Source organism: Ursus arctos, unplaced genomic scaffold (assembly GCF_023065955.2).
Source record: "Ursus arctos isolate Adak ecotype North America unplaced genomic scaffold, UrsArc2.0 scaffold_2, whole genome shotgun sequence".
NCBI classification, from domain to species: Eukaryota; Metazoa; Chordata; class Mammalia; order Carnivora; family Ursidae; genus Ursus; species Ursus arctos.
In genome coordinates, this window is record NW_026622874.1 from 102,485,690 (window position 1) to 102,553,344 (window position 67,655).

The 67,655-nt window shown below is 64.6% G+C and overlaps 2 protein-coding genes across 3 annotated transcripts; one reads left to right on the forward strand and one right to left on the reverse strand.

Annotated features, from left to right (window-relative positions):
* The first annotated feature begins 389 nt into the window (after nt 1–389).
* Nucleotides 390–31,575, forward strand: TTYH3 (tweety family member 3). Of its 2 annotated transcripts, XM_026489035.4 has the most exons (14): nt 390–712; nt 14,862–15,031; nt 15,187–15,298; nt 15,432–15,652; nt 15,927–16,022; nt 17,133–17,205; nt 17,473–17,548; nt 19,803–19,858; nt 20,523–20,615; nt 22,344–22,436; nt 22,855–22,991; nt 25,434–25,607; nt 26,056–26,131; nt 28,520–31,575. In XM_026489035.4, the coding sequence occupies exons 1-14, from the start codon at nt 590–592 to the stop codon at nt 28,592–28,594; spliced, it is 1,575 nt and encodes a 524-aa protein (XP_026344820.1). In that variant the 5' UTR covers nt 390–589; the 3' UTR covers nt 28,595–31,575. The 2 variants fall into 2 exon arrangements, with proteins under 2 accessions (XP_026344820.1, XP_057171340.1); XM_057315357.1 differs by having other exon boundaries at nt 26,056–31,575.
* A 6,485-nt stretch (nt 31,576–38,060) lies between these two features.
* LFNG (LFNG O-fucosylpeptide 3-beta-N-acetylglucosaminyltransferase) lies at nt 38,061–46,556 on the reverse strand. Its single transcript, XM_026488993.4, has 8 exons — nt 46,028–46,556; nt 41,524–41,572; nt 40,930–41,029; nt 40,675–40,828; nt 40,498–40,583; nt 39,964–40,129; nt 39,459–39,544; nt 38,061–39,189 (listed from the first exon to the last, which is right to left on the reverse strand). Exons 1-8 carry the CDS (start codon nt 46,454–46,456, stop codon nt 39,123–39,125), a joined length of 1,137 nt encoding a protein of 378 aa, XP_026344778.1. The 5' UTR covers nt 46,457–46,556; the 3' UTR covers nt 38,061–39,122.
* Between the last annotated feature and the right edge of the window lie 21,099 nt (nt 46,557–67,655).

The following is a 67,655-nucleotide window of genomic DNA, read 5'->3' on the forward strand; positions in this document are numbered from 1 at the left end:
TGGACGTGCGGCCAGGGTTCCAGCCCCCGCCCCACCCCCACCTGCGGGTGGAGAGAACGCGGCCGGGCATCCACCCCACCTTCCCCGCCGGGCGCCCCTCGGCCGCGGGGAGGGGCCCTGGAGGGCGGACCCTCGCCCAGCGAGCCAATGGTGGGACGGGGGCGGGGCCGGCGGGCGGGCGCGCGCGGAGGGGCGGGGCCGGCGGGCGGTGGGCCGCTGGCGGGTGGACAGAGGGGCAGGGCCGGGGGGCGGTGGGCCAATGGCGGCGGTGGGCGGGGCTGGGGAATCGGGGCGGGGCCGGCGGGCGGCAGGCCAATGGCGGCGCGGGGGCGGGGCGGCGGGCGGCGGGCGGGGGCGCGCGGAGGCGGTGGCGACGGCGGCGGCCGCGGCGGCGAACAAAGAGGCGGCGGGCGCGGGCGGCCGAGCGGAGCCGAGTGCAGCCGAGCCGGGCCGAGCCGGGCCGGGCCGGGCCCAGGAGCGCGCGGGCGATGCGGACGGCCAGGCTGGGGTTGGCGGACCCCTGAACCCCTCGCCGTCGGGCCAGCGAGGGAGCCCCGCGGCGGCCCGCGCCTCAGGCGGCCAGCCCGCCATGGCCGGGGTCAGCTACGCGGCGCCCTGGTGGGTGAACCTCCTGCACAGGCTGCCCCACTTCGACCTGCGCTGGGAGACCACCAGCAGCCAGTTCCGGCCCGAGGACACCGACTACCAGCAGGTGACGCGGCGCCCCCGGGTCGGGGGTCAGGGCCCTGGGTTACAGCCCCTCCTTTCGAAGGTCCGACGACTCCCGAACTCCCCCCCCCCGCAGTCAGTCGAGGGTCTCGGGGGGCCCCCCTCCCCGAGGGTCGCCGCCGCCCCCGTGCTCCTGGAGGGTCACGGCCTCCGCCTTCTCCTGAGTCACAGCCCCCTTTCTTCTCCAGGGTCTCCTCCTGCGTCCTGGGGCTCCTTTCCGTGAGCGTCTAAAGACCCCCATCCCGCATCGAGGGTCCACGGCCCTCCTGCAGATTCTAGCCTCCCTTGGTGTCCCTTAGGCCCTCCTTTCTGGGGTCATGTGGAGCCTCCTCGCTTCCCTCCATGGAGCCCCCTCTGCCAGCTGTTAGCTCCAGCCCAGGCCCCTGCCCATCACCTGGGGCAGCCCTGACCTGGGGCCCTGCAGAGCCCCCAACCCAGAGGAACCGGGGCTCTGAGACCGAGCTGATACCTGAGAAGACTGGGTGCAGCCGGGAGGGGATTCCTCGCTCCCTCCCCCAACCCCCAGCTGGGGAATCCCACTCCCTGCCAAGATTTTGGTGGGTGAGTGAGCTGGGCAGATGTCAGCCCTCTCTGGCCGGCAGTGACCCCCTGCTGGGTGGCCAGGCTGTGGGGTTGCACACAGTCCAGTGTGTGCTGTGGTGACACCGGCTGCCAGGAGCCCCTGAGGAAGGGAGGCCCGGCCACAGGCACTCAAGGTGGGCCTCCGTCTGGGAGGCTGGAAAGGGGCTGAGCCTGGGCAGAGGGGGGGGGGCAGTGGGAACCTTTGCAGCCTTCTCCGCAAGGGGCCAGGCTCTCCCAGTAGGACCCTAGGCCTGGGGTCATGCCAAGCCCAAGCACCACCCCCCTCACTGAGCCACTGTCATTTGAGTGCAGGGCAGGGGACAAGGCTGTGGGCATTTCCTTCCTGCTGGAGATCCGGATTCCAGAAGCCCATGACTGGGAGGCCTGGTCACCCGGAACACCCCTAGGGTTCTTTCTTTCCATTGGTCATTGCAGAGCCCCGGGTGGAGTGGAATGGCCTTGCTTGTCAAGATGGTCTGGGAATCCAGGATTCCGTGGACATGATCACAGTGTGCTTATGTAGAACCATGTCTTCCCTGGTCACCCTTATCTAGAGGAAGAGAACCGGAAGCAGAGAGCGAGGGCGCCGTGGGCACCCACCACTCCCAGCCTCAGTGCTCACCTGGGTCCTGCTCCCCCAGCCCTGCTGATGTGTTTCCAAGCAGACTAGAAGGGGGCCAGGGATTGGCCCAGGCATGCCCAGAGACGGCAAAATTTTTATAAAGCTCGACGCCCACGTTCTAGAAGCCCAGCCTTGGGGTGCCGACCAGTGTAGGAGCAGCACCCTTCTGTGCCCCCCGGGGCCTTCCATATGTCATGGCTCTGCCACGTCCGTCCCCTGGCTCCCGCAGGCCAGGGGCTGTGCTTTACTTTAGGAAGTTCTCTGCCAGTTATCAGTTGGGAAGCTCTGGGGCTGCCCCTGGGGCCACCTGGAGTGTCTGGGACCTGCACAGAGCTGGCCTGCTGGCCTGCGGGCTGCATCTGCCATGCTGCCAACCTCGGTTGGACCAGCTGCTGCCCCTCCTGCCCTCTGGCGCTCCTGGGACACGTTGTGGGGAGTGAGGGGCCGATGCCTGTAGCCTGTGGGGACCTCCAGAATGGTGGCCACCCCCCCCCCCAGCTCACCTTGACCCCCTGCAGGGCCCTGTGCCCCTGAGAGGTCGCCGGTGTCTGCCCCCAGCTTGTGTGAGCACGGTTCCCTCCTCCGCTGTGGGAGGGCTCTGACTCACTCTCCTGCCTCCTCTCTGCGGAGCAGAATTAGCCACTGAATAATTCACGGCGTGGAAACCAGCCTGTCTCCATCCCCCGCCGCCTCTGCTCCTGGCTGGGGGCTATAGAATGAGCCAGGCCTGGACATACTCCTCCCCCTGCCCTCCCGTGCTGGTGCTTTTGGGCCAGCACTTGACCTCTCTGATCCTTCATTGTCACATCCTGAAATCTGGGCCGGCACACTTTTGTGGGGTCACAGTGGGGGGTGCAAGGGCCCTGTGCTCTTGCTCCATTTTTGGTTGCAATAGACAGAGCTCCTTTCCTGGAAGGCTGGGCAATGGGTCAGTGTGGGCTGTGGCCTGGAGCCCCTTCCTGCCTCCCCTGGTGGAGGATTCTTCGGTGTGGAGGGGGGGGCAGCTGTTCCCATCCTATTTCCTGCTGGTGGGTGGTGGAGCCCTCATCCTCCTGACCCAGGCACCCCCTCTTGGTCTGGAAGCCTGTTATGCCAGCCCCCACCTGGGCTACAGGGTCTGGCAGTCCCCCACCCCCATGTGGCCTGGGTCCAGCTGGGGAGGAGGGCTTCTGCCTTCTGGACTACCCAGGGGAAAAGTGGGGCCTGGGTCCAGGGAAGAGGAGGTGTGTGTGGCATAAGGAGACCAGCCTTTGCCCTTCTTTGCTATGTCCTGCCCCCACCATCCACTGTTGGGAGGTCTGGTAAAATCCGCTGGAAAACCCCATGACCTAGGCCCTGTCTGGGCACACTGTGTGGGGCTGTCTCTCACTAGCCCTTTCTCACACAAGCCTGGGAGTTGAGGATGATTGTCTCTACTGTACAGATTAGCAAACTGAGGCTCGGAGACCGGATTGGCTCAGAATCACATAATGAGTAGGTGGTAGGAGCCAGAGTCAGTCCTGGGAGGGTGGAGTCCTCCTGGGTCCCCCTCTCCCGGCCCCCTGCAGGGGTTGGGAGTCGATACAGGGCTACTCTGTGGGCTCCCAGAGCCCTGGCTGGTCCTACACTGGGGACTTTGGAGCCTCTGCAGGAGCAAGGGTGGCCTTTCTCTTGGGACTGAAGGTCTCGGGCTTCTGTCCTGGAGAAGAGGGGCTCCATGGCCTTTGCATCCATCTCTTGGGCCCCGTGATGTTTGCAGAATGGACACATTATAGGGAGGGTGCCAGTGTGTTTCTGTGGGGGCTGATGGGATCTGTGGGTAGGCAGAAGGAGGCAGAGAAACTTCTGGAGTTTGCTCTGTGCTACCCCGCCTCCCATCTGCCTGCCAGGAGGGGCTGCTGGTCTGGTTCCTCTGGGGCTGGGGTGGGGACTCTCATTTTGGGGGGGGCAAGAGGGAGGATTGCAGGCCCAGAGGAAGGAGGAGACTCCCTGGTGGCCGCACAGCTGAGCGGAGCCGGCTGGGCCCCATGTCTGGGGGCCTGATGTGGCCTGAGGCCAGCCTGCTCTGTGGTGATGGTAGGGCCTCTCCTGGCTTTGGGCAGGGGTCCCAGAATCTTCTCTTCAGGCTGGAGAGTGGGGGCCTGCAGCTCTGTTGTTTCCTGTTTGTGTGACCTTAGGTGGGACCAGCCATCTCGCTGGGCTTCCTTTATGGAGTCTGCCCCATCAATCCCCACCAGCCCTCACGAATCCCCTCCCAAGCCTCTCCACACCCCCGTATCCTGAGGCAGAAGTCAACTTCACTCTCTCTGCCCTCAGCCTCTCTTATTCTTGCATGCTCTCTGCCAATTCCGGGTTGGTGGGGGTGGGCTGGAAGCTGTGAGGTGATGGAAGGGTCAGGACAGGGCCTGCAGGAACGCAGTGGTCAGGGAAGGCTTGTTGGAGGAGGTGCTACCTGGACTGCCGTGGAGGGTGTCAGCCAGACAGTGAACACCCAGAGGGCTGGGACTTGCCTGGAGCCTGGCATTAAGTGGGGACACTGGCTCACTTTCCAGGTCAGATGGTAGCATTCACCTCATATTGGCTCAGCATGTGGGGCCTGTTTCTTGTCAGTACCCTGACTGCTGGGATGTTTCCATTGAGACCCTAAAGATAAGACTGAAGTAGCCATGCAGAGACCTTGAGGAAGACGGTTCCTGGCACCAGGAACAGCACATGCAAAGGCCCTGAGGCAGAGAGAAGCCTGAGCTGTAGCCCCAGATAAGGGAGTCTGAACGTCCTGCCTCGGGAGGTAGTGAGCTCTCTGTGCCCAGCGGTATGTGAACCCAGATCGGGTGGCCGTTTAGAGGTCAGTTTTGAGCTCTGGGTTGTATGACCGTCAGGCGCCAGTGGTCTCCTAGCTACGACCACAGCACATTGGTCCAAAGCTGAGACTCAAGTGAGGTCAGCCACGTACCTGACTGAGGCTGGTGGTGGCACTGCAGCCGTGTCCTGTGGGTGGGCTGGCCCTGTTCTTAGCCTCCTCACTAATACAGAGGTTCAAAAAACTGTGTATCACCCGTCCTCTCATTTACAAAAGAAGTAACACTCATGGAACATTTGGAAAATGGGAAAAAGCATGAAAAAGCCCCCAGCAAGCCCCTCTGGCTGGATTCTGTCCGTGCAGGTCTACCTGTGGGGTGGGTGTCACTTAAAACTACAGTCACACCGTGTGCCCTTACTGTCACCGCCTTTGGGACCTTATTGTTGGCCCTGGGTTCTCGATGCTTGGTCAGTGTGCCGATAACAGTCAGGATGCTGAGGCTGCAAGTGACAGAAACACCGAACGTGACCGAGCTCACAGAGGAGTGGGCGGAAGCTTCTAGAGCACCCTGTGCATGTGCAGAGCTGAGGAGCTGGACGTTGGGGGTGCAGTGGTGGGCAGACAGGGTAGCCCCTGCTGGAACAGATCGACTGGCTGTTTCCTTTTTGGCGGGGGGTGGGGGGTGGGGGCGAGTGCGGCCTTTGGTCACTTCTGCGCCCACGTCTACACCTTGGTGGCCGTGTCAGTGGGGGAGGTCCCGGAATCCTGGCACATCCCCCGCTTGGCGTTGGTGTGGGGTCTGCATCATCGGGCCCCACCCTTACACCTCTGGTGGCTCCTGGTGTTCAAGGGCCTGGGGACGTGGTGAGGAGCCGTGTCCCCGACAGCATCCTGCTCTGCGCAGGGGATGTGCGGGGAGGGACGTGAGCTGTCTTGGCCCCAGCCGGGGGCTCTTGGGCAGGCTTTGGGCAGGCTGCACTGTGGCTCTTAGCCCAGGCCACGGCTGCTCACACAGAGGGGCTCCCGCTGGGCTTTTTCTCAGCGTTTCTCTGGGCGGTCGCACAGTGGCCTTCGGGGAGGGCGTCGTGGTTCCTGTGGCAGCAGAGTCAAGGCCGCTGGCCAGCCAGCATCAGTGGGCTGGGAGATGTGTGCCGGCTCCTGGTCCAGCCTGCGGACCCCCTTTTCGTGGACACAGCCCTCTTGCAGAGACTCCCTGGGACCCCCAGCGGGGGCTGGCTCTGGGGAGTGCAGCAGGTGTTGGGACCGGGCCCCGCCCCCACTCGCTGCTCTGCTGACTCTTCCACTGGAGAGGAGGAACCGAATCTGCAGCCCAGGGACCGGGTCACAGATGCGGGAAGTGCCCCCCGGAGTTGCGGCATGTGACCGGGCTGGTGGTGGGTGTGGCAGAACCCCAGGCGTGCCTGCATTAGCCCTGTGCCCGCCCAGGACGCACAGGGCCCTCGCATGGCTCCGCGGGGCTTCTGCTCTTGGGTGGCGTGGGGGCTCACAGCCACACCCAGGCCATTGCTGTGCAGTGTGGTGAGGCTCTGTGGGCACACGCTGGGCCCTGTTGCCCAGAGCAGGGAGCCATCGCACTGTCATTGGTGGGGGCCGTTGTCCAGAGGGTACCCTGGGCTAACGTCAAAGGAGGGCCCCAGGAATGCCAGGGTCTGCCCTGGGGTACCTGCCAGAGATGGGACGGCACACGGCTCCCAAATCGGGTGTGCTGTCTGCCCGGCAGGCTCCTGTAGGGTCTGTGGCACAGCGGACATCTGCCAAGGCACCGAGTCTGCTTCATGCTCTGGATGGGGCTGGGAGGGCTTCGGTGGGCTTCGGCCAAGGCCAGGCCTCCAGGCCAATAGCGGGGGCAGGAGGAGGGCTGCAGGGAAGGTGCCTGGGTATGGGGTGTGCCCCCAGGAGCAGCACCAGGTAGAGGGCCCAGGGTGGGCCAGGGTCTGCAGGTGACAGGGGGGGTCATGGGAGAGGGGCCGTGTGGGGCCCCTCATGAGACTCACTTTCCACGGCCCCCCTGCCCAAGGCCTGGGTTGTTGGGTGCCCAGATGGGCTCGTGCACACACAAGCCCGCACATGGGGGCCACCTCGGGCCTCAGCTGGCGTGCCCCTTCCACTCCCCAGAGCAAGCTGGCTGAGGCCTGGGTCCCCACAGGAGGGGCAGGAGGGCTATGAGGAGTAGGTGTGTCGAAAGGGGCTCTGTTTTGTCCCACAGGCACCCACTGTGGTCGGGCCTCTGCCGTACTGGCCAAGGGCGTGGGGTGAGGCCGGCTCGCCCACAGCCTGAGCGGCCACCCCCTTCTTCCTCTGAGGAGGGTACCGGCCCACTGTGCCCCCCGCCCAGTTCTGCGCGCTCTGGCCCCGTGCTCTCCGGCTGGGTTCCTGACCATCGGGAGGGCTGCTACAGAAGCTCTGGTGTACGTCCGGCCCTGGCCCCCGAGTCTGGGGTTAGGCTGCACCCCCTGAGCCACATCTCCCTGGTTGCTGTGTGTCCTGGCACTCGGCTCGGGCCTGCCCGATGATGGGACTGGGCCCATCTGGTGGCTTCTGGCTGCGTCTGAGGCCAGTGGCCTGGGTCTACCGGGGGTGGCCCGTGAACAGGCGCTTGCCGACAAGCCTGGGGAGCAGCAGAGGACTTTCCTGGGGGTCATGCTGGGAAGCGTGTTAGAGCACCAGGACCAAAATAGACACCCGCCGTGGGCAGGGCAACTGCTATGCTATGCCCTGCCATCCTGTGACCGTTCACTCTTGAGCCCGTGTGGCGCGTGCAGCGGGAGAGCGGGATGGCCCCGCACCTGGAGGGCGGTGCGCGGGGGCTGGGTTAGGGGATAACCCACCAGATCTTCTCTCAGAGCCTTCGGCCCAGGTCCCGCCTCGCCACGCCTCTGCCCCCGTGGTTCCTGGAGGACAAGGGCGAGTGTGGTGTGGACCCCGTGGGGACATCAGGACGTAGCTGCGGTGTGTCCGTGTGCAGCCTCCTGCTCCGGGTCTCAGACCTCAGCGTGGGGGGGGACTTGGACAGACAGCTGGGCCCCTTCTGGGCTCCCACTTGGCCGGCTGCTGGCTGTGCGTTCTCCAGGATGGCCACGAGCTCACCGTGATGGAATTCACGAAACCCAAGCCCAGCTCAGTGGAAAATCTGTTTTTAATTTCTGGTCGGCATCTGGGAGCCGCAGCCAAGTGTGTTCGAGGGGTGGGGGGCTGCAGGCCCAACAGCCAGCCCGGCGCCCAGCTCCGCTCCGTGGCCAGGGCCCTCGGCACCCACTCAGCCAGGCCCGGGAGGTGAGGAGGGCCTCTTCTGGACTTTCCTCAGGAGGTCTGTGTGCGCTCAGACCCTGCTTCCCATCACTTCTGTGTATGGGCCTCCGGCGTCCCTTCTGACCTCAGGCCCCTGGCCTGGAAGGTGGGTGCCGCCCCCTCCCCAGGTGGCCTAGGGACCAGCAAGGCCGTGTGTGCAGATGGGCCACACCGGGTGCTGAGGCAGAGAGCCAGCCCTAGGGGAGTGGGCAGCACTGTGTGGTGGGAGCCCTTCCCGGCAAGGGATCCCGGACAGAGGAGCTGGGGCAGCGGCCCAGCCCAGGCCCAGGGCTGCAGCCGAGACACGTGTGGGTTCCTAGAGGGTGCCTTGGGGTTTGGGATCCCGCCAGCCTCCTGGACACCCTAGCCCGGTCTCTTCCTCTGGAGGAAGGCCCTTGGGCGTTTGGGGGCTGGGGTACGACATTCCCACCGGGAAGCAGTTGGAGGGTCCTGCTGCTCCTGTCCCCCCGCACCTGTCTGCCCCCACTCTATCCACCAGAGCCCCTCGGGACGCAGGCCTGCAGCCTGGATCTCATGCCGGGCCTGTGCCCAGGCTGTCCCCCTCTGGAAGCACGCCCTACCTCTCATGGTGCCCTGCTGGCGCTCTCTGACACTTGTTTTTGCACCCCTGGTCGTCTGCCTGGCTCCCACGGCCTCGGAGACTGTGGGGCCTGCCCTGCCGAGGTCCTGGGAGACGCCCTCCCCGCAGGGGCTGTGTCTCTTGTACCCCGTGTCCCCTCGTCAGACACGGTGCTGAATCTGGATGCCCATGTGCTGCTGTGCCGTGGTCTCAGGCTGGCCCTGGACCAAGGGCCTCCCCATTCCAGTGAGGCAGGGGTGACCAACAAGAGGATATTGGGGTGTGGGGCAGTGAGGTCCTGGGCCCCTGGAGGAATTTGGACTTGCCTTCTCTTTGGAGCCTCGCCCTTTACTGGAGGAGCTGCCTTGAAGGGAGGGGTGGTGCAGGGAGGGGTGGGGGCGAGCTGAGGGGTAGGCCTGCCAGCCATGGCCTTCTCCAGGGGCACCCACCTTTGCAGGGTTTGGGGCCTTGCCGGCCCCTCTCGTGCCATGGGCAGTGGGGAGACCTCAGGCACAGAGGCTCCTCTCCAGGGAGACAGTCCGTTGGAGGTTCCGATGTGTGGTCCACGTGTGGCATGCTCCCGCACAGGCTTGCGTGCAGCCGTGGCCGGGCTGCCTGTTGCTGCCCGGGGTCCTGTGTGGCTACCCTGGCCTGGTGGCCTTGGGCACATCGGTGTGGCCTGCGCTGAAGCTGAGCCTGGCGCTGCACATGGGTGGGGTACAGATGCCCAGGCACTGACAGGCCGTGTCCAGGCCAGCGGTGGGGTGTCGAAGGGACAGGCCCGCGGCTTTGAGCCCCTCACACCATGGTCTCTGTCAGTGGATGGGGCCAAGCCTCCTGCTGCAAAGCTCTTAATAAGGTCTGGTGACACACTGTGGGCCCTCCCCTCCCAGGGCTAGCTTGGGGCCCCCAGTACCCCGACTGCCAGCAAGCCTGGGCTGAGCCAGGTATCCCCCCATCCCGTACAGGGAACGAGCTTAGGCTCACATGGAAAACAGCTGCTTCCCTGGGCCCCCTCCTGCCCCCTGCTCCCCCGCCAAGGCTGGGGTCGTCGGTCCCTCGGCAGGCCTCAGACCTGGGCCAGAGGAGGCTCTAGACCCCAAGCTCTGGCTCACCAGTGTTTCCAGCGTGGATGGGGGCTCTGGGGGGCCTCAGGGCTTGCAGGAGAGTGGGTGGGCACAGGCCAGGGCAGGGGGCCGTGCTCTGCCCGGGACTGCAGGGGCCTTGGGAGGACAGGCTGGTCTGGGGCTGAGAAATGAGCTGGAGAGCCAGGAGGGGCGGGAGGGCCACACTGAGGCCTCCCCGCAGGCGCCTTCACAGAGCCCCATGTGTTCTTAGCGCTTCAGGTGGCTGGCAGCCAGCACTGTGGCCAGCGGTCAGGATACGGGCCCGAGCGTCTCGCCTCGCCTGACCGAGTGCTGACATCACTTCCATCACAGACGGAAAATTCCATTTGGTCAGGGCCCAGATGCTGATCAAACATTTCCCATTCTCTTTCTGAATGGGTCCAGGGGAAGTGATGGGGACGCCAGCTCCTGGCAAGGGGAGGCGGGGCTGCCACGGGAATGCCAGCGGAAGGCTGTTCTCTGGGAATCTGGCCTTAGGAGATGGGGGCAGAGGTCACGCTGGGCGCCCCTGTGCCTGGCTTGTTCACCCAGCTGGTGACAGGCTCTGCAGCTTCGCCCTGATGGGCTGGACGCCCCCCCTCCAGTGCCACCGAGCCCCAGTGCCCCCCTGTGTGAACCGGGAGGGTGCTGGCACCTTCCCTGGGGGCTGAGGGGAGCTGTGGAGGTACAGGCCCAGAGCCTGCCGTCCTGCCAGAGATAAAGCTCCCCAGCCGCTCTGACCTTGGGGTGGGGAGCCAGGGGGCCAGGGTTGAGTGCCAGAGGGGGCACCGCCTCTGCTAAATTGATGAGCTCAGCGAGGCCTTTCCAGCACCCCCCCCCCCGGAAGGTGTGGGCACACAGACCCCGTTCTCCTAGTCACGAGGCTTCCTGGAGCTGGGCAGACAGGCATGGTTACAGGGCTGATGTGTGGGTGGCAGGGGGGCACCTGGGCTTCTGCCTGATGTCATTGTTTCCAGGGAAGCCTCTGGAAAGTAACTTACCCCCTTGGTACTCAGCTCTGAGCCCCAGGACATATGATCACCGTCTAGCCAGGCCCTGGGGCTCCCTGGGCAGTGGTCCTCCCCTAAGCCCTGCTCCTTGACTGGCTCTGTGAGGCAGGTATGGGATGGAAGTGTCCTCCACCCCTGTGGCTGTGGCGGTTATGCCCCATGTGTGAGGCAGCCTTCCCCACTTCCCAGTCACGGCAGGTGTCCCAACACCCAGGTGCTTGGGACCAACCCCCCCCCCCCCGCCCACAACCCCCAGGAACTCCAGCCACAGGCTGCTGTTCCTGCCTCTGCTGGGGAGATCACAGGGTGACAGCTTCACGTGCACGTGTGAGTGTGAATGTGGGCGTGAACGTTTGGGAATGCATGGGTGTAGATGTGCGCGTGTGAGTGTGGACATGCGTGTGCAGGAGTGCACATGTGGGCATAGCTTGTCCGTGAGCAGCCCTGGACACCCCCCCCAAGCAGTCAAGGGGCCCACCCTCTGCCCCCAGCCCACCGGGCTGCATGGTGGCAAAACTGGCCGTGGAGCAGCAGCCCTCGGCACCCTGACCTTTCCAGGGGAACCTCCGTGGCGGTGCTGTTCTGTATGTTCGCAGGGACAAGCTCCTGCAGTCCTCACAGTCCCCCCGGCCAGGAGAGGGACGCTCTTGTCTCCACTTTATAGGTGGGGAAACTGAGGCATGGAGGTTGAAGTCACTGACTCGAGCTCACGTCTTTGAGCCAGTCTGAGCGGCACTGGAACCTTGGTGCTTTGGTTCCCAGCAAGCTGGACCGCCCCACGTGGGCATGAGATTAAGGGTGGATGGGGGGAGGGGCGGAACACCCCTCCCTTGTACCTCGGTCTAGCAGCAGGCAGTTCTGGGCTTCCTGGTAGCCAGTCAGGGGTGTCCCTCCTCTCCATCTTGGCTCCTGGGGGACTGGGCACCCTCAGGGCCTGTGTGACCACGCCATAGACGGAGAGGGGCCCAGTTCGGCTGCCAGGGGCCTTCTACCCAGGGTAGCCCAGGGGGCCGGGGAACGCTCACATCACCTCACAAAGGCGAAAACGGGGTGCAGGGAGTGTGGGGCCTGACTGCATGGGAACGCTCACGTGGCAGAGCTGGGCTCAGACCAGGGGCCTCCCACGCGCAGCTGGAAAGAGCTACTAACAGGTTTCTGGTTCTGCATTTTAATTATAAAGTTAGTACAAGTGTGTGGTTTTAAAAAAAAGAAAACCCCAAAAGACCCACAACAACAAAACAAACCAAATCAAAGCTGTAGGAGAGGACCCGAGAAAGGTACAAGCGTGACTCCCGCCCACAGGGGCGCGGCGCCCCTCCCTGACCTTCCGGACGAGGACAGGCCAGCTCAGGGAGGTGCCCGGCCGCGGTCATCTCACAGACTCGTCCCGCTGTGCTCCCCCGTCCTGCTCTCTCTGGTTTGCGTGGCCTGGCTCGTGTCCAGCAGGCACGGCCCCCTGCTCCCTCCACCGGCCCGGCAGCTCCGGGGGCTGCGGGCAACACGCCGGGGACCTGCCGGGCATGCACCTTCCTCGGCTCCCAAAGGTGCGGGGAGCCTCGCCTCGCTCCAGGTGTGGGGGTCGCGCTTGGCCGGTGGTGCTTCTCTTGCCTGTTTTCCCATCTGGCCAATGGGAGTGGGTGGTCCTGACACGCCTGAGGCAGGGAGCGGGCCTGGGAGCGCTCTGGGGAGTCGTGATGACAGTGAGCGCCGGGCTGGGTGGCTCTGGTCCCGGCTCCCCCACCTCAGGACGAGGTGCGTCCGTGTGTGTATTTGAAGCCCCACTCCAAGCCCACTGTGTTCTCCGTGTGTGTGTGGGGGGTACGGGCAGGAGAGGAGGTGGCACGGTGGCAGGGCAGGGTTACTCCAGCCAGGGCCGAGGGAAGGCTGTTAGAGCAGAGGTCACCTCCAGGGGTACTGCGAGCATGGGCGGGGACAGGCTGGTGGGCTCGGCCCCAGAACCATGGGAACCAGGGTCAGCAGGGCCTTGAAAGGGGGCTCGTTGTGGGTGTGGTGTGGTCTCTGAGGGTCTGGGGCAGGGTGGAGAAGAGGTGGCAGTGTCAGGACATGGGGACTGGGGACCGGAGGGCGGCCTTGGCCATGGAAGCGCAGACGTCCCGAGTGATCCACGGCCCCAGGGGCAGTGCTGTGTTCTGCCCTTTGCCTCTGCCTGGGCAGGAGGGGCTGGGCAGGGCCTGCGGCATCTCAGGTCAATGTCCGGCCTGTGCGTGTGGGGCACATCCCGGGGACCCAGCAGACAGTGCCCTTGCAAGCACTCTCCTGTTTATTGACGGCCGTGCTGGGCGGGGGCGGTGCCTGATACCAGGACCGTCACGGTGAGCCCCCTCCATGACTGGCCTTTGGCCCCTGACACGCCCCTGATTCCGGCCTGGAGACTCCTGGCTGCGGCCTGGGTCTCAGGAACACCCTCTGTGACCCGAGCGCCCCTGCCCTCCAGGAGCCTTGGGCTGATAAGGTGGCACTGAGGCCAGCTCCCCTCCCCCTGCCAGCACGTGAGCAGGGGTGGTGGGCGGCTGCGCCCCAGGCCTGAAGGAGGAATGGAGGGTGCCGGCCCACTGTGCCCAGATTACAGCACGGGGCAGCCCATGGGGCAAGGCTGTGGCCTGTGACTGCAGCCACACGGTGCCACCCTGGTCTTCCCCAAGATGGGGCCCCCACCCTGTGCCTCATGGTGCCTCCAGACAACACCCGGCCCCCAGGGCACCCATGTTGCTTTGAAGTTGGCTGGAGGGCCTCCCTGGTCAGGTGGAGGTGGGAGAGCCCTACCTCAGGTGTGGGGGGCTGGCCAGGGATGGTGGGCCTGGTGGGAGACCTTTGGGACCTGCGGGCTCCTGGGAGGGTGGGGAGTGCCATCCTGCCCCTGCTGCCTGGCAACCATCTCCTGGGAGACAGCTGCTGGGGGCCAGGTAGCGTCCCAGGGCCTCTGTGGTTGAGCCTCTCTTCCCCAGGGGGCCCTGCAGGGGGGCAGGGGGGCATTCCACCCCCCAGAGCACTCCAGGGCTAGCTACGTTGCTGAGCGTTCAGACATGGGGAGGGCGGGTGTTTCCAGGTCCTGGTGAGGCCCAGTGTCTCTGTGGCAGTGCCAGTGAGGGCAGCGTGGGTGCCCACACCACAAATCTGATGGCCCGTGGGGTGGGTGCCACCGTGTGTTGGATCTTCTGGTGGTACTTACCACCCCCCCATGTGGTGCACGTGGTCAGGCCCAGCCCACAGCCCTATCAGGCCACCGCCCGCACCCCAACAAAGGATGTGGGCAGAGATCCCAGAGGGGCCGTGACGTGGACGCATGGGTCCTTCCTCCATATCTTCTCTGAAGCCAGTTTCTTTACCAGTGAAATGGAGGGGACACACTGGGCCAGGCGAAAGGGAGAGCGTGGTGCCCAGGGAAGGCAGGGCTGACACGTGTTCCAATGGATGGAGGCCCAGCCCCGGGCCCAGCCCGCAGTGGGTGTCCCTGCTGGATCAAGTCAGCCACTTCCCATGGGGGGTGGTGACCTTGGTGACAGGAGGGTGCTGCAGGGGGCACTTAATCCCTGGTGACTCTTGGGGATGTGACTGGAGAATTCGGGGCCCTTCTGGCTGCCCAGGGTCAGGGGGGTTCGCAAAGGCAGCCAGGTCCAGAGCACTGTCCACGCTGAGGGGGAGGGCCCTGCTGTGTGCCTGGCCCTACGACAGGTGTGGCCTTCACTGAGACTCTCTACCAGCCTCTTTTGGGGAGCGCATTCCCCCCGTTTTACAAAAGAGAAAACAGGCTGTGGGAGATTAGGGGCCTTCCTCAGCCACAAGGCCAGCAGCAGCTGTGCTGGCCCTGCCCACCCAGCACCTTCTTACTGGGTTTGGTCAGGGGCCCCTGTTCAGACACGTCCTGCCTTGGGCTCCGCTGCCCAGGGCCTGGGAGGACCCCATGGCTGTGCCCACCCGGCCCCTCCGAGTGTGGCTTAGGTCCAGTCCTGGTGGCTCGTGCAGGGTTAAGGACGGGAGTCTGGGGGGTCGCAGGCAAGCACCCAAGTGTCCCTGGGGCTGCAGGATGGTTCAGCGAGAGTGCCCCCCGGGCGCGGAGTGTTACAGGTGCAGCAGAGCTGGGCGCACGCCCACACCTCCAGCACCGCCTTCCCACCTCGCACAGGCGCTGCTGCTGCTGGGGGCCGCCGCGCTGGCCTGCCTCGCCCTGGACCTCCTCTTCCTGCTCTTCTACTCCTTCTGGCTGTGCTGCCGGCGGCGCAAGAGCGAGGAGCACCTGGACGCCGACTGCTGCTGCACAGCCTGGTGCGTGATCATCGCCACCCTGGTGTGCAGGTGAGTGTGGGGCGGGGCGGGCCAGGGAGGGGTGGCCTGATGGGGGCGGGGCCAGGATGGGGCGGCCAGGCCGGATCCCCCCCCCCCCCCGCAGGGTTCCCAACCTGCAGGCGAGGGGCCGGCCGCACCCTCATGCGCCCCCTGCCCCGTCCCAGCGCCGGCATCGCCGTGGGGTTCTATGGCAACGGGGAGACCAGTGACGGCATCCATCGGGCCACCTACTCGCTCCGCCACGCCAACCGCACAGTGGCAGGGGTCCAGGACCGCGTGAGTGGCTGTCCGATGGGGAGGGGGGCTCTGTACCTGCCCCTGAACGCCGTATCTGCGTGCGTGCCCGAGGGGTGGGCATGTGCTGGGAGCGGGTCTGTGCTCGGGCTCACCGGCCCCCGGCCTGGCGCAGGTGTGGGACACAGCGGCCGCTCTGAACCGCTCAGCGGAGCCCAGCCTGCAGAGCCTGGAGCGGCAGCTGGCTGCACGGCCAGAGCCCCTGCGTGCGGTCCAGCGGCTGCAGGGCCTTCTCGAGACGCTGCTGGGCTACACAGCTGCCATCCCATTCTGGAGGAACCCTGCTGTGTCGCTCGAGGTGCTGGCGGAGCAGGTGGACCTCTACGACTGGTACAGGTTCGGCCTGCCCTCTTTTCCGCCTGCCCCGCCTGGTCCCTAGGGCCCGTGTGGTAGGGGTCGCCCTCCATGGGCTAGTTGCCCATAGAACCTGAGGTCTGAGGTTTTATGGGTGGGAGGAGCCGAGTACCCCAGGACCCCTTTTACAAGACCTAATGCCGCCTGGTAGTCTCCCGTATTGCAGAGCTGCCCCTGCCTGCCCCTCTGTCCCTCTGTTCTGCGGTGGCACCGCCCCGTCCCCTGGGCCCTGCCCACACCCACTGTGTGCCCGCAGGTGGCTGGGCTACCTGGGCCTGCTGCTGCTGGACGTGGCCATTTGCCTGCTGGTGCTGGTCGGCCTCATCCGCAGCTCCAAGGGCATTCTGGTTGGGTGAGTCTGTGGGCCTGAGGGGCAGAGTGGGGGAGCGCAGGGGGGAGGCACCCACAGCACCATCATCTGAATCAGCCCTGCCCTCCCCTTCCCCATCTGTGGGTCTAGCCACGGGTCTGACCGAGGGTGGGGCTCCCCATGGCAGGGCCCCACTCTGGGCCTCCTCCTGTGCCCTTGGCCTGTGCCCCCGTGGTGCGCACATTTGCCGTGGCTGTCCTGGGTTCCTGCGGGGCTCCTCCCCCTTGAGTCTGCGTGCCGTAACCCAGAGACACCTGAAGACCTGTGCAGGTCAGCTAGTCATGGGGACACCAGAACGTCAAGCTGGAGGCTCTGTCCTTGGCCTGGAGGCTGCCTGGGGTCCCCGCTCTGCGGCTCACTCAGCTAGCCACCTTGGGCAAGTGGCCCTCTGACACGGGGACTCCGTCTCCTCACCTCAAAGACGAAGACGGGGATAGCTCATCTGTAGGATAGCGATGTCCTCCTTCCCCCCGGGACAGTTGGACAGCCGTGTCCTGCCCCCCCAGGCCAGGTGCTGTAGGTGACCGTGCTGTGGGGAAAGGGAGAGCCGGGGGTGGGTGGGCAGGGAGTCTGCAGTGCGCATGACCCACCAGGAGACCTGGTGGGGAGGGGAGACTAGAGCAGAGGCCGAGGGACCCAGGGACATCTGACCGCCAATGCATGGTCTGCAGTGTGGGGTGTGAGGAGCAGCAGGGAGACTGTGGCGGCTGGACCGCAGGGATCAGGGAGGCATGTGAGGTCAGGCCTCAGGTGAGGCTGGTGGTCCGAGGTGGCACCCTGCAGGGTTTGGGCCCCATGGGGTCTGGCCCAGGCTAACAGGTTCCTCTGGCCATGCTGTGGAGAGCTGGGTGAAAGCCAAGACCCTTTGTCTGCTAGGGGGAGGGGGAAGCAGGAAGACCAGTCCCCCTACTCTGAGTGCCACCCCAGCCCCTCGAGGTGGGAGGGGGATCCATCTGTGACCGGCCTTCGGGTGGCTCTAGCTAAGGCTGGGCCACAGGGGGAGCCACAGCCCCGATGTTCCCTGGGGCCCTGGCCCTCTGGCCTGCGGCCACCCCAGCCTGAGGGGTGCTGATTGGCTTTCTTTGCCCCAAGGGTCTGCCTACTCGGGGTCCTGGCCCTGGTCATCAGCTGGGGCGCACTGGGCTTGGAGCTGGCCGTGTCTGTGGTGAGTGACAGAGGGAATGTGTAATCCCGGTCTGCTGGGCCTAGGCATGGGAGGGGGTGGGGAATGTCACACACCTCTCCCCTGGGACACCGAGGTTCCACGAGGAGGGGGGACCTTTCCATGGACACACGGCAAGTCAGTGCCTCCCCAGATTCATATTTTACTGTCTGGAGCTGAGAGCACACCTGGGGCTCAGACTCCATCCATGAGAGCTGAAGGAGGGGTACCTAGCTTGGTCACCCCATCTTCCTTGCCTGTACCCCCCAGGGCTCCAGCGACTTCTGTGTGGATCCTGACACCTACGTGACCAGGATGGTGGAGGAGCACTCGGTGCTGAGTGGGGGTGAGTCTGCAGCTGTGTCTGAGCCGGCACCCCAGTGGCCAGGCTAGGGAGACCCAACTGAGCGAGGCCAAGGCATCCCCTCCCTCCCGGGCCCTCGGTCTCAGGGAGGCAGGACCCACCCAGATCAGGAAGCTAGTGAGTGAATAGGAACACCTTCTGTGAGTGCGGGGTGCTGAGAATGAGGATAGGTGCTATGTGAGGCCAGTGATGGGGGGGTGGTGAGGGCGGAGGCAGGTGACGGAGGGGGCAAGTGATGACAGGCTGTTTTGGAGCAGACAGTGTGGCCTGCCAAAGAGGTGGCATTAAAAGTGAACCAGAGAAGGCTGTATGTTTTGTGCAAAGGCCCTGAGGCAGAGACAAACTTGATATGTGTGTGAGGCAGAAAATAGACCAGTTGGGAGAGGAGAGGGTAGGAAGGCCAATAGGCCAGGTTGAGGACAGAAGTTTGGGCTTAATTCTGGGGGGTCCGTTGGAGGGCAGGAAGCCCGAAAGAGACATGGTCCAAGATTGGATTGCCTTCGGGCTGTTGGAGCGACAAGGAGGTCAAGCAGGAAGGCAGGGAGCCTGTTGCGCCCCTCCAGGCAGGAGACGGGGTGCCTTGAGCCAGAGGGCCGAGAGGTGGATGGGGACGTGCTGTGAGGCAGCATGATGGGGCTCCTGGAGAAGCAGGCTGTAGGGAGGGAGGAACCGAGGACTCTGTTCTCTGCCTGAGCCGCTGTGGGCACGGGAGCCGTGGGCCGAGGGTGGGGAGGGGGCGGGGAGCGGGTCTGGGGTTGGGGGCCAGCGGTGTGATGTGCGTCGGCCTTCCCAGGAGACGGATGCATGTGGGACTCCAGGGCTCGGGTGCAGCCAGGGCTGGAAGGGGCTGAGCTCGCGGGCTTGCCCGGCTGTGAGTGCCACGTGTTCCTTGAGAGAAGGGTAGAAGGATTGTCCCTGCGGGGACGGGGTGCTGAGGGGCCTTAAAACGCTGGCCCTCATGGGACTGTCTTCTCCTCTTTGCCTGAGAAAGCCACAGGGATGAGCAGGTGGGCTGGGTTTAGTTTATCTGGTTGAAGGAACGGTTCCATCTAAGGCTGAGGAGCCCCCGGGAGAGAGGGTTGACTCATCCCCAGTGGCGGAGGGGTGGGCCTGCCATGCTCACCACAGTCCCTGGCCTCCCTGGGTCCTCCCTGCTCAGGACTCTGGGGTCCTTAGCAAGCCTCAAGAGAGTGTGAGCTCCTGCCTGCAAGCCACAGACCACCCCTCCCGGGCCTGGCAGAGCCAACGCCAGCACGCTGGCTCCATTTACAAGGGGCCAAAGTGAGCAGGGTTTCCCATAAGCTGGGTGGGAGCCCAGGCCTGAGGGGCCGAGGGGGGAGCCGGGCAAGAAGGTCCCGGGCTGTGGCCGGCCCTGTGCGCCAGCGCTTGCACTGGGCCTCACAGCCCCCCCCCCCCCGGAAGGGAGGCGCCTGGGACTGCAAACCCAGTATTCCTGCTTCAGGGAAGGGCCCTGACCCCAGGGGGCCCGCGTGCACGGGAGTCTTGTGGGCGTGGCGGCAGGCAGACAGGGCCCTGGCTCCTCCTGCAGCTCCAGCCAGGCTCGGGTCTTCTAGGGTTTTCAGAGTCAGAATTGTAAGTGAATCCCCGTCTTCGAATGTTGGGCACTGAATCGACACGTGTTAACGGGGAGTAGACAGGCCACCTGAGTCTTGGGCCGTCCTGGCAGTCGCGTCCGGGCTATGTCCCCCCACCCCCGCCAGCCTAAGAACTGTTAGTCTGCCCAGTGGGCCAGGAGCAGACGTGTCGGTGTGCGTCTTCTGCCTCCTGGCCCAGCCCCGGTGCGCTGCGTGCTGCCCCGGGCAGAGCGAGGAAGAGGGCTGTGCCCCGAGAGGCTGTTGTGCGAGCTGGAAAGACCCTGCCTGGAGTGGAAGGATCTGGGCCCTGGCCCTGGGCTCCCTGCGGGCCATATCTCCTAGCACACGTGCTCGAGCACACAGCCACAACGTGCAGATGCATGCACATGCGTGTGTGCACACACAGCCACGCACACACGGACATGTGCACACAGACACGCACGTGCAGGAAGACACACACACACACAGAGCTCCATGCAGATACACAGTTGTGTACAAGCATGTACACCCACACATGTGCACACAACGGACATGCAGGTGCACACGGATGCACGTGAGCACATGTGGACGCGCACGGGTAGACACGCACACAGCACACGCACACGGCTGGCCTCACGCGGCTGCTTGACCTCTCCCCGCAGACATCCTGCAGTACTACCTGGCCTGCTCGCCCCGTGCCGTCAACCCCTTCCAGCAGGTGAGTGCTCGGGCCATTCCCACTCGTGGGAGGCCAGCCGGGCCCTGACGTCCACAGCCCCGGTGTCTACAGCCCCTCAGCCCTCCGTCCCTCTCCAAGACGTCGTTAGAGCCTGGGACCAAGGAGCTGTTGGGGGGCAGCTGGATGAATGCCACGTTGACATCACTACCTGCCCCTGGGGTTGGCGCCTTGATGCCCTCGGTGCAAGTCCTTTGGGTGGACTGCTTAACGCCCCCAAATACCTGAGATTCCTTTCAGTTCTTGGGTTGCCCGTGGCCACCCTGCGAGGCAAAGCCAGCCGTGCGGCAGGCGTGGAGGGGCCCAGGGATGCCTCACTGTGGGAGGGGTAGTGGGCCCACTCTGTGGAATAACTGGACAGGTGTCATGGTGGAATTTGGGGGGAAATGCTTTGGCCCACCGCCTGTCACTCCCCTCGGGGTCCTGCATAACTACCCCCTTTGGAGTCACCGTGCTTCCGGTGATGGGTACTATCTCTGGGCATGTGGCAGTCTCACGGGGACCAGGGGGCGGAGTGTCCGAGCGCTGGCCAGAGCCGGGGGAGGGGAACCCCGGAACCGCCTAACCCGGGTGCGGGTGGGGCTGGGGGAGAGGGACCCGGGCCGCTGCGCCCCGGCTGGACTCAGCCAGGCTCTCTGTGGAGCAGAAGCTGTCCGGCAGCCACAAAGCCCTGGTGGAGATGCAGGATGTCGTGGCTGAGCTGCTGAGGACCGTCCCCCAGGAGTACCCGGCCACCAAGGTGAGTGGGCGGCAGGGCGAGGGGCACGCCGTGCAGTGCCCACCCGGGACCCTGCGGGGGGTCCACCCGTCCCTCTCACCCTTCCACGGGGAGGCTTCTCCTCCCCTTCACCCGCCCTTCATTGCCCTGGGGCTTTGGGAAAGGTTTTTAAAAATAATGCTGCTCTTCATTTTAAAAGTAATACAGACTGTTCGAATTAAAAAAATAGAAAGGGAAAATGGGGACAGTTGTAGGAACAAAGGAAGGTCTGCCCCCGGCCCTTGGGGGTGTTCCGGGAACTGGGGAGGCGGCGTTTTTTCCCCTGCGCTGTTCTGGGGCCTGAGCGTTCCTTCCACACGTCTGTTACCACGCTCCTGATGAAGCCCAGCGTCCTCGGGGGGTCAGCCCGTGGGGGTCCTGCCGGCGTGCGCGCCACTGCGGAGCGCGGTGGGGGCGCGTGTCTGTGTGCACGCCTGGGCTCGGACTTCTCGTGTGACAGCTGGACCTTCTGTAACAAACTGCTCACAGAATTTAAGTTAAAAAAAAGATGCACGCGTAACACACGTATTACATTTACTTCCTCTCATTTCTTATTTCTGCTCGGGCCAGGGCGTCCTCTGGGTATTTTGCGAGCGAGTGGGCAGGGAGGGGGGCCGCCGTGGCGGAGCTCCACATCCCGGGGGGACCTAGACAGCAGGGATTCTCTCCCGCACACACTGGAGGCTGGAAGTCAAGGTGATCGAGACCAGGTGTGGGCAGGGCTGGCTTCTCCTGAGGCCTCTCTCCGCGGCGTGTAGATGCCCTGTTCTCCCCACGTGCCCGTGTGGTCGTCCCTCTGTGCCTGTCTGTGCCCTGACCCCCTCCTCTTACAGGACCCCAGTCCTGTGGGATTGGGGCCCCTGCCTCGTGACCTCCTCTTGCTTTAATTACCCCCTGAGAGGCCCCACCACCAAATACAGCCCCATTCTGAGGTATCTGGGGTTAGGAATGCAACATATGAATTTGGGGGGGGACACAGTTCAGCCCCTGGTGGTGAGTTCTGTTATCCTGGAATCCGCTTCAGAATCGCAGGGCGCTCTTAGACGTGCGCCACGTGAGGCGGTACTGGGTCCCGTGGCTGCTCTGGAGGCACCAGTCAGCCCCGAAGTGTTTCTGTGAGCTCGTCTTTCCACGGACGGGATGTGGGCAGGGGTGCGCGTGTGCACACACACACACGTGTACACACACACACGTACACATAGGTGCACAGGCACACGTGTGCACACGCAGACGCGTGCGCACACGTACACAGAGGCACAGGCACGTGTGCACACACAGGCAGAGACACGCACACTGTAGGACCCAGCTCGCTCTATACAGAGTATTTGGATAATGTCTTGTCACTTAAAATATCATGAAAAATTTCCCTTTAACTGCTCCTTAAAGTAAGATTTTTAAGAGAACCAAGCCCCCACCGGGAGCTACGTGGGTATTTGCCGTCTCCCCTGTTTTCACAGGCATTGGTGGGTCCCACTCTCCCCTGTATACTCCTGTCCTCCACAGCCCCTCCAAGGCCAGGACACAGACTCTGGCCATCATTTCTAGAAGCCCAGGGTCCTCAGGACCTGTGCCAAGACTACGGGTCGAGGGTGGCCTCGGTGGCAGGGTGTGGGTGGATGGGCACCTGGGGGGCTCCCAGAGGACCTGTGCCTGGCTCGGGCTCCCGCTCCTGACCGTGGTGCTGACCCTGTGTGCTACGTGTCCCCCCAGGACCCCCTGCTCCGTGTCCAGGAGGTGCTGAACGGCACAGAGGTGAACCTGCAGCACCTCACCGCCCTGGTGGACTGCCGCAGTCTGCATCTGGTGAGGCCAGGTTCCTGGAGCCAGGCCATGCGGCTGGGGGGCAGGGGTGCAGCTGGGGGGGCAGGGGTGCAGCTGGGTGTGGGGGGCAGAGGGAGCAGCTGGGGGTGGGGGGCAGAGGGAGCAGCTGGGTGTGGGGGGCAGAGGGAGCAGCTGGGGGTGGGGGGCAGAGGGAGCAGCTGGGGGAGTGGGGGCAGAGGGTGCAGCTGGGGGAGTGGGGGCAGAGGGAACAGCTGGGGGGGTGGGGACTCAGAGAATGGGGGCTCGCCCATGGGTGGCCGGCCCAAGGCCCAGGCTAGAGCCGGGGTGGTCAGGCCGCTAGCAGTGGGCTGGGCTGAGGCTCTGGCATGTCTCATCTCACCCTGCCTTCCCTGTCTCTCTCCTGGTCTCTGTGGGCCATGCTGTCCCCATCTGGCCTCAGGACTACGTGCAGGCCCTGACGGGCTTCTGTTATGACGGCGTTGAGGGCCTCATCTACCTGGCCCTCTTCTCCTTCGTCACGGCCCTCATGTTCAGCTCTATCGTCTGCAGCGTCCCCCACACCTGGCAGCAGAAAAGGTGAGGGGCTCAGAGCTCGCCCCAGGCCATACCGCAGGCAGGATGTTTTAGAGATGTGCCTTCTGGACACGCCTGTCCTCATCCCCAGAGACAGGAAGCAGATGCCTTCTCCCTGCCAGGTACTCCGTAAGCCTCTCGGTGCTCAGACACTGGCGAGTCCGCACTGAGCAGCCCTGTTTCACAGATGCAAAACCGAGTCTAGAGGAGCTCCCAGCCCAGGTGACACGCGAGTCCAGGCAGGTGGAGCCAGGTCTCCTGCCCGCTAGTGCCCGCTCCGTGTGCCACGCCCTTCCACACCCGACTGGCCGTCTCCCCGCCCCTCAGTGCGCATGTGCAGGGCTTGTACATGAAAAGAGCAGCTGTCTAGCTGTGGGGACTTGGAGCTTCTGCAGGGAGGGAGGGCCCCAGGTGACTGTGGCCTCCATGGCCCATCCAGCTGGGTGACCAGGATGGCAGCTACTTCCCGTGGGGCTGTTAGGTCCTTATCTTTGAAGTGGGGGGTCCTGGCAGCTCCTGCCTCAGTCTCCCTGATCAGTACTGGGTTGAGTGGTGTAGGGAGGGGCCAGGCCCCTTCCCTTACTTGGGCCCTTACACTTCATCTCCCAGACTCACCACCTCCCCTCCCCTTGCGCGGTAGCTGCTGTTTGGTGGCCCAGATGAGATGACAAATAGCTCAGCTCAGATCTCTTTCCTCTGTCTGGATTTCTGCTCTATTGTTTTCTGTGGTGATGCTGCCAGTGGTGGTGATGGTGATGATGGTGGTGATGGTGGTGATGGCGGTGATGGCGGGGGAGGTCATGACGATGGTGATGGTGATATGATGATGGTGGTGATGGTGATGATATGATGATGATGATGCTGATGATGGTGATGACGATGATATACTGATGGTGATGGTGGTGATGGTGGTGATGGTGGTGATGGTGGTGATGGCGGGGGAGGTCATGACGATGGTGATGGTGATATGATGATGGTGGTGATGGTGATGATATGATGGTGATGATGCTGATGGTGGTGATGACGATGATATACTGATGGTGATGGTGGTGGTGATGGTGATGGTGGTGATGACGATGGTGATGGTGATATGACGATGGTGGTGATGGTGAAGATATGGTGGTGATGATGCTGATGGTGGTGATGACGATGATATACTGATGGTGATGGTGGTGGTGATGGTGGTCATGACGATGGTGATGGTGATATGATGATGGTGGTGATGGTGATGATATGGTGGTGATGATGCTGATGATGGTGATGACGATGATATACTGATGGTGATAGTGGTGGTGGTGGTGGTGATGGTGGTGATGGTGATGAAGGTGGTGGTGATGGTGATGATGGTGGTGATGGTGATGATGGTGGTGATGAAGGTGATGGTGGTGATGGCGGGGGAGGTCATGACGATGGTGATGGTGATATGATGATGGTGGTGATGGTGATGATATGGTGGTGATGATGGTGGTGATGGTGATGACGATGATATACTGATGGTGATGGTGGTGATGGTGATGATGGTGGTGATGGTGATGACGATGGTGATGACGATGGTGATGACGATGATATACTGATGGTGATAGTGGTGATGGTGATAGTGATGATTACGGTGATGATGACAGTGATGACGTGATGGTGATGACATGATGGTGATGACGATGATATACTGATGGTGATAGTGGTGGTGGTGGTGGTGATGGTGGTCATGATGATGGGGATGGTGATGGTGGCAGTGGTAATAAATATGGCAGCTGTAGGGAAGTGGTCAAGAGAATAGACCGGGAACCACATGGCCTAGATTTCAGACTTTTGCTTATTGGGTGACCATGGGCAAGTCACTTAACCACGTTGGGCCTCCATTTCCCTAACTGTGAAGTGGGGGTTGTAGGAGTACACCCCTGTCGGGGCCGGGTAAGCACTAGGTGAACCACTGCGTGTAAGGGCTTAGCCCTAGGCTTGGCTGGTAATTGACGCTCAGCCGGTCGCTACCCCTGTCCTGCTTATCTCACTGCAAAGGGCCCAGAGAGGAGGCCCTCTGCTCAAGGTCACCCAGCTGGTGGGCGGGAGGTGGAAATAGAGCAGGAGGATTGGGCCCAGGCCGGTCCACAGGGACTCAGGCCACCCAGAGGTGCAGGCTGGGACCTGCAGGGCCAGAAGAGGGCACCCCCACTTCCAGGCCCCCAGCCCTCTCTGCCCCCCAAGGAGGGACCATGCCCCCTTCCCCTCAAAGCAGACAGCGTCCCTGTGTACAGGCCGAGGGTCGGGCCCTTGGCTCCCCCGTCTCAGAGGACGAAGCCAGGGTGACTTGCCCACAGTGCCATAGGCCATCTGTGGCCAGCCAGGATCGGAACGACATGTGTCTGCATCCACGCTGACCCCACACGGGTCTCGTGGCTGACTGCCGTGGGCCAGGGTGTCACCCGGGCTGGGTGTCCCTCCCTGCAGAGGCCCCGACGAGGATGGGGAGGAGGAGGCGGCCCCAGGGCCGAGGCAGACGCACGACAGCCTCTACCGCGTGCACATGCCCAGCCTGTACAGCTGTGGCAGCAGCTACGGCAGCGAGACCAGCATTCCGGCTGCGGCGCACACCGTCAGCAACGCCCCGGTCACCGAGTACATGTGAGCTGTGCCCGGAGCTGGGGGAGGGGCGGGGCCCGGCTGACCCAGGCGTGCCCAGCCGCGGCGGGCAGCTGGCAGGGGCGGCTGGGGTGGGGGGCTCAAGACCGCGGGCTCACGCTAGGGCTGCCCAGGCTTTGGGTGGGGTTGGTCAGACGGAGGCTGCTTCTAGGCTGTGGGGATGCCGTGGTCGAGGGCCCGGGGCTGGCCACGTGGTTAGTGGGCGTCCGGGCGGGGGCTGGGCCTCCTCGGTCACGCTGCCAGGGTCACGGGTGCCCCAGGCCCTCACTAGGGGGCTGCGTGCAGGGTGGTGATGAGAAGGCGCGGGGTCGAAGGTGGCCAGGCAGAGCAGGGTGGGCAAGGGGTCTGCCTGGCTCCAGAGCGGCCTTCGACGGGCGCGGGGCCTGTTGAGGCTGGCAGCCGCTCACGGCCCCCTCTCCTCACACCGCAGGAGCCAGAACGCGAACTTCCAGAACCCCCGCTGTGAGAACACCCCCCTCATCGGGCGTGAGTCCCCGCCGCCCTCAGTAAGTGTCAGGGCTGGTGGGGGGCGGGCAGGCCTGGGGGGTGCCTTGCGGCCTCCGGAGTCTGGTGTCACTCTCATGGGCAGTGTGGGCCCAGGGCGGCAGCTGTGAGCCTCGAGCGCCGGGGTGAGGGATCTCCCCAGCCGGGGCTCTCCGGTGGGCGTCTGGCCTGAGGAGACAGTGCCGAGTGGGCCCACAGGCTGGCCTGGAGGTACCTTGGGGCCTGAGGGGCAAGTGGGTCAGCTTGACTGCAAGGGGCCTTGGCTTCTCCTTTCCTGTCTGGTCCACTTTCATTTCTTTCCTCGATTTCCTGAGCTCAACTCAGGACTCAGCCTCTGGCTCTTCTGGCCGTTGTCCCCTCTGGCCTCAGGGATGAGTCAGAAAAGAGGGGACAGGGCAGTTTGGTGCCAAAGAGAAGGAGCCTGCTGACTGACAGGGGCCCTGGTGGCCTTCCTGGAGGTGGCAGGCTGCAAAGGACAGGGCCAGAGAAGCTGAAGGCCACCCTCCTTGGGAAATCCATGCCTGCGCAGTGGTCCTGTCGTGCCCTGTGGGGCCTGGGGTGCCCTAGCCCCGGACCAGGGTCCGTGCGGGCATGCAAGCCATCTGTCACACTCCAGCGGCCCTCCCCGTCGGCACCGTGTTCCAGCCCCCTGCAGCCTGGCGTTCAGGCCCCCCTCTCTCTCTCTCTCTCTCTCTCCTGCACTCTTCCCACCCTGGGCCTTCCTAGCGCTATCTGGCGGCCTTGGACTCTGGCAGCCACGCAGGCTGGCAGTTTAAGCCCATGGATAGTGCCCGAATGCTGTGGTGGCCGTGCCCTCAGAGTGACAGGTACTGACCCACCCCAGGTGGCCCACCCTGCACCGCCTGCCCACCGCGCCTCCGTGCCTCATGCTGTCCGCTCACTGCTGCCCCCTCACCAGGGCCGGCCTCGGGCCCATGTGATGTGCTCCAGGGCTGTCTCAGCTCATGGGGTCCCCGCTGGGCCAGCTCTGGGTCATTACAAGCCTGTAGACTTGTCAGCCCTTGACACGAGAGACCTCATGCTGGCCTTGGGTCCATGACCCCATCAGGGGCAGTGAGCCACTTCCCCACCCTGGCCCAGCTGCAGGCGGCCCCAGCCCCTGTTGTCACCTCCCAGCAAGGGGACCATCTCTGCAGGCCTGAGGGTACGCCTACACCCGGCGTAGGCTCAGTGAGCTCGCTGCCTGGGGTGTGGCCAGCGGGCCTCGAGGTGTCACCCTGCATGTTCAGAAGTGCACACAGGTGCATGTAGGCAAGCCATCCCCCCACGTCTGCGCGTGCCTGCTTGGGCTCCTTCAGGGTCTGGGGTGCTGCCCCCACCCCTTGCTGCATGTCCGAGGAATGACGTGGCTCCCTGGTGCTCACAGCACCTCCTTCTGACGGTGTCATGGCCGACCGACTGGCGTTCACAACCTTTCTCCCCCCCAGGAGTTCCAGGAGGGCTGTCAGGGCCCGGGAACAGTGTCCCTCCTCACCGGGGGATGGTGGTGTGGGGACTTGGGTGTGGGGTCAGCCTGCCACGCTCCCTACCACTGGCGACGCTTGGCACATGCCTTGGCCTATGTCCACACCCCCTTGGGCCTGGGGCCGTAGCACATGCCTCCTCCATGTGTGTGCACCACGGGGACACCCGCACACACGTGTGCACCGAGCGCCTTGTGCTTCGGGTGGGATGAGGGGAGAGAGGATTTGCCATCCGTGCCCTCCCCACCCCCCACCCCAGCTGCCTACGTCCCTGCATCAGGAGCCGGGAGGAGCCCACGCTTCGTTCCTGACCCAAGCAGGTGGCAGCATCCCCCAGCCTGAGGGGCCTGTGCAACTTCTCTGGGCCCCCCTTTCCCCGGGGTGACGGGGCAGAGTGGCTGTGGGGCCTCCTCGTTCCTGGGGCCTGTGGGCCGTCAGGACTCCCTGACCCTTTCTTGAACCCAGCCCGACTCTGCCTTTGCACAACGCTCTCCTCCCGGTTCCTCCATCAGGATCCCGCTGGGGGAGGAGGGCTCCCCACGTTCCCCGAGCCCAGCCGTTGAGGGCAGCTTGCGTGTGACCTGTAGGTCCTGTGCACGTGGGGTGCAGCTAGGGAGCCTCCAGACACTGGCTCTTTATAGGGCAGAGCTCTGCCTGGCCGGGGGCCCAAGTGCCTGAGTGCGCTCCCGTCACCGGAAGAGGAGGCTGGTCCCATCCCGAGCCTCACCCTGAGCTGCCACCCTCTGCACACGGAGCCGGCCGCCCACTCCGGAGCCCCTCCGCTGGGGTTCCACTGGCCGTGCCACCGCCGTCCTGTCCTGCCCACAGGGGGTTCTGGCTCAGCTCGCCAAGGCCCGTGCGGCCGCACCCAGCGTGCGCTGACCCCGTCCCCCCATCTCCCTGCAGTACACCTCCAGCATGAGAGCCAAATACCTCGCCACCAGCCAGCCTCGCCCCGACTCCAGCGGCAGCGGCCACTAGACCACCCCGGCCGGCCGCCCACCCACGTGCCAATCGCCCTGCTCCTCCCCGTGCCAGCACTGCCGCTTCCGCCCGTGACCACCCGCCGGACCCTCCGCACGTCTGCCAGGCCCACGGCGGGCACCTTAGCACCACTCGCCCCGCCCCGCCCCTCCCCTCCCCGCAGGGGCACGGAGATGCGCAAGCTCTCCTTGGGTCACGCACCTGGACACAGGGGAGCAGTGCCACCGACACGGGGCCCTCCAGCCCCCCCATGCCCCTCTGCCCCTGAGGATGGGGGTTCACAGAGCCCCACTCCGGGCCAGACTTGCTGTGTCCCTGACGCTTACTCTGCAGCAGGCCGACCTGCGGACCCCCGTCTTCTCGGCTCGCGCCCCAGCCTGCTCTTTCCCTCCTGCAGCTCCGATGCTTCTCCCGTACCCTCAAGGCTTCTGTGCGGCCCTTCTTGCGTTCACAGGCTGTGCAGCGCCCCCTCTGGGCGGGGCAGCTGGAGGGGCCTCGGCGCGCTCGCCCGCTAGGCTCCAGTGCACAAATTTCCCGGGAGCTCCTCCTCCTCACTCCACCTGACCACCGGCCCCCTCTGCCAGCTGCCAGAAGCCTCCCGCCCAGCACCGCTCTCTCCCCCAGCGCCTACCCTGCCCGTGGAGCCCAGCCCTCCACAGCGGCAGGAGGACGGCAGGTGCCACGCCGAGCCCAGGCTGCTCACCCAGTGCTGGCCACCTTCTTGGTGCCAAACCCCCTCCCCCACCCCAAGACTTGGCAGCTCGTCTGGTTCATTTTTGCACTAACCACATTTGTCATCCTAGGGCAGGCGGGGCTGCCGGCCGAGCAGCACACTCCCTTCTCAGTTCCCTCTCTGTCCAGGACAGGCGCAGCGTCCCGAGCCCGGCCTCGGGGCTGGACCCGAGCTGGCTGTGAATGTGCCCTCGGCCCCTGCCGCCCCTCCTTGGGACTAACCACTAACCTCACCCAGCCTCCGCGGGCACCCCTGGCTGACCCAGAGCCAGCACGTGTCGCCCCGAGTCCAGGCTAGAGGTGAGGCCTAGGACAGTCGGCTGGGAGTTGGGCTGGAGAAGCTGTTTCTTCTTGGGGTGCTGCTGGGGAGGGGCTGTAGACCGACAGGCAGCCTGAGAGCCTGGAGACCCGTCCCTGGGCAGGTGCTGCCCCAGGACGACCGTGTCCTCGGGAATGAATGTCCCTTGGGCTGTCGGACTGAGGTCCCTGTGGCTCAGTCTCCCTACCTGTGAAGTGGGAACAAGGCTTCCCTAAGGTGCTCTGGCTTTAGTGTACAATGTTTGCTGTGTTTCCTGCCGTGGAGGGTGCGCCACCCCAAATCAGGATGGGAAGCCCCCTGCCAGTCCCAGCCCTGGCCTAGCCAACCTGAAACAGAGAGGCTCTGGCCTGTGTGGGAGGCGGGCAGCTGGCCAAGCCTCTTAGAGGCCTGTGGGCTCTTCCTTCCAGAGTCGGGGCAGTGCCCTTCCCTGGGACAGGCCCAGGGAGATGCCGCCTGCCCTTCCCCCACAATCCTTTCTCTGTGCTGGTGTCTGGGACCAAAAGGGCAGGTGGGCTGGGGCCCAGGCCACATCTGCCCCGCTCCTGGGTCCGCCTCGGCCCCGGGAAAGGAGGGGATTGAGCAGGCAAACACTGGGGTGCCCCAGCCTGGGGCCCTGAGCCTTGCATCTGAGCCCATGGGCCTGGCCAGACCTCACTGCAGGGCCCTGTGTGCTCCAGGCCCCACCTGGCCGCTGTTCTGGGCCCCCACAGCAGATCTGCCCAGTTGTTCCTCTGGGTTCCTCCAGTGGCGGGAGCGTTCCTGGCCCAGTGTCAGGAGCGAGGCCCCAGCCGCCCTGCCTGGGTGCCTGCCGTTTGCTCGGCCACTGCTCAGAAGCACAAATGGCTGGCCGCGGCCCTGGGAGGCCGCCCGCAATGTGAATGTACATAGCATGAGGGGCCGGCGCTGTCCGGACAGGCTGCGGGCCGCAGCCGTCTTGGGAGTGCCCACCGTGCATCGTGTGCGTGTGCCTGCCCCGTCTGTGACTTCATCGAGTTCCTTTTACTCACCGAGGTTGAATAAAGGAAAAGGAGAATCATCAAAAGGGGTTCAAACCCAAGCCTCAGTCTCTGGAGGGGAGCAGGTCCTGCCATTGGTTTCCTTTCTGTTCTAAGTTTTAAGGGTCCCCTTCCTAACCACCCCCCATCCCAGTGACCTCTCCACATCCCTTCCCGGCCTTGCTCCCCACAGGCCCTGCAGCATCTGGGGGGAGGGGGGCTGCCCTCAACAAAGTGGGGGGCAGGTGGGAGGGAGGAGCCCCTGGGGCCTTGAAGCCCCACAGGGTCCAGCTGGCTCCCGGGGCCGACAGGCGGGGCCAGCCGGAGGCGGGGTCCAGCTGGGACATCTGGCCCATGGGGATCCCCTACCACGCCCACCCACCCCATCTCACTATGCAATTCCAGCCCAAGCACCATTCCCTCCCTCCCCAGGACTTCTGCCCAGCCCCCGCTGGGGGGGGTAGCCTCCCTGGGCTCCAGCTGGGGGGCAGGCGGGCAGGGGCTGGGGCCGCCTCGTGGGACTTTTCGTTTAACCATAATGGTTGTGTGCTGTACCACTTTGTTATATATAACATATCACTTGATATAATTTCGTTAAGACTCCGACCTTCCCAGTTCCCCTCCTGGCCCCCGCCCCTCCCCCCCACAGTGTGATTTAGGGCCCTGAGCGGGAAGGGGGAACTGAGGCCCAAACCACTCGGGGTCTTCCTCCTGCATCTTCCTCCAACCTCCGTAGGGCCATGGCTGTATGTGCTGTCGCTGTTGTTTTTATTTTTTTGTTTTTGTTTTTTAACTGGGTTTGGGGTTTGATTTTTATTTCTTTGGGGGCTTTATTTTTCTTGGCAGATAACTAAAAATCTCGTCAATGTAATTTCTGTGGTTTCTATTCAGCTTGGGTTTCATGTTTTAAAATAAACAAATTTTAAAAAACAGGGCTCTTTTCCCAAGTTGATTTGGCTCCTACCCGAGTGTGTGGGCAGTGTGGTCGCGTGCTGGGGAGCCAAGAGCCCCCGGAGTGGGGGCAGGAGAGGGGGGAGCCGACCCAGGATTTGGGGGAGGGAAGGTCTCACCAGATGGGCTGGAGCGGTCATCTTGACATTCTAAAAGCCTCACTTTGCAGGCTGGACATCCCCTGGAGCGGCCCGGGGTGCCTGCGCGGAGTGCCCTCCAGCCACCTGGGGAGGGGACAGGCCCGGCCCTGGGCAAGGGTGTTGGAGGGGGACACGTGGGAGCAATGGTGGGTGCTCGGGAGGGGCATTTCCTGAGCCCCACTGTGGGGGCATCTGCAGTCACAGCCCTCCCCCCAGGCCCAGGCGGGATGGTGGCGGGAAAAGGAGGAAAACAGCCCCGTGTGCGCTGGGAGGGCGGCAGGCACGTGCCTGCCTCCAATCACGCACCCAATTGCCCACCAAAAGCGAAGCACGGGTATCTCCTTGCCCGGCAACAGCCCAGCCAATGAGAGGCCGTAGTGCTCAGCCAATGAGAAGCCACCCCCTGGGTGTCCAATGGGCTCCCATGCAGGGCAGCCCCCCCCCCCCCCCCGCCTCCCCTCCTTCTATAAAAGCAGGCTCCGCCCCCTTTATTCTCAGCCTTGTTTGCTGGTCAAGCGCAGGTGTGGGACCTGGTTGCGGCGTCCGTCCCGAGTCAACTCGATTGGCCGGTGAAATAACTGACTGCTTTAGTTTTAAGGTTAACAGTCACCCTTGTTCTTGTCTGAGAAATGGACTCCGGAAGGTGCCACCCAATGCCGCGCGCAGCTACGGAGGGCTGCTGGTGAGCTCACTTTTCTCACGGGGGCTCAGAGCCCGGGGAACTGGGGGGACGCGGCACCCTTTGACCGGGAAAGCCTTGGTGTCGTAGGCCTGCAAGGCCCAGTGGCTGACACCAGGCTCTGGTGGCATTGCTGGGAGTCCGGGGGTGGGCAGGGGCGCGCTGGGCTACAGCACACACCAGCCGCCTGGGGCCCCCAGCCCCGGATTTGACCGGCTGCCAAGGAAGGGGCCCAGAACTGGTCAGCTCTGAAGAGGGGACGCTGAGCACCCAGGGTGAAGACAATGGAGGCTTCTAGGGCGCCGTGTGGTAAGGACAGTGAACTGGGGACATGGAGCCAAGGAACCCAAAGGCAGGAGAGCCCCACGAGGGAAAGAGCCCAGGCACTTCCTGCCCCTCTTGGACCTCGGTTTCCCTGTCCGTATGTCAGGGAGGGCCCAGTGACATCCTAGTTCTAGAAGCGTCACCTTCCTTGGTTCACAGCCCCTCCATCTTCAAAGCCGGCCGTGGAACGCCTTTGGGTCCCCCAGTCTGACCCTGAGCCTCCTGCCTCCCTCTCCTAAGGGCCTCTGTGAGTGCACTGGGCCCAGCTGCATAGTTCAGGATAAGAATCTCCCCATCTCCAGGTTCTTAATTTACTCACATCTACGAGTTCCCTTTGCCATGAAGGTGACATAGTCATCAGTTAGGGAAATGAAGATGTGGACACCTTTGGGGGCTACTCTTCTGCCCCACAGGGAAAGCTGGTCTTGAGGATACCTGGGCAGAGAGAACAGCCAGTGCAAAGGTCCTGAGGCAGAAACATGCCTGGTGTGTTTGCGCAAGAAGCAAGGGTCACTGGAATAAAGGAGCAGAGAAGGGTAGTCCGAGAGGAAGCAGAGGTGTGAGGGTCACAAAGGGCCTGTGGGTCTCATAAGGACTTGGAGACTGGCTCTGTGGGAGGGGGAGCCATGGAGCATCTGAGTGGACCCACACCACCTCACGCTCATTTTAACAGGATGGCCCTAGCTGGTGAGCTGGGAAGGGAGCTGGGGCAGAAGCAGGAGAGCAGATAGGGGACCTTGGCCACGGTGCAGGCCAGAGCTGAGGGCAGGGTGCTGGCCAGCTGAGTGGTGAGAAAGCCCTGGGCTCTGGAAGGAACGCCAACAGCACTTTCTGGCACACTGTGTGGGGGTGTGGGGTTTCGGTGGAGCCACAGCCGGTGGGGGTCTGTGTTGTCATAAACAGAGATGGCAGCTGGGGAGGGAGCAGGTTTGGAATCAGGGCCTCAGAGGTCCACTTTTGGACATGTTGAGCCTAAGAAGTCTATAGGGTTCCTCCCCCGCCCTGGGGAGGTGGGGGGGGCAGTGAGTTGAGGAGTCAGGGGAAAGCACTGGGTGGTGATGGTCAGCTGGAGTGTTTGGCTTGGATGCTGTGTTGAAAGACACGAGCCTGGGTGACATCCCCCAGGGAGTGGGTGCCAAAGAGGAGACAGCACAGCCCATGTTTGGGGTCTAGGAGTGGGGAGGAGTGACCAGCGAGGCAGGAGGAGCCCAGGACGGGGTGTCCTGGGAGCTGCACTAAGACAGTGTGGAGGAGAGATGAGGGACCGTGCCACGTACTGCTCGTCGCCAGTTCCACGAGCACCAGAAGTGACCAGTGTTCGCTCAGCCACCTGGACACCACTGGAGTCTTGGACAAGAGCAGGAAGAGGGGACAGGTCATCGGTGGAGTGGCGTTCCTGAGTCACCAAGAAGGGTGGGACCCAGGCCACGGGGGGGGGGGCATAGACAGGAGTGTGGGCCCCGGCTGGCCTGGTGGTCAGAGCATTTGGGCAGCAGGGGAGGCGGGGTGGGGGGTGGGTCCCATGAAGTAGGGAGGCTGGAGGAAGTGGTGGGGGTTAGGGGGAGAAAAGGTACAGCCCCCACCCCCGGGGCTGTGGGAGAGCCAGAGAGCAGGGACAAAGCTGGGACAGGAGACTCCCCAGCAGCCCCAGGCTCCATCTGGAACTCAGGGTGAGGCTCACCAGGCGCAGAGGGCAGGTGCAGGACGTCAGACACCAGAGGCTTGGCTGAGAGAGGACGTGGAAGCAAGAGGCCAAGGGAGGTGAAGGTGGTTCATGGGCCTGACTGGACCCAGGCCTTCAAGCAGGGTTGAGTCCGTGAGGTGTGAGGGGGCTGGGCTCCAGCAGGGTCAGGAAATGGGAGGGAGGGAGCTGGACAGACAGGAGGCGGAGGCAGAGTGGGGTCACGGGGCAGGCAAGATCTGGGGAGTGACCTTGTAGTGGGGACCACTGGGGGCAGGGAGGCCAAGGGTGTGGGAGGGATAACAGCAAAATAACCCGCAACGGACGCAAGAGCAGGGTTCGAGAGAGAGCCTGGGAGCCAGGAGCCAACATTTCCCTGAAGGAGGGACCTGCGGATACCCACAGCGGTGGCTCCGGGGGGGGGCGGGGGGGGCAGGTGTTGTGATCCCCCCACTGGGAGGTCCCGAAGGAGGAGGGTCTAAGTCGTGGGAAGAACATTTCCAGGAGTGAGGCACAGATGTCCAGCAGGGGGCGCCGGGTCCTCAGAGGACGGGAGACTCGGGCAGGGCTGGTCCCAGAGACCGCGGGGACCCGTCCAGGAGCTCAGGACACTCAGCATTCCCAGCAAGTCCCCCTGACCGCAGCGTGGCTGGTCTGGGGCTCACTGGGGCTCTGCTGAGCGGAGGACCCACAGATCCTGCCAGGACGGGCCACAAGGACGTGCAGCGGCCAGCACCACAGCAGGGCCAGGGCGCAGGTGGGCGGCCGGGGCAGCCTGTGCTGCGGGCTGCAGCTTGCCTCCTGACCTTACATGTTACGTGAACACAGACTGGTAAGAACTTCTAGGTTCGTGATGTGAACTTTGAAGGGCAAGAATGGGGCGTGCCCGGGATGGGGCTGCGTCCTGAGGAAGGTCGGTTTGGGCAGGGAGAGAAACCACCAGCTCTCTCCACCAGTTGGCACCCGAGGGCCAAGGTGGATTGCACCCTGGGCGGGGGGGGGGGGGGGGGGGGGGCGCTCCCGGCAGCCTGCACGGGCCGGTAGGGGGCATGTGGGGGCGGAGGAGCCACAGCTCTAAGCTCCCAACCTCGACCACTCTGAGGGGGCGCAGACAGGAGCCCCCCAAGCCCCTGGGTTCCTGCTAGTGATGGACCAAGTGCTGGGCTCAGAAAGAGCTCTGGAAGGGGTTCACCTCCAAGAATGTTCGGCCAGGCCGGGGTGGGGTGGGTGGCTGGGCCTGGGGCAGCAGCAGGATGGCCCAGTTAGTCTGACAAAAAGATGGGGCTGGATCTGGTCATCCCCCGACCCCAGCCCAGCCCGAGAGAGAGCAAGACTGGCTGAAGCCCCCAGCAGCCTTATGGCGAGCCCCGGTTGCCGGCGGGTGTCGGGCCAGCTCGCAGGAGGGTTGTGGGGACCCAGTCCGCTGTCCGTCCATCCTCCCTCACAGCCTTCCAGGCATCCTGAGCAGTCCCACCTCCGCACCCCTGCCGGGCTGTGCCGAGACCCAGACCGCCGCCTCCCACCCCACCTCTGCGAAGCCTTCCCTTCTGACCCTCCCACCCCACCTCTGCGAAGCCTTCCCTTCTGACCCCGCTCGGCTCGGATGCACCTCTTGGGGAGGTCGCTGGCATGGCCCCAGGTGAAGGGAAGTGTGTTTAAACTGGGCCGGGAAGGGCCCCACCGCACCCCTCAGCCCCACTGGGACCTGGATCTGGATCCGCACGCTGCCCCTGGGGCAGCACGGAAGCTGGAGGAGGGGGCCCCCAGCAGCCCCAGCAGTTGCAGTGTTACTTATCTTGGAGCCCACAAGCGTGGGCAGTTTGGGGGCCGGGCAGCCCCTGGGGCCAGCCACTAGCCCAGTGGGGAGGGAAGGGGGGAGCATGACACCCGTCAGTCCTGCCCTAGGGGAGAAGCGAGGTCAACGCTTCTGCTCTGTGACTCATCTCGGGGGAGGGCCCCTTCCTCACACCCCAGAAATCAGGCTGCCCGGTTCCCGTAAGGCCCCTCCTGGACCTGCTTCCCCTTCTGAGGAGGAACTTCCCTCCCTGCCTCCCTCCCTCCGCTTCTCCTCCAGAAGAGGGATGGGCCCCGGTGCTTGTGCCCCTGTGGGACGCCTCCCGGATCCAGAGCCCTGGGGACTCACTTATCCCCATTCTCAGGTGAAGGCCACGGCTCCGAGGGCCTGGGCCGCCTCCCCACACGGGGAAGTTTGGAGCAGCTGTGGCGACCAGGTGAGTCCCCAGCTCTGGGACAGACCGCACCTGTCCCCCCCCCCCCCCAGGGCCCGCACGGCCACACATGTGCCCCGGGGCCTGGCTCCCCCGGGTGGGCGGGAAGGAGGCCCACGGCCTCTGCCCGCAGGTGGTGCCCCCCCAGCAGCTCCCTTTCCTCAGCGTGTCCTTGAGGATGGCCTTTGTACCACCCGGTGGGACGTGGTACCGAGGGGTGCCCTCTGGACAGAGATCAGCCTGCGATGCTGAGGGTTCCTCCTCTACACCGCCCCCCCCCCCCCCCCCCCCCCGCCGGGCAGCTGCTCCCTCCCAGCCCTTCGGCAAACCACACTCGCTGACTCAGGGCTACAGGAGGCCAAGGTGGGGTCAGGCCCCGGCCAGTTGCCCTGAGGCTGGAGGAGCCACCAGCAAGGGTTGGGGGGGCCCTCCCTGGCCACACGCTCCATTGGGAGTGCTGAGTATGTGAGCACGGGGCTAGTGGGGATGGGACTGGCATCACGTCCCCGGCAGGTCAGGGGTGGGAAGGAGGCACTTTTCAAACGTGTGTCTTTACTCTGAGGTGTGGAGAAGGCTAAGGGTGGAGCTGAGCGGCCGGCCGGCGTGGAGGTCCCAGGGAACCTGGAGCTGCAGAGCGGGCTCCGCAGGGGGGCGGCGGGGGCTTCGCATGAGGAAGAGGGAGTGCCTGCGGCCCCCCCCCCCATTGCGGGGAGGGACTTCCCCAGCTGAGGCTGCAGCAGCCCCTACCCACCCCTGCATTTGAGGAAGAAAGAGCAGCGGGGAGCAGGCAGAAAACAAGGTCCGTGTGAATCCTCCCCAGCCTCCTGGGGCCTGTCTGTGGGGCCCGGGGGCCCAGCTCCGGGACCAGTCCAGGCATGGAGCCCCTTCACAGAGGAGAGGTCGAGTGTAGGGTCCCCAGCACAAGGGGAAGCCAGGACCCACCACCCCCAGGCCTCTGAGTTTGAGCTCTTTACCACCCCCGTCAGCCCCACTGCCTGACCGTGGCTGTCACCGAGCCTTAGTTTTGTCATGTGCAAAATGGAACAAGAATAGGCCCTCTGTGGGTTTGTGATGGGGACAAAGCCAGATGAGAAGGTCCGGATCTAGGCCACCGCGAGCCCCCATCCCTCCTGCGGGGACGGCTAGACTCCCTGCAGCCTCCAGAGCCAGGCCCACACAGGCTGGAGCCACAGAGCCTATGGGCCGCTGCTCTGGGTCAGACCTGTCCACCCAGCCACCCCCGACCACCTCCCTGGGGCCGCGGGCTGGCCGTGCCTCTCGGGCACCTGCCTGTGGCTATTCGGATTCCCACCTATGCACTCCCCCTCAGGAGCACAAACAGGCCCCGGGCCCCTGGAGCCCCCTCAGACCTGTGTCTCAGGCCCAACTTCAGGCAAGACCAGGACCCCCCAGATTGCCCCAAAGAGCACCTTTATTCACAGCAAAGGACGTCACCATAGCAACCACACTTCAATTCCCTGAGAACTTTTCCATTATTGGTCGCTTTCCTAGCTCTGTCTTTGCAGGAAGAAAAAGAGAAGACAAAACCACCCCACGGCCGGTGGGCCAAGCTGGGCCTGCGGCAGACAGGTACTGTGCGGGGCGGGGGGAGGGGGGCACAGACCGGCCGGGGGCCAGGACATATAAATACATGCAGTGGTAGACGTTCCCATCAGTTGGAACGATGATTATCTCAAGTTTGGCTTCTGCTTTTTCTGATCCACAGAAAAGATAGAATAACACCCACCCCACCCCCTGAAAAACAAAGACAAAAACACCCTACCTGTTACCCACCCCCGTATGAAAAACAAGCACAGTAAAAAATACTGTCACAGATATTTACAGGCACGCCCACTATGGGCGACTTTCTCTCCACTTCGGAGAGGAGATAAAAGGCTCAGCTCTGTCTCCCCAAGGGGGAGACAAAGAGACGACATCCATGAGGGCTAGAAAGACTCCCCACCCGGAATGGGCGGGAGGGGAGCCCCTAGGCCCCTAGCCCCAGGGCCGCTAGGGCCACTCCTCCCAAACCCAGCTTCCTTGCAGTGAGCATGGCTCAGCTGTCCGGGGGGCACCGAGGCAGGGGTCAGGATCTCAGGGGGCATGTGCCCCCTGGCACGGAGCCTGAACCTGACAGGAAGGGGAAGGCACCTGCGTATCCCTGCCGCGCAGCCCCTGCGCTCCATGCTGCCGAAAGACCCGAAATAAAAGTGTCCTCAGAGTGACCTCTGATGCCCATCCTTCTGGGAGGGGGCTGTGGAGACTGCGGCCCCACGGGGCAGACAAGCGGCACTTTTGCCTGCTCCTTGGCAGAACAGAACTGCCCAGCAGCCCGCTCCACGACGGGCACGCGGCACACACACACGCAGGCACAGCCCTGGGGGAGCCTTGAATGCCAAGGCCAGGGTGCACAACACGGGTCCCCGGGCCCTTTGGATACCAGGGGTGCCCAAGGACGGGGTCTCAACCACGGCTGCTAGAAGACGGCGGTGTGGGGACACCACGGTGTGTCCGGGTACAGGTGGCAGTGGATGGAGCGAAACCTGTGGGGACAGAGTCGGGGGCTGGTCTGTGTGGGGAGGGTGTGCTAAGCACCCACCTTCAGACCCACAGCAGCAGAGGGGCCCTGGTCCTACTGCTTCAGCGTACCAGCCCCAGCAGACCTCCCAGGGCACCCCTCCAGCCCCAGCAGAGCCCCCCCAGGGCATTCCTCCAGCCCCAGCGGACTTTCCAGGGCACCCCTCCAGCCCCAGCAGAGCCCCCCAGGGAACCAGATGTAAGACCCAGCCTCTATCTGGACCTGCTTCCTCACCTGGACGGGTCAGCCTCCACTGAGAAGGGCCCCTTCACGAGGATGGCATTCCGCTTACTCTCAAACATGCCGTAGCTGAGGGTCACCTGCAGGGGCGGGGGGGTCAGGTGAGACCAGGAGAGGCCCCCATGCCCCCGGCCCTGTCCACGGCTGCCCATGTGGCTCCGCGCAAGGGGATAGCCTTGCCTTCCGCCCTCCCTTGGACCAAGAAGGCAGGCCTGTGAGTCCCACTGTACCACACCCCACCTGTTCCGCACAACCCAGGAATGAAGTCTAGGGCTTCAGCGAAGGCTAGCGGAGTCACCAGTCGGGGCCAGGAGAGCCCTCATGGCACAGAGTAGCCCAGGATCGGAGCAGGGTCCTGGGGGCGGGGGGAGGTGTCCGAGGAGTGCCAACAGTGGGGCCTTTCCTGACTGCTGAAGACAGTGACTCCAGCCTGCCCCCACACCGCTTCGTTCCTCCTCTGTCGGATTTTCCCCTTCCTGCCCTGGCCGGGGACGCGTACCTGCTCGTGGAGCTCGGAGGCGGGCACCTGCTGCAGGTTCTCCAGGTGGGAGTGGAAGAGCCCGCTGCGGATGAGGGGCACGCCCAGCAAGGCCTCCACGATGTAGCCGATGGTGCAGTCGTCCGGCAGCCGGATGCGCTCGGCTGTGCTCATGAAGTGGCCCCCGCTGCAGGAGGAGAGGGCCGGGCCCGTGAGCCAGGCAGAACCCAGCCTGGGACAAAGGAGGGGAACATTGCCCCCTGCGGGGCAGCACGCAGGCCACTGCTGGGTACCGGCTGGCAGGCCAGCAGCTCTGCCCCACCCCACCCCCCACAGCCCCCGTGCAGCACCCTCCCCTGAACCGGTCTGATCACTGAGGGTTACCAGGTGGGTGCAGAGAGGAGTCCCATGGTAGCGGGGTCTGGCAGGAAGGAAGTGACCAGTGGTGGTGGGGGGATCATGACTCCCCGCCTGTGCGTGTGAGGCTGGGGACACCCACTGCTGGGAAGACCTTGGGACCCAGGGCAGGCTCACCCGTGTCCCAAGGGCACTCACCTGGCCCACGGGCTCATCTTCAGGGCCAGCCCACGGCTGATGCAAAAGCCAGCCCCGCCAGTGGCAAACCAGAAGTGGACAGGGCGCTGCGGGAGGGGAGCGAGGTGAGACCCAGGCCCTGGGGAGCCCTTTGGTCTCCTCCCACCGGGCTCCGGCGCACGAGGGCGGCACACTCACCATCTTGTTCTCGCTGACCCTCTCCGTGGCCTGGATAGGCCTGTCCAGGCTGGGCTTGCCGATGTACACGTCCTGCGTGTGCGGGTAGCTGGCCAGCAGCCGCAGCAAAGCCCTGACGTTCACGTAGTTGTCGTCGTCCACGTGGCAGAACCACCTGCAGAGAAGCGGGGAGGGCGTCAAGGGGTGCAGACCGCCAGGGCGGGGACCTGGGGGGGGGGCTCGCTCCTTGGGCCGCAGCCAAAGGCCAACACTCACTTCCTCCCGGATTCGATGAAGTGGTCATACTCCACGGCCATCTTGCAGGACAACGCCTGGCGGCTGTGCGCGGCCGAGCAGTTGGTGTTGACCACGTTGCCTGTGAGCAAGGGAGGGGGCTGTAGGCAGGTCCGCGCTGGCTCAGAGGGGTCAGCCGGCCCGTGAGAGCAGAGCAGGATGGAGCGGGTGACCGTCCCAGGCGCCCTGGGTTCAAGCTGCGTCCCGCCGAGGCCTCCTCCCTCAGCCCCCTCCCCAGCCCAGGGCTCAGGGCCCGGTGATCACGCCTCCCCCAGCCCAACCCCCTCCAGGGCAACCCCGGCCCGCCCCTGCCCATTCAGGCGGCTTTTTCCCAGCACCGGCCACCTGTTGCCGCCACATCAGCTCAAAGGGCCCCGGGAGCTGAAAGGACCTTATTTGCATGAGAATTGGGTGTCCCCCCAGTGGTGGGGCGGGGCACTGAGCAAACCAGTTGAGTAAACTGCCCTCTCTGGCCCATGGCCTCCGTGACCTCTCCGAAGGGGAGGGAGGAGGGGGAGGGGTCAGTTCCTCCCAGGAGTGGAGCCCCACCCCCGCCTCCCCAAGTCCAGGGCTCACCCGTGCGCCTGGCCAGGGCTTCATCGTCCCCGTCGGTGAAAATGAACGTCTGGAAGGAGAAACGTGGCCTTGAACAGGCGGCTCTGCGTCCCCCAGCCCCGGGCCACTGAGGGGGTGCAGGGCTGGGCACCCTCAGGCTTCAACAGCTACAGCTCAGTCACGCCCACTCTCCACCCTTTCGTGGGCCTCAGTTTCCCCACGTGCACGGAGTGGGTCTCAAGTGCCCAGCCTAAGTAAAAGCGGGGCCGGGACTCCTGCAGACCCCACCCCCAAGTCGACAGCTGGGCCCAAGGTCGCAGGGCGGCTGTGCCGGCACGAGCCAGGTGGGGCGCCCCGCCCACCTACCAGGTAACCGGCTCCCCGTCCGCCCCGCACACCTGGAGGGGCACACACCCTTATTGACACAGCGCCCAGCCGGCAGGAGGGGGCAGAGGGCCGTGGGGGGGGACAGGCGGAGGAGGTCGGCTTTGGGAAGCCAAGTCTCAATCAGTCAGGGACAAAGGCCTCTGCTGGGCGGCTGCCAAGCCCTGGCGGACAAAGGGCCCGGAGGGAGGATGAATCACCAGGCATTGTCCGCCAGCTTTGTCCTGGGCCGCGCGCGAGGGGCGCCGGGCTGGCCTTAACTCGGCCGCGTTAAGCGGGAGTGGCCGCGCTGCCCATTACCATACAGCTGGCCTGGTTAACTGGGCCGGGCTGGGCGAGAGGTCCGACGGGCAGGGGTGCGGCCTCAGCACTGCAGTCCTCGGGGCTGGGTCTTCAACCCCAGCCCCCCCACACCCCAGGCGCCGTGACTAGACGGGCAGGTCACCTTCTCTGAGTCTCAGAAGGCACCACTGTTCTCTGGAGGCGCTGGTGGTCAGGAGGGTTGAGGCGGGAAACCGCAGGTGCCCCAGCCCGCAGATCACTACCCCCAGCACCCATGGGGCCCGGCACCCCCCCCCCCCACGCCGCGCAGGCAAGGAAATCCAGGCTGGCAGACAGGCCTTGCCCAAGGCCACATCAAGGCTCTACCTGCGCCAGCACAGGGCCACCCCTGCCAGGATCGCTCCGAGGAAGTGGAGGGGGCAGCGAGGCGGGGCCAGGAGCTGCCGGCACCCGCCTGGGCCCGTCAGCACACGGGGAGGAATGTTCCTTCCTCTGCCTGGCCCGCCCAGCGCGTGCCACCCAGCGCACCCAGGCATGGCTGAATGCAAAGCCTGAGGCCTGGTGGGGGCAGGTGCTCTGAGCACCGGCAGCAGGAGACCCCCCACCTCCATGCCCACCAGACCTCAGTTTCCTTTTATGGGTCCAAGGGAGGCTCTAGCACGTGCAAGCCCGGAGCGCAGTACCTATCTAGGAACCTGGGAGACACACCTGGGGCCCCCACCCTCTTCTGGGCAGCCCCAGCTCCTTGCCCAGCCCGACCCCAGAGCGGGGCGCATACACAAGCTGCTGATCACAGGCTCAGAGCTGGGGAAGGGGCAGGCCCCGCAGACACCCTCTCCATACAGGCACCCCAAGGCAGCCCGCACGCACAGACTCGCACCCAGCCCCCCACCCACTCCCCAGCATCGCAGCCCAGGAATGCTGTGGGAGGCTGAGGCCGGCCAGTGCAGACGCGCCACTGCCGTCGCTGGATTAAAAGGAAAATGCTTTCTTAATGAGATCAAGCGAGGCCTGTTCTCCCGCGCTTTGCTGGTGCCCTAAAAACCCAGCCCAAGGCTACGGAGATTAAAGTCACCTTTGTTCAGCTGGGGGGAGAGCAAGGCAGGCGGCCTGGAGAGGAGTACAAGGGAGGGTGGGGCTGTGGGGCTGTGAGGGTGCCAGACCTCCGGGCTCCCTACATCAGAGCAACCAGCAGAGGAGGGGACAGGCTGCCTGGCGGTTCGGGGCCTCAGTATCCCCCTCTGTCAAATGGGCATAACAAGAGCTCACCTGTACCCAGAACAAAGCACTGAGACTGACTCCCTTCTTTGGTCTCCCTAACAGCCCTGAGAGGTGGGCACCGTTACTACCTGAGTGCACAGTGGGGACACTGAGGACCAGAGAGGGGCAGCCTCCAGCCTGTGGTCATACCCTGGGGCAGACATGGTGCTAGTCTAGCCCCAAGTGCCTTCCGGGGACTGTGACCCCACCCCCCAGGCCTCCTCCCCACTTCCCCAACGATGGGGCTGGAGGAGGAAGAGCAGGGCAGCAAGGGCGGCAGGGCTGGCCCAGAGCGGGCGGGGGGGGACACCCACAGGAAGCGGCATTGTTCCTGGAGCTGCGATTCAAAGAAACACAGGATGCCAAGCTCTCCCCCCAGCAATTGTGGCCGCTGTGGTGGCAGCCGCCGCAGCCTGGCCCACGCTGGGGAGGGGTGGGGGAGGAACGTGGGGGCCAAAGGTCCAGCCCCTCATCCTGGACTTTGAGGACTGTCACAGTGTGGCCCCTGCAGACCAAGCCCTGTCCCCAACCCCCCCCCCCGCCTTCTCTCCCCTTCCCCCATCACTCCAATTGCTAGAAGTTTCTTACACATGCTCCTTGCTTGTGCTATCAGTCTAGCTCAAATGGCACCTCCTCCAGGAAGTCCCCCAACCCTCCACGTGGGTCAGATGCCCACTCTTGGCTTGCACAGACTCTCTGGGTTTCCCCCACCAAAGCCCTGACTTCTCTGCGTCTCCCCCATCAGACCCGGTCTGAATCACCGAGGACAGGACTGGGAGAGGAGGGGCCTCAGTCGCGATAGTTTCAAGGACCCCCTCCCCCATGCCGCGACGGGAGCGCTCTGGCTTGCTGTGACACATGACCTGATGCTGGGGGCAGACGCAGCCTCTCCTGGGTGGGTTCAGCTGGCAAGGAGGAAACCTGAGTGGCCCTCAACGGGGGCCTGGAGGTCCAGGGGAGTGACGGCCCCCACCCCGACCCCGCGTAACTGTTGGGCTCATTCCCTCCACCTCCAGGTTTTGCCAGCCCTCTTCCAGGGAAGAGGGGACTGAGGGTCAGAAAGGCCTCAGGTCTTGCCCAAGATTACCCACCTCGGCTGGGACTGGCACCCAAGACCCCTCAACCACGTCGCCTTTGCTGGAGAAAGCCCCAAAGTCCAAGATAAGAGGTGCTCTGCGCTGTCGTCAGCCCGGTGGGTGCCAAAGGTCACCCAGCAGGGAGGCAGAGTCCTGGGGGGCAGGGTGCTTGGCTCAGGGATGGCGCCCCACAAGGGCTGTCAGTCAGGGATGGGGGGGCCCGTCGGCCCCCTCATCGCCAGGCAACCTGAGTGGCCAGCACGCCAGTGGCGGTTCCCATGGAGCACGGAGCGGCGCACAAGAGGCCGGACGCCTTTCTCCGCTGGAGAAAGGGGCTTTGTTACCTTGCCCAGGCGGCCGGCGTGAGAGCCGCCGGGCGCTGGGAATCCTAACGGCCCGGCGGCCAAACAAAACCCAGGGCCCCCGCCGCCCCCTCCCGCCGGCTCACTGAGCCCCTGGGAAAGGGGATGCTGCTTTCCCAGGAGGCTGCCACGGGGCTCCCAGGGCCCCCTGCCCACACTGGAACCAGAAAGAGCCCTTCCCCACACCCCTGGCCCCCATCATGACCTCACCAGAACCCTGTCCCAAAACAGGGCTCGGCTACGCCAGAAGATCCAAGCCTTGAGGTTTGAACAGGGAGGAAGAGATGTGGGGTCCTCTCTGAGCCCTCACCCCGGTCAAGGGTCCCTCAGCTTCACCCCAAATGCCCACTTAGTCCCTTGAATCCCCCGCCCAGGGCTGTGCTCACACGGCCCTCCCCTGGCAAAGCCCTGTCCCGCCCCAACCCAACCGTTCTGCTGCAGCCTCGAGGGCGATTTTCAAAGTGGGGTGTGTCTTTATTATGTGTAGGAAGCCAGGCTCGAGAGGGTGCAGTAAGCACAAGGTCCCAAGTTCCAAGGACTCCTGTGCTGTGGGGACAGGGTCTGCACAGACCCCCAAGACCCAGTGCTCTCTTTGGAGATGGATTCTCCAGGGCTCACCAACGCACACCCCAACTCCATATTACCTTTAACAACGACTTGTCCCCCATCCCACAGCAAAGACTCGGACGAGGGAGGGGACCAGGCTTATGCTGGGGGTTCTAATCTCCCCCCAGCTCCAACACGCAGGAAAAAGTCTTCCTTCCCAGGGTAGGGTCTGAGCCCAAGGGGATGCCCCACGAAGAATCTGCCTTGGGGAGATTTGGGGACAACAGCATCTGACTAATGCACTCCAATATTCGAGGGGGGCGTTAAGATAAATCACAGAGCACCAACCCCAAGCGATGGCAGCTGCTGTAGGGTCAATGCACACCATCCAGGGCTCTGGAAGTTGGTTGAGGTCGGGTCCCCCTCTGACACTTTCACAACCCAATGGGGAGAGTGACCCCATCAGGCAGACTGGGCTGGAAAGGGATGGACTGGCGTCGCTACCCCCAGATATTCCCGGTAGCTGGACAGAAGTGCAGGCTGGCGCCCATCGGATACTGCCACGGGCTGCACAAGACGGCACCCCCCTACCCCGCCCAGGCCGTGGGGGCTCACCATCTCCTTGTGGCGGGAGATCCAGGTCTCCAGCAGCAGGTCGAGGCGCGCGCGGTGAAACTTTCTGGTGGTCTTGACCGCGATGAAGACGTCGTGGGGCACCAGCGACTCAGCCGGGGGCTGCGGGTGGCCGTCGGCGGGGCGGGGGGCGCCCCCGGGCGGTGGGCCCGCGTCTCTGCGCGCGCGGGTCAGCAAGCTGAAGTACTCGGACAGACTGTGCACCTCGTGGGCGAGCGCAGCGGGCGCAGCCGCCGCCTCCAGCCCGGGCGCCGGGGCCGCCCCCGCGGGACCCGCCAGGCTGCGCAGCGCGCGCCGGCCACGCTCGGCGGGCACCGGGGGCGGCGGCGGGTCGGCCGTGAGCACCAGCAGGCAGGCGAGCAGCGCGCCCGCCAGCGCCAGCAGCAGGCGTCGGCCGCAGCGCTTGAGCATGGTGGGGTGGCGGCCCCCGGCGCGCCCTGCCCGGTGCGCCCTGCCCTGCCCCGCACACCGGCGCCGAAGATCCCGAGAGCCGCCGCGATTTCAGCTGTCCACGGCCCGCGCCCCACGCTCTTAAAGCTCCACGCCGGACTCCGCCCCCCCTGGGGGCGTGGCCCTCCGCGAGGCCCCGCCCCGGCCGCGCGCTCACTGGCTCCCGGGCCCTGGGGCGGGACCTCGCGCCGGTCGCCCCCCGAGACTCGCAGCGCCCACGTGGGGCCGCGGCGGGGGTCTGGGAAAGGCCCCGAGAGCGCCGCCGCCCCCGCCCCCTGTGAGCACGTGCACGCCCCGCCCCGCCCAGGTCGTCCCCCGCGGGCGGCCGAGGGGCGTGGGGCTTTGGGCCCGGCCCGCCCCGGTGGCCCCGAAGGGGAAACCAGGCTGGCCAGCGCCGGCGGGGGCCGCACGGGGCGTCTGGCACGCGGAAGGGCGCGCCCTCAGCGTGGTGACCGGGGTTCTGGCCCAGGGGCTTCGGGCTCCGCAGCCCCGCAGGAGACGTCCCCCCTTCCTCGCTGTGCGCGCCCCTCCCCGAGCCCGGCGTCCTCCCCTTGGGGTGGTGCGTGCCAAGAATAGGGGACGGTGCCTAGGTGCACCTGAGCGCTCGGTCTAAGGCTGCGCTGATTAATACTGAGGAGGAGTTGAGCACCCCGAGCCACGGGCCGGGACACGTGTTTCCACCGAGAAAGCACCTGTATTAAATTCCACCTTCAGCGCTCTCCTCCCCACCCCCCGCCCTGAGCAAATTTCCTCGAATCCCAGCCCCGCGGCGGGGGTGGCGAGCTGGTCCCCGAAATCCTCCGGGCGCCCCGTGGCGAGAAGAAACTGAGGTCGCCCCGCCCCTCGCGGGATGAAAGGCTGCTTTCTGTCCCATTTGGTCCCTCTACGCTCAGGCCAGATGCGGCCCAGCTGTGCCCCCGCCCCGCCTCCCCGGCACACGGCGGCCCCCACCCCCAGGCCTTCCCACGGGCCGGGCCGGCCCACCGCACGAGCAGGGGCGGCAGGAATGCGCGCCAGCAGCCGGTGCTGAGGGTGAGGGGCGAGGGGCCCGGAAGTGGCCAGGGGGCCCCCTGGCGCGGGACCAGGGTCCGAGCTCCCTGCCCTCGGCATCTTCCGGAAGCGCAGCTGGGGGCGGCTCTCCGCTTGGCTGCGCCTCCTTCCCCTCCCTCTCGGTTCTGACATCCCCTCCTCGGAGGCCCTCTGCGACCACCAGGGCCCCGCGTCCCATTTAGCGCTCACTCTGCCTACTGGCCAGTTATCCGCACAGCGCTTAGCCCTCTGCCTGCAGTGGGTCCCCCTTCCTGCGCCCGAATGTCAAGGGCAGAACGGGACTGGCACGTAGTAGGTGCTCTGTGAGGATTTACTGGGGAAATGTCTGTCCCGCCCACAGCGGAGGGGGCGGGGCTGTGGCCCATTTGCTCTTAGGGTCCTGGGGCCGTACCCCAGCCCCTCTGACACGGGGTGTGATGGGAGCTAGTGGTTCCCAGGCCTCTTCCTGCCCCCCAGCCCAGGTAATTAGCAGGCGCCACCTCAGGCAGGCAGATGCCTGAGCAGATGGCGCTGGCCATGCCCAAGTGACAAGTCTCCCGTGGTGTCACCTCCTGCCATAAACCCCTCCCCCACCAGCCAGAGCCCAGCCTTGGAGCCTCCAGGCAGCTGCAGAGGTGGGGATGGGCAGGGCTGCCCCAAAACAGTCCCCCTCCCCCCCCCCCCCCCCCCGAGCGCCAGCCCAGCCTCACATCTGAAGTCCCCGTGTCCCTTGCCCCACCACCAACTCCCATCCATCCCAAATCGGGGCTATTTTGAGCAGGAGTCCCCTCCACCACCTTCATCTCTCCTCTGGACCTCTTGGGCAGTCTCCACCCTGGTCTCCCTGTCCGCCGTCTCCCTGCTCCATCTGTTCTGCCCTCAGGAACCAGACCGCTAATCATACCCCCCCCCCAACACGCACAAGCACAACCAGGTGCCCCACAGAATCTTCAAGGGCCCCCCATTGCCTCTGAGCTCAAATCCTGGCCTGGTGTCTACTTATTCCCAGCCCCATTTCTCGCTGAACCCTGCCATCCTCCCCATTCCCCAACGGCCCAAGCACCACTGAGCCCCCAAATCTTTGCATGAGCTGTGCCCATACCTGGGATTCAGGTCAGTGGCATCCATCCTTGGTACCCTCTAGATGCTGAGTGTTCTCTAAGGGGTCGAGGGGGAGCAGCACAGTCGCCGTGGTGCCCCACACTCCCACCCGACAAGGCCCTGCCGAGGGGATGGTACTCCCTGCTTTCTCGGACATGTGTCCTGCTACAGGACCCTCTGACACACCAGACCCCCCCCCCCCGCGAGCAGCGAGCCCATTATACAGAAAGCAAGGTGAAGTTCAGTGGACGTGGGGAGCGAGGAGAGGGAGCAACTGCACAGAGAGGGACAGGTCCAGCCTGGCGGGGGCTTTCCTGCGCCTGTCTGCAGCCAGGCTTGGGGAGTGGCCACCCCCCCCCCCCCCCGGCTGCGGCTGCCTGTCTGGGAACAGCAGGACAAAGCCTTCTAGCGTTCTTGTGGGGGCCGTGGGCTTTGGCAAGAGTGATTCAGTTTCTTTGCTGTCAGGAGAATGGAATTTCGTGGTGACTCCTTGAGGTCTAAAAACTGTAAGGGGGTGGCCTGCGAGCTACCCCCGCCCCCTTCCCCAGCCTGAGGCGCTCTCCTCCCCTGCCCTTGCCCTAGGCCCAAAGGCTCCCACCGGGAACCCACTGAGCCAAACAGCCAAGGCATCCGTGGGGGAAGGGGAGGTGCTGGGCTCAGGACAGGAAATGGGGAGTCCGACAGGGCATGGAGAGGGCTGACCAGGTGGCCAGGAGGCCCTTTGGGGCCTTAGGGTCCTGGGGAAGGGGGCTGGGAGTAGAGGCTGCAGGCAGGCCTGAGCACAGCCCAGGGACTGGGGACCCCTCTGGAGCCAGACTGGTTGTCTTGCAACCCAGAGGGGCCCCCTTGCAGCTCCAAGACCCCGAACCTGCCATGTTCCTGCTCTGAACCTCAGTTTTCCTCCCAGGGCATGAGGATAACAGTACCGTCCACTTGCCTTTTCAGCCAAGCAGGCAGCCTGACCCTCTGTGCAGGGACATGGGTCTGTGGGGCTCCTGGGCAGCAGGAGGCTGGACGCTTCAGAGCTGTCCATTAAAGGTGTACAGAGAGGTGGCCAAGGAAAGGGGGCCTGCATGACCACGAGGCCCCGTGGGGCTCTACTCTGCCCCCCCAACAGGCTCGTAGGCAGTATGGTGCCCCCACTTGAGGTCAAGCCTGCTTTCCCTGCCGGGGCTCAGCCTGGGGCCTCCCATGGATGCAGTCGATCCTACCAGGTTCTGGAAGCTTCTTCTCCACAGGCTCCTGGGAACTCTGGGACTGGCTTCGTCTGGATTGTCAGATCCAGGAGACACAACTGGTGACCCGTTAACTCTCAGGAAGTTGTCCAAGGCAGGCCTGTCCCATGTCCCTGGAGCAAGCCTTCTCCAACCCAGCGGCGGAGCCCAGAGACAGAAGGCTCTGCATCTGTGAGCTGGTGGCAGGAAGTGCCGGGCCTCGCGCAGCCCCTCCGGAGGGCATGAGAGGCTACCTGGCAGAAAGGGAGCCTCCTAGATGCCAGGGTGCCTGCAGGCCCCCTCACAGGCAATGAGTGGTGTGGCCACGGGGCCCAGAAGCTTCTGGACGAAGAGTCCTGCTGGCAGGAGGCGAGGTAACGAAGAGGGGTTGGCTCAGGAGCCCAGGGCAGCCGGCTCCACGGCAGGAGGGAGAGGGCACAGCCCGCGGTGGCAGCTGATTCCCATTACTGCAGCTGGGTGGGCGCTGCCCCCACGAAAAGAACAGACAGCCCACAGCTGGGAATGGAGCCCCCGGCCCGGCCCGCCTGCACACCAGCTCTGCCCGGACCCACTCACCCCCAGGCCACGCACTGTGTGGTTTTGGGCCGGTTCCCTCTCTCTGTGGAGCTCAGGATTTTGCTTGACTTTGTAATCGGGCGTGGCTGCCACCTTCCCTGCCCTACCCACTCCCGGCTGGTACTCTGCAGGCGTGGATCGACCACTGGCAGCCTGACCGTTCGGCCTGAACCCCAGGGCCTGGCATGGTCGGAGTGGCTACGGGCCTTGGCCTAGGTGGCTGAGTAAGGCTTCAGGGGATACCCTTCAAGGCCAGCTAAGTGCTACCTCTTCCAGGAAGTCCTCCCCTAGCCCCTGTGGTATCCGCCCCCATCCTCGTACTGACCGCATGAGATTATAACTGCCCATTTCCCTGCCTGCCTCCCCAGCGAGCCTGGGGGCTCTGTGAGGACAGGGGTCACATCGTGATCCTTGTCACTGGCTGCCCCAAAGTAGGTGCTCAGTAAACACTGGCTGAACGGAGGAGTAAGGGAATGGACCGGTCGATGGATGGAAAGACAAAAAGAGCGATGTCTGTGGATGCCTGGGAAGGTGCTGGATGCTGGCTACATAAGGGCAGAAACACTGTGCCATTTGGGGCTGTGCCCCAGTGCTTAGAACAGTACATGGCATGTATTAGGTACTTAAGAAACATTTGTTAGGTCATAGATGGATGGATGGACAGATTGGGTGGGTGGGTGGGTGGATGGATGGATGGACAGATGGCTAGAAGGATGGGTGAACAGACTGGATGGATGGATGGATGGATGGATGGATGGATGGACAGATTGGGTGGATGGATGGACAGATGGATGGATGAACAGACTGGGTGGGTGGATGGATGGACGGACGGACAGACGGATGGGTGGGTGGACAGATTGGATGGATGGATGGATGGATGGATGGATGGATGGACAGATGGATGGATGGGTGAACAGACTGGGTGGGTGGATGGATGGACAGATGTAGGTATATGAACATAAGAGGCTCAAAGGAGTACCCCCTGCCTCTCTCCCCCAAGCACCCAGCCTCAGGGAATGGGGGTTTCAGGGTAAGGAGGCATAGCTGCCCACTGCACTCTGGGCTGGCACAGGGATGCGGCCTGAGGGCAGAGCTGTGGGGGGTTGCAGGGGCTGACACCCCTAGAAGTTCTCAGTGACCATACTGTGTGCCTGCACTGGGGGCGTTTCCAAACACCACTGCCTAAAGGCTTCTAAAGGTCTCACTCAAACTGCTGGTCTTGCAGATTGGACATGGGGGTCCAGAGAGGAGACGAGGCATGCCCTTGGCCCCACAACCGGTCAGGGAGGGGGAGACTCTCAGCCATGAGGCAGGAGGGAGACAGGCCTAGGCCTGGCAGCTGTAACTCTTCCTGGTGGCTCTGTGCGGGGGCCAGACTGGGCTAATCTGATTTGCAGCCCCCAGAAACAGAGCCCTGGCCATGAGAACACATCACTGACGTCCTACAGAGGCCAGACACCCACCGGGGAGACACCAGACCCACTTTACCCCAGGCAGCCTTTGTCTTGCCAAGAATGGCTAGCTTGTGCTGCGGCCACGGGGTGGGGCGTGGCGGTTCTGGTGCCTGCCAGGCCCCAGGCATGACCCCGTGCCCATGTCAGTGGGACCAGACCCTGGGGGCAGTGGAAGGAGGGGCTCCTGGCCCGATGGAGGTAGTGGGGATCCGAGTCTTGGCTCAGAGGGGGCCCTGCTCACTGCATGGTCCTGGCCTCGTCTCCGTCACTCCCTGACCCCAGGCTCCTTCTCTGCAACGGGATGGGAGTTGAGTAAGGAGTAAGTCCCCTGACTCACAGGAGTGGAGGAGGACATGGCATTGGGATCTATTTACGGCTGCCCTGGAAGTGATGGCTGGGCGAGGTTATGTGCCCAGGAGCAGCCATCACACCCACAGACATATAAGCCACCACCACGGGACCCATCCATCCACCTGTCTGTCTGTCCATCCATCTGTCCACTTCACCCAACCGTTCAACAGGATCCCTGGGCACTTTATCGCCGGCTCTGCTTGGCTCTGGGGTAGTTGAGGAGGTGACTGGGACGCAGCCCCTGGCCCCAGGGAGCTCACAGTCTGGTGGGGAGGATTCATCAGGCTCGCAGGTGTCCCCCAAGCAGGTAGAGCGGGGTCGGGTTGGAAGGTGGGTCAAGCCGAGTGTGCCTGGGGCCTGGGTGAGGGGTAATCCATTGTGTGCAGGGCTGGGAGTAGGAGGCTTCAGGCAAGGCTTCCAGGGAAAGCTGGCGACAACGGTAGACTGCTTAAGATTCAGCAGGCGAGGTGGGTGGGAAGGTGGGGAAGGGGTGCGGCCCAGAGGGGTCTGCAGAGGTGGTGCTCTTTGGTGGGGGTGTGGTCACAAGAGCCGTGAGACATGAAGCTGCAGAGGTGAGCAGGAGCCTCTGAGTCCAGGCTCAGGGTCAGGCTGGGGAGGCAATAGGGAGCCATGGAAGGTCCGTGAGCAAAAGGGATGTGGTTCGAGCTGCATTAGAGAAGATCCAGCTCAGACAACAGGAGTCCACTCGGAGCCTCCCTCCAGGCCTTTGCTTTCCCTCCTCCCTTCCTCGCGTGGCTCCCCACAGGAAATCTTAGCCCAGGGAGGGTTTTTGGAGGAGGGCAGGGGCAGATTCCAGAGGTAGGTGGGCCCTGGTGGGAAGGGATCAGGGAGGCAAGGGGGACAGGACAGAGACGGGGCTGAGGCCCGCATCAGAGGGAAGGCCAGGCCTCTCTCTGCAGCCCGGTTTCCTCGTATACACACGGTCTGCAGGGACTGGCCCAGGGGTTCTCCACCTCAGCGTGATTCAGGGCTCTGGGAGACGTTTCTGAGGTAAGGCAGAAGGAGTGCCTCGCGTCTGTAGAAGCCAGGGTGCTGCTAAATGCCCTACAGCTTATAAGACAGGCCCCAGACAAAGAATTTTCCAGCCCGCCATGTCGAGGGGCAGAGTGGCCCGCGAGGTGACTGGGGCGCTCGGGGTGGCTCTCCTGCCATGCCCCGGGTCCCCACCAGGTAGGCCCGCGCCCGGCGATGAGGGCCCAGGCACTGCTTGCTCCCGGCTCCTGCAGGAGGTTACGCGAGGGCAGAGGATACGGTGGGCAGGGCTGCTGGGACAGTGCGCCCGCCCGGCAGCGGAAGGATGACACGGGGCGGCTGGTGCCGCGGCCTTGGCGGAGCTCAGTGGGGGCTGGGGGCCGGACCACCTGTGCTGTGGTCCTGGGCTTGACGGGAGGGGGCGGCCAAGCTGGGCCCTGTCCCCCACCACCACCCCCCAGCCTCCAGGTGGTTCTAGGCCCAGCCAGGCTGGGTTTGGGAAGGTGGCAGGGAGGGGCCTCCTTGAAAGCTGTTTGCTCAGCCGAGGTTTAATCTCCAAAACAGGAAGGCTCATATTGACAGAAGCAGCCGACGGAACTCCCCAAGCGCCTGCCAGGTTAAGCTCCCTGGGCCCCCCTCCTCCTGCCCCCACGCTGGGGGGCCTCCCCGCAGCTCCTGCCCTCCAATCCACACGCTCCCACTCCCTCCCACAGCCCCTCAGTGGGACCACCCTGTGCCGACCAGGCCTCGGAAAGAGGGCACCCCAGCCAGCTCTGCCAACTGCGGGGGGGCTGGGGGGGGCAGGAAAGTGGAGGGGAAGGGGGGCCCAGGGTGACAGGCTTAGCAGGGCGTGTCTCCCACTCTCGTTTTGCAAATGAGGAAGTTGAGGCTCAGGGAGGGAAGTGAGCTGGCCTGGGTCACAACGCGGGGGGGGGGGGGTCAGCTGCCCCCACTCCAGTTCTGGAACACGCTTGGGTCGGTGCTGACTAGCAAAGCAGCGGGGCCCAAGGGGTCTCCCAAGCGCCCTCCTGGCTGGCAGCCACTCCGCCCTCCCCGGTGCGCCCAGGGCGGGGACGACCTGGCTCTGGGCTGCCCAGGCCATAAGTCTCCCCACTGCCAGAGGGAGCTCAGGCGTGGGCAGGGTAGGCAGCTCCGGGGTCCCTCTGGGTGGCCACTGCACCCTGACAGCGACGTCAGGCCGGCAAGAGCCCCGCGGCCCCTTTCTCTTCCCAGGCAGTTTACTCCACACGGCCAAAGTCCAGCAGGCGGGGCTAAAGCCAGCCTGCCCTCTGGAACATCTTGAAGGCCACGGATTTCGGATTTCGTGGCTGCCGGAGGTGGGAGGTGGATCACAATTCTTGGCCTGTTCCATGCCCGGAAGTGCCGGCTCCCTGAAGAGTGGGCACTGAGGTCCTGGATGGACACGAGAGCTGGCCCCCAAACCCTAGAAACGGGCTCCTGGTCTGACATCATCCCTGCCTCCCTGCCTCCCCACTCCCTGCCTGGGAGGGCGGCCCTGCCCCAGGCGGTCCCTGCCTGCCAGCCCCCAACTTCCTCTGCCGTCCCCTCCATCCCAGCCTCCCCACTCAACAGCCACCTCCTTGGAGAAGCTTCCTGGGTTCACACTCTCTTATCTCCTCCCCGGGTCCCTCCCAGCCCCCCCACACACACACATTGCGGCACCCAGAAACAGGGCTAAGAACTTGCTAGACAGGGCAGTAAGAGCTAAGGCCATTTTACAGGTAGAAGGCAGGGCCCTGCCCAAGGCCACGCAGCGGTGAGTGTGACAGCGAGAATGTGTGGGCTCAAACCTCCTGTGGGTCCCCAGCAGCGCGGGGACTCCTGCAATCCTGTGGGGTGAGCTCCAGGACCCCCACGCGGGGTCTGCGGAGGGTGCAGTGCTCAGCTCTGAGGCAGGGGGTGATGGTGAATGGACCGCAGCCAGTGAAGGGCTGGCTCTCTGCCCCCACAAGTAGCTCCTGGCCGGGCCTGACTCTTCCTGGCCGCCCTGCAGTGCGCTCCGAGGGCCAGGAAACCGAACAGGAGCTGGGCATGCTGGGGGGAAGTCGAGGCTGGCTGGCCGACCAGCTCCAGGAGGGGAGGGGTGCAGGATGGCCTATGAGCACCTGTCCTGGGTGGGGGAAGGGAGGGTTCCCAGGCTCAGCTTCGTCCCCAACACAATGTGCTGGTCTTAGGCAGGCAGTTTCTCATCTCCGCTGTTCCCCCCAAACTTCAGGCCCTCTGTGGGGCTCTGAGCACTGTCCCTGGCCCTGGAGGGCTGGGTGCCCTGGGGCAGATCCTCAGCCTGGACCCTCCTCAGGGGCTGGCCCTGGGGGTCGCGGCCGCCCCCGCTCCAGTGTCATCCCTGCAGGCCACTGCTGTCACTCTATCCCAGCGACCCAGTTTCCCTCTTGTCTATGCTGGTGGGGCAGGGGGCCCTGGGGAGACAGTGTCCCCCTTTGAGGCGAGGGCGGCGGTGGATCAGATGTCCCAGGCGGGGCCGTCTGCGGGCCAGGGGCAGGGGCCACGGCTTCCAGTCTTCAATAGCCCGAGATTAGGTTCCCTCCCCGGGGGCCCTGTTGTGTGGCCATTGTGACGGCGTGGGAACGGAGGCATTCTGGGCCAGACGGGGATGCGCTCCCTGCCCATAGGATCCCTGGCCTGGCGACCAAGCGGGCGCCCTCCAGGCTCGGAGCTCGTGCAGGGACATATGACCATGCGTCCCCACGGGGTCTCCGGGAAACGGGGACTCCGGTCAGGCGGGCTGGGGTGCACGCACACTGGGGCCTCAGCCCCCGCCAGGCACCTCGTGCCCTGGTTGGGGACAGGCGCTGCTTCTCCACAGCCCTGCGAGCAGAGCGTGGGCTGAGCTCAGGTGCTCTCCTGGGCCGGTGCCCGTCCGCACACACGTGCACGGCGGCCCTCCCGCGGCCCCCAGCTGCTCCCCACCTCTCTGGAGGCTTTCTTCAGTCCCTTCTAGTCCCTTTGGCGAACTGCTCCCCAGCTCCCAGCTCAGATTGCCAGGCCGTCCTCTGCGGAGGGAGCCGCAGGCCAGGCCCGCTGACGAGAGAGCAGAGGTGGGGCAGGGAGAGGCGGCAGCCGGCTGCCACTTTCAGGAGCTGACCTCCAGGCCCGGCCTTTCCTCCCTGAAGCATCAAGTGTGGGAATGAGCAGGACTGTTGGAGGGCGGGTGGGAGGCCCCACGCGGGCCTGAAGCCTGAACATGCCGCCCCTTCCTCCCCCTCCCCTTCCTCAGCTGCGGTCCGGGACCTGCTGATCGGGGCCAGGGTGTGCAGCTGCAAGGCTGTGGCCAGCCCCGCAGAGTCGTGCCCCGGACGCCAGCGCTCCAGCGCGAGGCCATGTGCACAGCTTTGCACGTGTGCTGTGCCTGGGGGTGAGGTGCTGCACACGTGAGCCGGAGAGCACACGGGAGTGTGTGCAGAGGATGCGTGGCCGAGCACACGCACACACACACACACACACACGCAGAGGGGCCCCGAGGCCCGAGCGGCTCCTTCCCTCCGGCACAGCTGGAGACCTGGAAATGGGGAGTCAGCCGGGCTGGCCTCAGCCTTGCTCCCCAGAGAGGTGGCCAGGCCAAGGTGGGAGGCTGAGGCCAGGGCGCGGCTCCGCCACGCGCTTCCTGTCCGGCTGGTGGTGGCCACGGACGGAAGGTTGGCCCCACCAGGAAGGCGCTGCCGGAGAAGTGGGGCGTGTGGAGGCTGAGTCAGCTTCCCCCAGAGTTCATCCCAATCCTCTCCCAGCTCTTCCTCCAGAGCCTGCCCTGACCTCTGCTGCTCCTGCTGTCCCCACTGCGAGCTGAAGCCCTGGGCCCTCCCTCCCCCTGCCCCACAGGCCTGAGTGTGGCAGCCAGGGGCAGGCTGAGACCCTCTCGGGGTCCCCAGCACCCCCGGGCTGAGTCCCTACTTCCCTGAGAGACACAGTCCCCATGTTCCCATTGCCCTCAGGAGGGGCTGGGGGCCATGAGACGGCAGGGTGTGCTTAGGGGGCACAGCCAGCCTGGAGGGATAGGGTGGGACACCGGGGAACCTTCCTCCTGTTTCGCACCCTCCTGACTTTGGCAGCCACAAACCCTCCCTGGACCGCTGATTCCAGAGCATCCTTCTGTTTGGACAGCGACTCTGGGTCTTGCTGAGCCTGATTCTGGGAGTGGAGGGGACTCGGGGCTGCTGCGTCCTCCAGGCTGGGCCAGGCCTCCCACCCCTCCAGATACAGAGAGAGGTTAGGGGCCCAGAGGGAGCCCATCCTGAGGTTGCCAAGAGGCAGACACTGGGCACTCGGCTGGGGGCTCCTGCTGGGGAACCCTCAGGTCCCCCTGCCTTCAGAGTCCTCCCCTTCATGCCACTGGCAGCATACGGAGGCTGCTGGCCCGGTGATGGACCCTGGAGATCGAACAGGAGCAAAACAGACCCAGGCTTCCCCTCTGGGCTCATGGTACCCTGGGAGCAGCAGAGACTGTAAGCAAACAGATGTAGCTTACATCAGGATCAGCAAGGTAAAATAGAGGAAGGGGACAGAGACTGAGCCGACAGGGAACACGCTGGGGCTGGACAGTAAGGGAAAGAATGGAGGAGGCGACATGTGGGCAGATGCCAGAGGAAACAGCAGGTGCAAAGGCACTGGGGTCAACCAAGGCTCCCTCACCACTTGCTCACCCGTCATGGGACATTCACACGGCATATCCATGAGCCAGAACCGTGTGGACAACGGATCTGATCTCTGAGGGAGGTCACATTAGGGAGGGCCTGTCTGGGGTGGATGGGTGAGGGCTAGGCCGGCCATAGGGTGATGTCCACCCTGGAGGAGCTGAAACTCGAGGAAAGAGGAGAAGGAAGAAGCCTCCCTATCAGAAGGACCAGTCTGTGGAAAGGTGGCCGTTGGGAGGTACCTGTGGCTGGGCTGTGGGAGGAGCTCCCAGCTGGTCCTGTGGGCCCAGGAGGCCGGGTCTGCTGTGAGCTCACCCCTGCAACTCACCTGGACCGATGGGCTGTGGACCCAAGTTGGGGCAGGGTTCTGTGGGACTCGTGTCCCTGGAGGTTGTTGGGGGAGGGCTAGCCGTCAGCCCCCCACTGGGCCCCTCCCCCAGGCACCCAGTATGGGAGATAAGCCTTTTCACAACCCCTTCCCCCCATATCGGTGTCCTGGGGTTGGTCTGACAAATCACTGCAAACTTGCCTTAAAACAGACACTCACCATCTTCCAGGTCTGAAGGCCAGACGTCTGAGACCAAGGTGTGGGCAGGGGGTTCCCTCTGGACGCCCCTTTCCCAGCCTCTGGGTGCTGCCGGCCACCACTGGCCTACCCGGGCTCCCGGCCTTCCCTCTGCGTCTCTGCGTCCTCCCCTCTTCTTAGAAGGACACCTGTCATTGCATTCAGGCCCACCCTAAACCCAGGATGACCCCATCTCGAGATCCTTCACTCAATTTCTTCTGCCAAGATCCTTTCTCCAAAAAAGGACCCTTCATAAGTTCTAGGGGGTCGGACTTGAACCTCTCTTTTTGGGGAGCCACCATTCAACCCAGTACACCCTAAATGCCAGGGATCTGGGAGGCTGCGCCTTCCCTCACTGCCAAGCCCGAGCCTCTGCCCTTCAGAGCAGCCCCAGGCCATGGGGGCCCCCTGACATAGGTGAGTTAGGAGGGGCAGAGAGCCTGCCTGATGGTGGAGGCGGGGGTGGCTGCATCGAGCGTGGGCAGTCGGTGGTCCCCTCCTCTGCACGGGATGGATGGACAGACAGGACAGACAGGTGGCCTGCCTCTGTGCCCCCAGCCCGTTCTGGGGGTCCCAGGCACCTGCCTGGCACAAGGAGAGGGGCCCAGCACCCCCTCAACTCTCAGTGCTCTGCTGGGCCTTCTCACTAGAAGAACATCTCTGTCTCAGCCTCAGGTCTGGGCATGAGCAGCGGGGCAAGTGGCCACCAGGCCCCGTACCTGCCCCCCCGTGATTGCCCCAACAACCGGAAGGTGCCTCCTGTCTGGCGATCACTTGTGCCAAGACACGGGCTCACCTAAACCTCCAATGCATCTCGTACAGCATGTGGACCCGGTGCCACCTCACCCAGCCAGGCAGTGGCAGGGCCAGACCGAAGCCGGGTCCGTGCGCCCCGCGCAGAGGGCGGCCTTCTTGGCCCCGAGCATGGGCCCCACAGCGGCGGAGCCGGGAGCGCTAGGGTCAGGGTTGGGGTGAGCCCCGCTCCAGGTGTCGGCCGCCCGTGTGTGAAGTGGGGTGATGGTCCTGCACGCCTGCCTTGCTCCCAGGGGCCCCAGTGTCCCTGCTCACAGATTCAGAAACTGAGGCCAGAAGGTGCCTGGCCTCGTCTCCCAAGCCTAGCAGAAGCGGGTCGGGGGCAGACCCAGCTCCAGCTGGCCCACCACCTGCTGACCTGCTTCCTCCCAGGCCCTCTGGGGGCAGACGGTGGGAACGGGCCACAGCTCTGCCTCCCAGCCCCCGGCGGCTGCCCCCTGGGAGACCTGGTCATTGGGCTCAGGTGTCCCGCACAGCCGGTTCCTCTGCCTCTTCCCGTCCTCGCCTCTGCGGAGCCAGAGGGAGGGTCACTCCCCAGGGGCCGCCGGTGAGGATGGCGGGCAGGCGGGGTGGCCGGCGGGCTGTGGGCGGGCCGGGCCGCCTCTGATGCCATCTCCGGATGTCCCAGGAGGCTGGGCCGCAGTGTGTCCGCAGTGAGCCCTCCACTGCCCCTTCCCAGGACCCCTGGGCCCACCCCCCTGGGCCGGCTCTGCAGCCCCCGGCCTGCTGTGGGTGGGAGTCCGACGGCTCAGGCGAGGGGCAGAGGCTGCAGCTGGCCAGGTGGGTCCTGAAAACACTCCCCTGGTGAGGGGCCTGCCCTCCTCAGCTGCCGGGTCATTTTGGGGTGTCCGGATCAAGACTCTATTTTGCAGGAACTGGAAGGGAGGTGCGATGAAGTGGGGGCCCCACAGCCCACACTGGGTGCTCCAGTGGCCACTTCCCGCTTCCAAGTACGTCACACCTGCCCTCAGTTCATCTCCGGCCGGTTAGCGTGGAGAAACTGAGGCTTGCTCAAGGCGACTCCACGTGTTTATTCGCCTCTGGGAGAACACGACAAGGCGTTCACATCTTGGCTCTGCTTGGTATTAGCTGGGTGACCTCCGGGGAGTCACATGACCTCTCTGTGCCTCAGTTTCTCCCACTGTAAATTAGAATAATTAGAGGGCCTGCTCCAGGGGGGGTGGTGAGGGCCCCGCGTGAGCCCCTGCACACAGCCTGGCACGCAGCAGGGTAGTTGCCACGATGGCCACTGTCCCTTCCTGCTGCACCACGGACTCTGGAGCCCCCATCGCTGGGCCCAGACATGGAGTTATGCTCAGAGGATGTTTTTAAACCACGAGCGGCAGTTTGAGCCCAGACCTGCCTCATTCCAGAGCCGTGGCCTCCCTGGCTCTGGTTCTCCAGCGAGATGCCCCCCACCAGCCCCGCACCCCTCATGGGGTTTCTCTCTGCGTCCTCACAGTCACGCCCTAAGGGGTTGCCGCAACCTGCGTGATGCCAGTCGGGAAACTGAGGCCGGGGAGGGCGAACCTCGGAACAAAGATGCCAGTCGGGAAACTGAGGCCGGGGAGGGCAAACCTCAAAACAAAGATGCCAGTCGGGAAACTGAGGCCGGGGAGGGCGAACCTCGGAACAAAGATGCCAGTCGGGAAACTGAGGCCGGGGAGGGCAAACCTCAAAACAAAGATGCCAGTCGGGAAACTGAGGCCGGGGAGGGCAAACCTCAAAACAAAGATGCCAGTCGGGAAACTGAGGTCGGGGAGGGCGAACCTCGGAACAAAGGCACCCCAGGTTCCCTTGGTGCCAAGGAGCCATCGGGTGGGCCGGGCAGGGAACTGAGGCCGGGGGTTAGGAAGACAGGAAGGCAGAGTGGCGGGCGGGGGGCCCCCAGCCCCTGCAGGCACGGAGCTGAGCCTGCTCCCAGGTGGGCGGGCCTGCCCCAACTCGCGCCAACCGGCACTGCTCCGGGCCTGGGCGCCCACACAGCGGCAGACCTGCGTGCCCCCCGAGGGGCCTGTGCCAATCTCCATGATCAGCCCAGCAGGGTGGGGACAGGTGGGACGGCTGTCTCTGCCACCTCCACCCCAAGCCTGGACTGGGGAGGGGGAGGCCACCGCAGCCGGTGCGTGCCCCCCAATGTAGCCGCCGGGGCAGTGGGAAACTCTGCCCGTGCCTGCACCTTGCCCTCCGCCAGGGCTGTCCTGCGCGGAGGACGCAGAGTCCATGGTGCTCCAGCGGGACCACCATTCATTCCTGCACTCTCTCATTCATTCTGCAGGGCACGGGTTCTCGCTGGAGGGCGTCAGGCAGGTTTCCTGTCCTCTCTGGGCTGTGATGGCTCCTGGATGGCAAGAGGGGCCAGACCCTCACGCCGTGTCCGCTGAGGGCCCCTGGGAGGGGGAGACAGCCACAGTCCCGGACAGTGCAGCCAATGGAGCCCCCCCGGCCTCCCTGGAGAATTCTGGAATCTCGCTCTCGCCCACGCGCGTGGTGGACAGAAGCTTCCCGCCGGTCCTCCCCACCTCCTCTTTCCTTCCTTCTCTCAGGAACCCCGGCAGTTCCTCCCCACATTGAGGGGCCCCTTGCTGCCCTGTGAGGCGGGGGCTGCCCTCCTGGCCAGCACAGCCTGTCCTGTCCCTGTCTGGAGGCTGGCAGGTCCCCCCCGGTCCCCCCCAGCTGGCCTCTCCCGCTGTGCCCTACAGTGCACCTCCATGCCCTCCAAGCTTTGGCCTCACTCACCCCCATCCTTGCCCCAATGTCCCCCCACCCCCGGCATGGCTCAGGCCTTCTCCAGATGGCTCCCACTGTCGGGGCTGCCCGGGGCCAGGCCCACGCAGGGCAGGAATCTGGGGAGCCCCCGTGGCCCTGGCGGTGGGAGTGGGTGGCCCCAGCCTGGGCCTCGGGCCCACACGAGTGGCCTCTGCATCCACCCCGCCGGGTGCCCTGAGGCTCAGAAGGCAGTCACGGCAGCGGCGGGTCCCTCCACCAGAGGCAGTGGGGCCTGGCCGTTGCTGCTTTGCCTGGTGACCTGGGGGAGGTTTCGGGGCCAGAAGTGAGGCTCCAGCCAGTCCTCTTAAGACAGTTTTCACAGTTGTAAAGTGGAGCCCGTGGCTGGCCTCCCTGCCTCAAGCAATTGCTGCAAGGTTCCAAAGAGTGTGCCAGCCTCAGCCTCTGTGCAGCACGGGGAGAGGGACAGGCCAGGTCTGCTCACCCCCGGACCAGGAGCCCCAGGCAGCGTCCGCTGGAGCTGGAGCCGCAGCTGGCCACTTCCTCGCGGGCACCGCCGGTGTGAGCTCCCCATTGCTGGACGCACGCACCGTGGGGACCACGCCGGGGACTAGAGGCCGGGCTGATGGAGTCCTGGAATCGGGACTCCGGGAGTCTGGCCTCTGAGGACAGAGGAAAGGTGTTCTCTGTGTTGAGATGCTGGGTTCAGTGAAAACCTCAAGGGTAAAGTCAGACCAGCCCAGACTTGGGACCTCTTCTGCTTCTCCATGCTGCGTGTCCTTGGGGCTCAGATGCCCCTTCTCTGAGCTGAGAGCTGCCCAGTCTTTCATGCAGAGTGCCCACCGCTTGCCACAGGCCAGCAGCGCCCCTGGTGGAGCCGGCAGTCTGGACGGAAGGAGGGCGGCACATGGGGTCCTTGGGGCACGCTGGGAGGCACCAGGCTAAGGGGAAAACAGAGCCAGGCAGGCATGGGAGGCGTAGGGCCCGTGGCCTCATGCGGAAGGTGACCGTCTAGTGGAGATATGAAGGGGGTCAGCTGGGGCGATGTCTGGGGAAGAATGTTCCAGACGAGAGCACAAACAGCTGGAGCAAAGGCACTGTGGCAGGAATAGGCACATTCCTGGAACAACACGGAGGTCGTGGCCAAAGTTGAGGGAACAGGAGAAAGAACGGAGATGAGGACCCCGGGCTCGAGGGTGGACAGACAAGTAGAGGACAGGACCCCCCATCCACTCCATAGGACAGGAGCTGACCACTTGGCAAAGGTCCCTTCCCGCCACTGGAGTTCCCAGAAGGGGAGGGCTGCAGACTTGGGGACAATGCCAGGGCCAAAGGGCCGGGGCCGGGGGCTGGATTTATGGCCTCCTCTGACCCCAGCAGAGAAACCAGCCTTGTTGGGCAAGGCCGAGTTACCGGCGACCAGCCTGGGGGTGGGACGGCCAGGATGAAAGCCCCAGAGAAAGGATTAGCCGTGGCCCAAAAGGCCACGCAGGGCACCATGGCAACTGCGAGGCCACGGAGCCCTGGAGAAAGGGGCCTGTGTTAACACCGGCACAGCCTTCCCAGTGGGGCTGGGGGCTTGTTAACCAGCTTACCAGGCAGCGCCCGGCCCATTGACATGGAAATCCAGACCTGCCATCCGTCAGCCCTGAAAGGGCCTGTCGGACCCTGAAAAGAAGCAGCGGAGGCGGAGGGGGCCCACTGGGCTGGCAGGGCGGGCAGTGGGCAGGTGCTGGGCCCCCACCTTCCTCCCCTGCATTCCCGCACTGCTGGGCGCAGGCCGGGCCGGTGGAGCGGAGCCTCCGTCCTTGTGGCTCATGCGTTCGTGGTCCTGGTGGGGACACCCAGGCTTGAGGGGGGCTGAGAGTTACCCAGCCAAACACCCACTGGACAGGGGGGCTGTGGGGCCCCGGGGGGGGGGGAGACCACCCCCACTGCCAGGCCGAGCCCTCATGCTGTCTCCGCCTCAGGCTTCGACTCCAAACCCGAGATGACCTGTCCCTGGCCATGCGACTGCCTTAGGCAGGGGCAGGGCCATGAGGAGCCTTGCCCTCAGGTCTCCCTGGCCCTCTCCCTGGGGCACCCTGCTTGCTGGCTCCTTCCACAGTGCTCTGGCCTCCATCTCCCCGGCCCCCATCCCGCTACACCACGCTGGCTGCTCCCAACACCAGGGCATCTCCAGGCCTCACAAAGGCCCAGAAAATGCGCCAGAGTGATCTGCCGAGCTAGGCCTCGGCAGGACGCGGGGGCAGCAACGGGCCTGGTCTTGGGGACCTGTCTGTGCTTGGGAGTGGGGAACTCTGGCCAGGAATGGGGTGCGGAGACAGCGCCCCCCACCCCAGAGCAGGAGGTCCAGCCTCTGGCTGAGAAGCCCCTTGCAAGCCGAGATGTGCAGAAATGCGTGGGCAGGCGGGGGGCGGGGGGGAGGTGGGAAGAGGCTTGGCAGGTGTCTAAGCCCTGCTGACGGGAGATTACAGCCATCTGGAAGCCCCCTCTCTGCATGTCTCCACCCTCCGGGCTCCGGGCAGGAGCCGGGGAGCTGGGGGCAGCTGGCAGCCTGGGTAGAGTGTCGGCGTCCCCATCTGCAAAGTGGGGCAGTGGAGACGTGGGCACTGGGGGCTGTGGAGAGCCGCGGGCAGGGGCTGCGGCCGGCCTCCAGGGGGCAAAGCCTGCTCCGCGTGGCATCGGGCACGCGGCTGTGCCTCCAGACCTCAGTCCCTCATCCAGGACACAGGCAGAGTCCTGGGCTCAGCCTTGTCCCCTCTGGGAGGTGGGGAGGCTCCCACGGGAGAAAGGAGCTGCCAGAACCTGGCCAGGGTGGGGACGATCCAGGGAAAATGGGCCCAGGGGCTGTGGGGACCCTCCTGGGCACCCACCCCTGCACACTGCATCCTCCAGCCTTCTCTGGGGTGCTGTCAACCCCCAGGCCTCCGGCTCGGGTGCTCGCACACGTCACCCTCTACAGGTCACAAGTGGTTGGGGGGGAGTCCATGCACAGGGGTCTGGGAGCAGGCTGGCGCCCCGGCCCCCACCCCTGCCCCCCTACCAGTGTTGGGTTTCCTCAGGGCGAGGCCCCAGCTGCACACAGCTGGTGTGGGCTGGGGGGCCGGGAACTTGAGAAGGATGTGCCCCCAGAGCTACTGAGGAGGGGCCACAGGCGCCCTTCAGAGCCTCAGGCTGGGCTGGCTGGGCCTCCCCCTTGTCCTCAACCCCCCAGCTGCCATCTGCCTCTGTCCCTCCACGGGGAAAGAGGAGGGGCCGGCCCACATTCCTCTGCACACGGCCCCTCCCCGCATCTGGCCTGCCCAAACCTCCTTCCTTCCCTCGAAGGCCCTGTACCTGCTGGGAGGGGTCCCTCAGGAAGGCAGAGGCGCTCCCCCCCGACCCGGTGTCCCTGCGAGCACGCCTCCACCCCGTCCGTGTCCTGGGCACCCACTGCGTGCTGGCTCAGGAGCTCCCCCCGCCCCTCCTCACAACCTCAGAGAGACCCTGGAATTGGGGAGCACAGCGGGAGAGGGGCCAAGGGAGAAGGCCAGCTGGGCAGCGGCGACAGAGGTGCCAGGACAGAGGACTGCATCAGATGGGCACCCCGGCCCCCACCCTGCACCCTGGGTGGCACGGAGGCCTTCCCCGAAGAGGCAGACAGACCAGACCCTCTCCCACACGTCCTGTGTGCGTCCTGAGTGGGATCACAGCAGGAAGGAGGGGGTCCATGCCCTCGCTGGTTCAGGGTAACCAGGGGCAGGATGGCCGACCATGGGCCAGGGACAGGGGAGAGCGGGTCCCAGAGGCAGGCACAGACAGCCCTGCCGGGGGCCAAGCTGCAGTGCCTTGTTCTCACTGACCCTTAGAGCACTCTGCACATCCCAGAGGAGGGGTGCTGGGAGCCAGGCCATAGAGGGGTGCATAGGAGTTTGCTAGGCAGAGAAGGGTGTTTCTAAACTTCTGTGTGCACCTGGCACTTCACTTAATCAGCCAGCATCTACTGAGCGCCACTCCAGGCACAAGGACAGAGAGCGGTCCAGGAAGGACTACCCCCACTTCCTCGCAGTGGGAGGCTTTTGGCTGCTTGCTGTGAAGCCCAGGGATGACAGGAGAGTGAAAGCAAGGACTGAGCCACGCTGGGGCAAGGTTCTTCAAGGGGAAGCTGGCAGGCATGGGGGGACGGTATGTGCAAAGGCCCTGTGGCCAGAAGGCTAGAGTATACAACAACTAGATTAGAAGCCGGCACCCAGCCCGGGAGCTGAGGGGCCCCACCACACCCGAGAGGGGACGGTGTCTTCCTACAGTTTGTGGGGGGCGGTCTTCCCCCTCTGTGTGCACCCCGCTGCCCACAACCAGGCATCCATTTGTGACAACCCAGAGCCTGGCGTTGACCCAGGACGGGGGCTTGCAGTCAGGGCTGATGCCGGTGCACACGTGGGGGCGGGGGGGGGGGGCTGTGAGGGCCAATTTGTGCGGGGAACAGCCGCGGGCACACAAGGACCCAAGGATACACAGTCACATACAAAGTCACACGATGGAGGCACATGGGGAAGGGACTCGGCAGAAACACGCAGACGTAAAGCAGGCCCTGGCTTCCCGAGTCCCCCTCCTGCGTCTCCCCGGCGCACACCCCAGCCGCCACGCAGACCCCCTTCCCTCATCGCCCTTTCTCCGGCTCTTCAGCAAAGCAGTTGCTCGAAACTAATTGAATTTTCCGCCTGGGAAGGGCCCGGGGAGGTAAGAGGGGTGGGGGCTGGGAGGAAGCTTGTTAACAGGTCTGGTCCTCCCTGACCCGCCCCTGCTCCCACGTCCCCCCTTCCCCAGCCCTTCCCCTCTGCGCTGGCTGGGAACAATGGACAGACAGACAGGACACAGCCCCCACCCTGGGCAGAGCCTGGCCTGCGCCCTTGTCCCGCCTGCCAGCCACGACCCCCAGAAGCTGGCGTGGCTCTCTGGGCCCTGGTGCCCCCCTCTGCAAGGAGAACCGGGGCTGGGGTGGGGGCATCTGAGCACGAACCAGACCGCGGATGTGGGGGCCAGCCTCTGAGATTCAGGACCCAACCCGCTGCCCACATGGAAAGGCCAGGGTCCGGGTGGGCCCCCATTGCCGGCCATGGGCAGGGCAGCTGGGTGCTGGGCGCTGAGCAGGGCTGCTCTCTGGGGGGAGGAAGAAGCTTGTGAGGGCCCATCACTGCCCCGGAGCTTCCTCCTGACGTGCCCCTACCAGCCCAGCACCAGCATTTACAGTGTGAGGCCTGTGTGTGTGCGAGCGTGTGTGCGTGTGTGCGTGACGGGCAGGGGGCCTAGAAGGAGCAGCCTGGGGACAGTGGGGGCCTGCAACCCTCCCACCAGCCTCTCTCCTTTTCTGGACCCCAGGTCCCTCCATGGTCCGCACGTGGAAAATGCCCCAAATGTGGGAGGAGACCCACCCAACCCCATCCACGAGCCCATGGCCTCACCAGCGTCATAGGTGCAGGGGAGCGTGGGGGTCACGGCAGCATCAGGAGGACCATGAGGGGCCCACTGATGGGGCAGGCCACCTGGGGCAGGGGCCCTGGGGGCTGGCCTGGGCACAGGATGGCGGGTTACTTCCCTTCCTCATTAAACAGCTGCCCCTCTGTCCCCCCACACCGGGGTCTCAGGAGATGGTGGGTGAGGGATCTGGGGCCCTGCTCTAAGGACAGG

Excerpts from the sequence above, each read along its gene's own strand:
- TTYH3 (XM_057315357.1), top strand. The coding sequence starts at position 590 with ATGGCCGGGGTCAGCTACGCGGCGCCCTGGTGGGTGAACCTCCTGCAC. Across the intron at positions 713-14,861 it reads AGGACACCGACTACCAGCAG|GCGCTGCTGCTGCTGGGGGC; the intron begins GTGACGCGGCGC and ends CACCTCGCACAG. Across the intron at positions 15,299-15,431 it reads TGGCAGGGGTCCAGGACCGC|GTGTGGGACACAGCGGCCGC; the intron begins GTGAGTGGCTGT and ends GGCCTGGCGCAG.
- LFNG (XM_026488993.4), bottom strand. The coding sequence starts at position 46,456 with ATGCTCAAGCGCTGCGGCCGACGCCTGCTGCTGGCGCTGGCGGGCGCG. Across the intron at positions 40,584-40,674 it reads GGGTCAGCGAGAACAAGATG|CGCCCTGTCCACTTCTGGTT; the intron begins GTGAGTGTGCCG and ends CCCCTCCCGCAG. Across the intron at positions 39,190-39,458 it reads GTGGAGGCTGACCCGTCCAG|GTTTCGCTCCATCCACTGCC; the intron begins GTGAGGAAGCAG and ends CTGTCCCCACAG.